Raw genomic sequence first — 72089 nt, forward strand, 5'->3', positions numbered from 1 at the left:
ATATATATATATATATATATATATATATATAATTATCCTTGATATATTGCTAGCTAGGCATCACGCAAATAACTATTATTTGCAATAGCAATTTGAGACTGCAAACAACAACAAGGTGCTACTGTTTGTAACTCCAAATTGTTGTTGCGAATAGTAATTCGCGATACGTAGTAACCTGTTGTTAAAAAAAAAAAGGAAAAATATATATTACGAATATAAACATAAAAATAATAAAAATCAAAATATATAAGTATTTATATGAATATTATGAAACATATACTAAAATTTGACAATGAAAAATTTGCTTTATTCATGTATTTAAGGAGAATTAGAGAAAGTTAGGGATAAAAAATTCATTAAAAAAAACAATATAAACAAGCAATAATGAAGTAAAAATAATATTATTTCGAATTTTTTGATGAAGATTCTAAAGTTTATGAGAGAGAAAAAAATTGGTAGAGTTTAGGTATGAGGAAATATAGGATAATGAAGAAAAAAATAATTTTATTGAATTTAGATAGGTTTATAGAGTTTAAATAGGGAGAAAAAAAATAAAGTTTAAATAGAGAGAGAAAACATTCAAAGTTGTTAGAAAGAAAATTTGAAATCTTGGGGTTGATGGTTGGATTTCAACTATTTATATTTGAGAGGGAAAAGTCTACAAAAGTCTTAAAATTAAAAAGTCTACAAAAGTTCATAATTTTTTGAATACCACATGACTTTTAAAAACTCTTTAAAAGTCATAATTGAATACAACCCGACTTTTAAAGACTCTTTAAAAATCTTGATTGAATACCGCCTGACTTTTAAAGACTCTAAAAGTTTGAATTGAATACCCCCAAACTTTTAAAGTTCATAAAAGTCTTTAAAACTCTATGAAAGTCATGATTGAATACACCCTCCTTAGTTTGTTGAAAAACATTCTTAATTTTCCTCCATGGCAGACATCATTGTACCATAAAAAAATGGTCATTCTTATTTCTTCATGATAGTTTTTCACTATACAATCAAAATCAATGATATTTTGGTCACTTTGTGAAGATGAACGTAGAGGATTGAAACAGTAACAGTATATTCAACAATACATGCGTACAACGTACATAGCTATAAATAGCTACATATATACACCAGAGATAAATACAGAAGTAGAAGTGTAACGGGACTATAACTATAATGTTGATGAGCATATAATATATAAATATAAATATGCAATTCAATTATTAGCTTAGACTCTTAGTTAAGATGAAACACATACTTCAATTTGGTATAAGAGTTATTAATCCCATGCCAAAGGTCACTAGACAAAGGCAAAGGAAATAAGCACAATCGCAATAACAGATAGAAGATATTTTCAAACATTCAATAAGCACAAAGGAAATATTTTCATTATTGTCGATGATAAAGTTTCCTTTGTGGGCTCCGATAGAGCTTTACTTTTACTCCCTCAATTTAAAGACATTAGGTCAATTGATTTTCATTTTGAAACCAGAACGGTTCATAATGAAACCAGAACGGTTCACTTTGTTACCGAGAGAAAACATGAAGTCGAAGGACTCGCCTTTAGGTTATACTATTCATATATTCGATCTAAGGTTTCGAGTGTTTCACTTATTTAAAAATAAATTAAAAAAATCAAGGACTTACACTCTTTTGGCATTAGGATTTAAGGTGGAGCATCAGATACCTTATTTCACACCTAACGTGGTTTAACTGAATCCCTAATTAAACGAGTTAAATTGATTGTTGACCATTATTGCAAAAGTGCAGTTTGGAGGTTACTTGTTGGGGACATGTAGTAATATTGCATGCTGCTGATTTAATACAACTCCGGTCCACTACATATCATGAATTATTTCCCCTTACACCTAGTACGTGGTTTCAAATCAAACATTTTCCAATCTACGTTTCTATTCTTAGTGTGCAATCTATTTTACTATATCACCACCATGGTATATCTCTAAGGGCTATCAAATGCATGTCGGTTATAACCTTTCGTCCGTTGTCTAAATATCTAGAGCCTCTGAATGGAGATCAATAGGGAGGGTAATTGCATACTTTATGAAAATTGAGTCACGGCATTAGGGAGAGATATGATCAAATTTAATGGAATGTCGATAAATTTCATGGAATGAAAGGATCTTTAAAATGTAAAACCATGTACCAATTATTAGACCGAACTGTAAGTTCAAAAGGAAATCATAACAAATAATCTGCCAAACATATCTATTTCATAAAAGAGTGACTAGGTTCCATAGACATTCCCCAAATTGGACCATATATATCTATTGATGTTCCTTTGCGCCAGAAGTGCGGGAGACCCATCGATGAAAAAAAAAATCCACAATAACTAGATCTAGTAAATAATTTTCTTCAATATTGAAAAATCTTAAAAATTTATGTCTTTAAAACGTTCGTCCAGAAAACAAAAAAAAAAAACCCAATAAATTTATATGTGCACCAAATAATGGATGCGGAACAACCAGATATAAATATCTTTGCAAAATGATTAGAATCTGGTTGACTTATAAATTATCATGAACTTATATATGTGTGTGTGTGTGGTGGTGTGAGGGGGGGGGGGGGGGGTGGAATTTATGAAAATATTATATTATAGTTGTTGACAACACACTTACCTTCAAAACAAAATTGCTTATATTATATGACATTCTGGATACAGAGTTAGCCGCCAGAAACGCCCCGATTGATTAATGTATAGAAGGAGCAATTAAGGCATATATAGCTCAGCTCGCTGATAAATATATCCTCTTTATAACATATACACCATTGAAGTGTTAACCCTGTAGGTTACAAATGAGTATTTGTACGAAAGAGAAACAAGAATGATGAGATGATGTGATATAAAATGAGTTTGTAGCCCAAGGGTTCACATAGAGAGCCAAATTTGATTTTAATCAGATATACTCCCCCATAATGGACTTCATTAAGTTCCGCTACATAATATAATTGGAAGAATAACAAATTTAGATATGCAGTTGATGGGCATCATGATTGCATAATTATTGGTCATTAGACACTAATATTTATTTGAAAAAATCTCCGATGAATTTATAATTCTCAGAATGAAAGAAAATAAAAATCGCAACATGTTTGTTGTTGAATTACAAAGACTTTACATAACTTGAAGTGGTAAGCAATTGACTAAGTAATTTCTTCTTGAAGAAGGAATATGTAAAATGAATATGTGCTCATTAAAGAGTTGCTAATGGAGTTATTTATTTATTATCTCAGTCTGTGTTGGTGTTATGAACATCATTGAAATACATAAAAAGCTTAAAGATATTAGCTTGTGTATAAAGACGGAGTTTGAAATAAAAGACTTGGAAAACCAAGTATTATCTTGCCCTGCAAATCGCTAGCTAGTCTATTTTGAAAAGTGTATTTGACGCGCTTCATATGTATAAGTACAATTTACTTATCACACTAGTGGTTTCTAATCTCTTGGAGAAGATAATGAACCGTTTTTGAACCCAAAGAGGATAATGAGGATGTGTTGGGACTAGAGGTCCAGTATATTACTTATTTATCATTGAAGCACTACTTATGACCAGAGATTTAATAATCGCACCGGGTCTTATATTATATTTGAGATGAAATTACTAGTAACATTTAATGTTCCTTTTTGTAATTAAATAGTGGGGTAATGTTTAAACATATCCTCCAGTATCTTCAAATTTAAAAAGATTTTGACGTTTATATGAGAAACCAATATATATTTTTGATGGGCTACTTGGGTACTAGTTATTCTATTTGATCCCCATAATGTCAAGTTTCAAACTGGTAATGTTTAATTTGTTAATCCCACGGTCATATGTGAGGCCAATAAAACTTGTGTTGCACAAATAATAAATGACTATGCTTAAAAATATTTGACAAAATATATAGCACAAATATTCAACTAACGTGAGCTCCAAAAGAGTCACGAGATTATTATACAGAATGTTAACTTTAGTAACAATCTTGAAGGTTGTAACATATCATTTTTCTACATTCTTTTTTAAACAATGTTTTTATCATATTTATTCATGTAGATTTTGAAGATTGTTATCTTCAGGTGGAGTGACATTTACTTGAATCAATCTTGAAGATTGGACTTGAATAATCTTGAAAATTGGGTTTTAAAGACCAACAACTGTACTATTTTTGCAACACATGAATGCATACATATCATGTACTCTTTTCCTCACTAGGTTTTTCCTATTGGGTTGTTCTAGTGTGATTTTAACGAGACATGAGTATGATATAGTAATTTCAATGAGGAAAGTTGCAAATAAATACTTAAATATACAAACCCCAAAATCCTGAATATTATGTATTGAAGGCATGGTTGTATTATTTTTCCATTAACTAAGTTTTTTCCCACATGATTTTCTTATGATAAGGCTTTTAAAGAGACAACCAAAACAACACATGAATTATCCATTTATCGTGTACTCTTTTCTCGACTAGGTTTTTCCACTGAATTTTTTTAACAAGTTTTAAATAAGGCATGATTATGATAAAATAATGTCCAAACGGAAGTGTTATAAATCATATTTATTGTGAACATTATTGTGTAATGATCGTATTTATGTCTCCATTATTATTTTTCGTTACGATTGTAATTATATATATTCAAATTATTATGTACTGAAGTTGAGATGTTGGAGTGAAAATTTTTTACATTGTCTCTTTTCCTTTCCTGCTCTTTGTATCTCTTATTTGCTGATTGTAATCTGTTTCACCAGCGATCGCTACGGGCTAAAGGAAACAATTTACAACGCATAACAAATTTTCCCTATAAAATCATAATTAATCATTCTTAATTGCCGAAACACATTCTTAATGAGTTAATTCCAGCAATAGTCCTCCGACTATAGTGATTTTTCAAAATTAGTCCCTGACTTTTAATTTAGACACTTTAGGTCCCTTGACTTTCAATTTATTTCCAATTGAGGTCCTTTCGTTAGAATACAGTTCATTAGACTTTAAATGAAGGGGTAAACTCGTCCTTTCACATGTCTATGTATTATTCTTCGTATTTCGTTGTTATACCTTGTAAACATCTCAATAATAGAGAAACGCACACACGAGTAGTCAGCAAATGGGGAACGACGATGAACATTTTAGAGTTTCGACTAAGATTATCCTCATATATATCGCGTATACAATGGAGAAATACTAAGAATAATACATAGGCAGGTGAAATGATGAGTTTACCCCTTCATTTAAAATTCAATTAACCGTATTCTGACGAAAGGACTTCAATTAGAAAGAAATTAAAAGTCAAGAGACCTAAAGTGTCCAAATTAAAAGTCAAGGACTAATTTTGAAAAATCAATATAGTCGGAGGACCATTGTTGGAATTAACTCCATTCTTAATTGTCCATCAAAATTAGCCATAATTCTTAATTGTCCATGATAGTTTTTCACCGTAAAATCAAAATTAACAACATTTTGGACACATTTGTTTTGAAAGGATTTTGGACACATTTAATCATTCTTAATTATATTGTCCATTACCTTGTTATTACAAAACAGTTTTTTTTCATTATACAATCAAAATAAATAACATTTTTGACACCTTTAGTCATTCTTAATTGTCAATTACTGTGTTATTAGTTGACATTTTTCATTCAATAAAATTGACAATAATTAAATTTGTGATCTTTAATTATTAAAATTGTGTTCTACCCATTTGCCTACTTCTTTCGGGCCAGATAATTTTTATTTTTAGTATCATGATATCTTGTCTATTTTTTAAACTTAACTCATTTATCATATCCGACTTATAAGTTTTTTTTTTTTTTTTTTTTTGAATGCTACTGACTCTATTACAATGTAGTATCTGTTCATCTGAGGCTTGAACTCACAACTTCTCAAATGGAAGTCCAACTCGGGTACCATTAGACCACATAGTCTTGGTCATCTGACTTATAAGATAATTAGACAAGATTGTTAAGATTAGAAGTGAAGGTTGAGCACTCTAGTGCCAAATCTTTTGGATGCTTTGATGAATGACAATTTATGCAATTGTTATGCCATGGATTCGGGTTCACCTTGCAAGGTGGATTCAGGTCCAAAATTATTGAAAACAACTCAGCGAATGAATATTTAGTTCTGTAATTGTGAATATAGAATTATGAAATTGTACTATGAATATAGAGTTAAAAAATTGTGAATATAGAGTTCTGCAATTGTGAATATTGAGTTCTGTAATTTTGTATATTGAGATCTAAACTTTTAAATATTCAGATCTAAAATTGTGAATATTCAGTTCTAAATTTGTGAATATAGAGTTCTAAAATTGTGAATATAGAGTTCTGCAATTGTGAATATTAAGTTCTGTAATTTTGTATATTGAAATCTAAATTTGTGAATATAAAGTTCTAAAATTGTGAGTATAGAGGAACGAATTCTGAAGACAAACGGCAAGGAAGTAATCTTTTTTAAAAAAATTCAAACAATGTCGTTTTGTTTCGAAAGACGCCATTTTGGACTAAGGTGGACCCGGGTCCACAGCATAATGTGCCCAATTTATGGCTTGTTTGTTGGTTTTTATTTTTATGTATTTATTTATGCAATTTATATCCTCCACTAGGTAGAGGTGACCACGGTTCCGGTTCAAACCGGAACCGTAACCGGAACCGTCACTGTGCTAACCGGAACCGAACCGGAACCGTCCGTACGGTTCCGGTTCCGGTTCTTAACCGGAACCTATAAGGTTCCGGTTAAGGTTCCTATAATATTGGAACCGGAACCGGACGGTTCCGGTTCCAAACCGTGAAATCCCAAAAAAAAAAAAAAAAAAAAAAAAAAACATGCGAGTGGCCTACTGGCCACTTCCGCCAGTTGGCCTGGCGCAAAGGCCAAGCCTTGGCCTTTGCGCCAGGCTTTGCTAGCGAGTAACAATTAACAAATAATAATAAATAAATAAATAAAAAAAAAAAAGAGAAATTCCGGTTAGAACCGCCGGTTCTAACCGGAACCGGAACCTTATATTAAGGTTCCGGTTCCGGTTCGACCATTTTCAGAACCGGAACCGGAACCGGAACCGTGGTCATGCCTACCACCAGGGCGCGCATTGCATTGTGCGCCCTGATGCAAAACGACGTCGTTTCAGTTTTTTTTTTTTGTTTTTTTTGTTTTTTGTTTTTTGTTTTTTTTTGTTTTTTTTTTTTTTGTTAAATTTCGCTAACCTGTGTTCGCGGTTAATTTTCTGTAAAAAAAAAAAAAAAAAAATCTCATGTTCAAAAATGTACATAATTTTATACTAGAATACACATAATTGTATACATGAATGTACATAATTGTATAACAAAATACACATACTTTTTTAAAAAAAAGATAATACATATAATCTAACATAATACATAATATACATAAACTTTTAACATAATAAACATCAACTCTTAACACAATACACATAAATTTCATGTTTCGGATGTACATAATTGTATAAAAAAGATGTATATAATTGTATAAACAAATACACATAATTGTATAAACATATACACATAATTTATAAACAAATACACATAATCGTGTCAATTCCCTATATAACTTACCAAAACGACGTCGTTTTGGAAAGTGCGGAGCGCACACTGCTACGCGCGCCGTGGTGCAGGGCATAATGATTGATTTATTTATTTATTTTTAATAAAGCCTTTAGTTTGACCCAATTTGGATTCGGCCCAATATAACTGAAGTGGGCCAGTTACAGTTAACCCAATTAGCTTGAATACTATGAATCAATTGTGGTGATGGGCAAACGGATGCATGGTGCATACGGATGCATTGTTGCTGGGAATTAAACTTTATTTTTTTTTAGGGGAGACGCGCGTTTTTAATAAAACGATGTCGTTTTTGCATCAGCATAATTTGCCAAATTATACCGTGCATCAGGGCGCACAATGCAGTGTGCGCTCTGGCTCAAAACGACATCGTTTTGTACCTTTTCGCGTGTCTTCTGTTAATTCTTTAAAAATAAAAAAATAATGTTTCAAACGTACTGAATTGTATAATAGAATACACAGAATTTTATACCTGAAAACACAAAATTTTATAATTGAATACACATAATCTTTTTTGAAAGGATATTACACATAATCTAACATAATATACATAAACTCTTAACATAATAAACATAAACTCTTAACATTTTTTTTTTAAATCCATGTTTCGAATGTACATAAGTATATAATAGAATGTACAAAATTTTATACCTGAAAACACATAATTTTATACCTGGAAACACAAAATTTTATAACTGAAAATTCTCATGTTTCGAATGTACAGAATTATATAATAGAATGCACATAATTTATACCTGAAATAAACAAAACGGCGTCGTTTTGGGAGGCGTGGGGCCCTGGTGCACGGTATAACCATTGGTGTCGGCAAATTATGTCGTGCAACCGTGTGCACCATGCAACGTCGTTTTGATGTCCGACTTTAAAAAAAAATATTTTCGATTGCCGTTAACGGCGTTATGCTGTTCATAATTTGAACTATATATCCAGAATTAATGAACTATATATCCAGAATTAGTGAACTATATATCCACACCGGTTACTGATACTCTGTTTTGGCTTATGGCAGTTCGCTGTGTTTGTGTATTCAGAATGAATGAACTATATATTCAAAATTAATGAACTATAAATTCAGAATTAGTGAACTATATATCCAGAATTAATGAACTATATATCCAGAATTAATGAACTATATATCCAAAATTAGTGAATTATATATCCAGAATTAGTGAACTATATATTCACACCGAAAATGATGAAAATCCCGTCGATTGGAGTTTTAAAAAAAAAATTGGTGGAGTTAAACAGTGCCACTAACAGCACCGTTATTCTACCATAGTGAAACGACGTCGATCGCAACCGTGTGCACCATACATGATGCACACGGTTGCACAACATAACGATGGGAGGGTGTCGGGGACCAAGAATAGCGAAGCAAATTTTGAATATATTTGTGAAGTAACGTAGACGTAATATGTGTGACTTTATATAAACCTAATAAAAACTAATAAAATTAGGCCCATAACAAAACTAAACAAATATTGGTGTAATTGTTTATTGGAATGAATAGTTCGTATTATTTTAATTTTAGTATTTTTTTATTATTTTGTCATTTACTTTTCCTAAATATCTTTACATTTCATCAGTGTAAACTTTAATAAGGAATATTTCATTAACTATTTATTATTCTTAGCTTACTCATTGATTTTCATAAAAAAATGTCTTAGATTCGAATCTCATCTCAATCGAAACTGACATTTTATTGTTAAACATATACTATGAATATGTTAGAGTGTATTAAAGAAATACGCAGTACAATATAACAGTCAATATCTTTGGCTAGAGTTTCTTGCTCGTATACGGGTCAGGAGATGTGAGACGCAGTTATCTCTCATTGTATTTGTAATTTGATTTCGCAATAATATTTCGCTTTGACGGTTGTTTTTAAAAAAATAATATTAAATTTAATATGAAATTTGATTAATTAATTAGAATCATGCATAAGGCATGCATTGATAAAATTGTATACCTAATTTACAATATATATCCAACACAGCTGAGAAATTATACCTATTATCATTGTCTTTTTTTGTGAAAAGAGGATTTAGTTATGTTTTTGAAGGTACACTGCTCTAAGGCACTAAAATTGCAATGAAACATACCAGGAGACTAGATCAAATCAAAAATTCATTTGTAGCAGAAATCGGCAACAGGATGAAGCATGGATCACTCCAATTAATATTGTTTTGTGTTACAAAAACGTAACTATGCTTAAGTTACTATTCAGTGATAGTGCTTCTATCTAAAAATTGTTATTGCATGTTATTGCACCTGCCAATTAATCCAACATTTATTCCATTGGTCATTGTTATGTATTCTTGAAATATTCTTTTATGAAAAATTTAATAATCTTGTATTGGTACTCGTTAAGATGCCCAATGATACTTTATAAATTCTGAAAGATTAATCTACAATTCTATTAAGAGCCAATAATGTTAGGCCCTTAACTGGAATAAAAAAAAATATCGGTACTACTTGTTTCTTAAAATGAATGGTTCATAGTATTTTGATTTTAGTATTTTTAATAATTTTTCTTATTTACCCTTTATTATATTATTTTCTTTCCTTAAATAACGTTAGTATAAACTTTATTAACGGAATATTCTGTTAACTATTTATTATTCTTAACTTATTCATTAATTTCTATAAGAAAGGTCTTAGATTTGAACCTCATTCCAATTAGAGTTAGCATAATTGTTAAACATATACTACGAATATGTTAAAATGTATTAAAAAATAAAATATAAAATTTAACATAAACTTTGGTCAAATAATTAGCCCGACTAAATACATAGCATTCAATGATTATAAATCAGGAACTTTGATAATCATTTGATTTTCTTTCATTAAAAAAAATAATTAATTTAATTTCAGTTTTTTTTTTTTTCGTTTAATTAATCTTCTTTTGATTATTGAGAACAAAATTTAATATTTCAATTATGCTTTTATCAATGCATGAAAACTTCTAAAAAAAATTGTAAGTTAATTTTTACTATATTATTATAATAATATCTATTGTAACCTTTTATTTTGAATTATTTATTGTCATCATCTATTGACAGTAATTGTCATTGACAAACTCTCAAAACAAATTGTCTCAACAACGAATGAAAATTTAAAAAAAAAAATCAATGATTTCATTATTGTGGATGAAAAGTATGTACGCCACTTTATTCAATCGTTATGCTGTGGAACTATGTCCACCTTGTAATGTGGACACAGTTTTATGTTCATAATTACTGAACTATATGTTCATAATTATAAAGCTATATATTCATAATTTTTGAACTTCATATTCATAATTATTGAACTCTATATTCACAATTACAGAACTCTATGTTCATAATTACTGAACCATATGTTCATAATTATAAAGCTATATTTCATAATTTTTTAACTTCATATTCACAATTATTGAATCTCTATATTCATAATTACAGTACTATATGTTCATAATTATGTTCACAACTCTATGTTCATAATTATATAACTATATGTTCATAATTTTTTAATTATGAACCGTTTTGAAACCGCGTCCACCTTTGTCCACCTTGCAAGGTGGACACGGTTCCACATCATAATTTTCTCATTTTATTGCTCTTATTACTTAAATTAAAAAAATACTACAACATAAAAATAATATATATGCATTTAATTAATTTAGAATTAGATGTCTCACAACACATGAAACATGTAGCTGAAAATTACCACTACCAAATATCAACATGTGCTTGTAAGATAAAGAGTTCATAGCACAACTAAGATCTCAGTCATATACACAACAAAACAAATCTAAAACTTCATACACCATAATCTCATTGCATGATGAATCTCTCTATGATACTACTAATAAACCAATTGCACATGACACACTACCAAAAAAAAAAAAAAAACATGTACTGAAGATGAAAACAATAACAATGCTACCTAAAAGAGAAATAGAAAATTTTTAACCAAAAATAGTATTTATTTAGACTATCGCTTTTAGACTTAGTACTTAGATTAACGTTATTACAAAGTTGTAAACATTTATTTTTGTGACAGTTATATATAATCAATCTCTCATATATTATCTTGCATTTATATACTTTAAATTACCGATTTAAATAAATAAATTCAACATTTATTTACCTATGCATGAACATGTTCTATATAATATTACATTGATATACTTTGAAATACTTATTTAAAAATAAGTATTGAGCATTATCCTATTCGGGCAAAGTGCGTATAAAAACTAGTTTAAAAATACACGCGAATACGTCTGCTAACCAGTAACCAGTAGTGAAATATGAGCGGATTGGATTGGTCAAAAACAAGACTGAAGAAAGGTGGCAGTTTTGCGAATTTCTGTGGACTCTCTCTTCGGTGTCCATCCAAATCCGCCCACACGCATGCACTCAAAAGCTTAGCCGGGAAAGCCCATACATAAAACAATGGGCACTCTTTTATTTCTACCGGCACAAATTAAATCAACATCCACACCCCCAAAACCAGCTGCAATTCTATTTCTATATTCCCTCTAGCCTCTAACTGCCCTTTTATCTATCGCCTCTTCACCCATTATATTCTTGAAAACTGCATTGCGCTAACCACAATATCAGCTAAAACTTTTCCTTCTTCTTTTCTTCCATTTGCAGAAATTGTCTGCCAAAACCCACTCATCTCTTTGAGGTAAAGAGAAGAGTTGTTGCAGATCAGACTTTCTTGAAATCTTGGTTTTTGATTTTCTTAGTTTTATGTATGGTGCTAATTGTTTAAGGTGTAACAATGGAATCTAATGGTATGTATTCGAACATGGGGTCTGGAATGTTAGGGCTAGAAATGTCACTTCACCATGTCCCACCTCAACAAAACCCCCACCCCATGCAGCACCAATCCCACCCTCCCATGGTGTCCTGGCCAGGCGGCGGCGGCGGCACTTACCCTTCTGGGAATAAGCCCAAACCCACCCCAGGCTTGACCCTCAGCGACGACAATGATCCCGGAGGGCCCACCGCCGATCAGAACAGCGTTGATGATGGGAAGAGGAAAATGTGCCCGTGGCAGAGAATGAAATGGACGGATAATATGGTGAGGCTGTTGATTATGGTGGTGTATTACATCGGCGATGAGGTTGGATCTGAAGGGAATATCAACGACCCGGCCGGGAACAAGAAGAAGGCCGCCGGCGGCGGCGGCGGCGGCGTTATGCAGAAGAAAGGGAAGTGGAAGTCGGTGTCGCGGGCGATGATGGAGAGGGGATTCTACGTGTCCCCCCAGCAATGCGAGGATAAGTTCAATGATCTGAACAAGAGGTACAAGAGGGTGAATGATATCATCGGAAAAGGCACCGCGTGCAAGGTTGTCGAGAATCAAACCTTGCTGGAAACATTGGATTTATCGCCAAAGATGAAGGAGGAAGCCAAGAAATTGCTAAACTCTAAGCACTTGTTTTTCAGGGAAATGTGTGCTTACCATAACAGCTGCGCCCACGGCGGCGCTAGCGGAAGCACCGCCGCCGACGGAGGATCGGACCCCACTTCTCAGGCCAATAATCCTCACCAGAAGTGTATGCATTCATCTGAGAATGTCAGAATCGGGCCGAATTTGGCGCCGGCAGAGGTAGAGGGACTAAAAATCGACAACGACGATGACGAGGATAGCGATGACGACGAGGAATACGAGGAGGATGAGGAGGATTCCAGTATCGACGAAAAATCAAGAAAGAAGGCTAGAAAGACGGAATCTTGGTCGGCCATGGTGCTGCAACAGCTGAGCGGAGAATTAAGAAACATGTGTGAAGACAGTACGAGGAGTCCGGTGGAAAAGCGGCGGTGGATAAAAGCAAGAACGATGCAATTGGAGGAGCAGCGGGTGGAGTATGAATCCGAAGCATTGGAGCTGGAAAAGCAGCGAGTGAAATGGGAAAAGTTCAGCAGCAAGAAGGAGAGGGAGATGGAGAGGGAGAAGATGATGAACCAACGGAAGAAATTGGAGAACGACAGAATGGTTCTTCTGCTCCACCAGAAAGAGCTGGAGTTGAAGAACGGTGTTCATCACCAAGCTTCTTACAACAGAACTAGCGATCCGTCTTCTGTGACGGGATGAAAACGATCCAAAAATTCAGATGATTATAGTTCTATGAAGTCCTAGTATTTTGCATAATGTGTTTACTTTGAATCACCTAGTTTAATTAATGTGTAGATGTTACAGCATGTGAATAGGTTTAATATATATATACTTTTGGTTTAGTGTGTGGTATGAATTCCAGAATGTCTTTGCGATTAAATCTCTCTGGTGAATTGAAGCCAAACAGCATCTTCCCTTCCCCAAAAGGTACACTTCTACCGGACAGAGCATGTGAGAGGATGTAAGCGCAGAAAGAATCTGTCCACTTTGAATATAACTTTCACACTGTGACCGTTGAGATTCGAATTTTGATCTCTACTGAACCGAAATTGAATGGTTTGATAAAAATCGAGCCAAACCGAGCCGAATACCATACGATTTTTAAATAAATAATAATAATAATAATAATAATAATAATAATAATAATAATAATAATAATAAGAAGGGAAAATTGTAATTTTTGTCCCTAAATTATAGGGTAATTGTAATTTTTGTCCCTAAATTATAGGGTAATTGTAGAATTTGTCCTTGAGTGTTGGTCATACTCACTTTTCGTCCCTAAGTTATCATTGGCGTTGCACTTTTCGTCCTTGAGTTATTTTATAATTGTAGAATTCGTCCCTGAGTGTTGGTCATGCTCACTTTTCGTCCCTAAGTTATCATTGGCGTTGCACTTTTCGTCCCTAAGTAATCATTGGTGTTGCACTTTTCGTCCCTGAATTATACTAAAATTACAAATTTCGTCCCTAATTACTACATAAATGGTATATTACGTCACTTAATAGACGGATGTTTTTAAAATAACCACCGTCTAATATATTTTGTTATACTACGTCACTTAATAGACGACGGTTTTTTAAATAACCGTCGTATATACCTTAATTAATTTTTTTTTACGTCATACACTTTAAATAACCACCGGCAATTTTTTTGTACACATACACGACAGTTTTTGAAGTGTCGCGTGTGTAAGTGTATGCGTTGTAAATATACACTTTCTACGACGGTTAAACAACCGCCGTGTATGTCAACTATATAGTATATACGGCAGTTATTTAAATAACTGTCGTCTATTAAGTGACGTCGTATGAAACAATATATTAGACGGTGGTTATTTAAAAAACCACCGTCTATTAAGTGACGTAGTATATCATTTATGTAATAGTGATTAGAGACGGAATTTAATTTGCAAGTTTAGTATAACTCATGGACAAAAAGTGTAATGTCAATGATAACTTAAGGACGAAAAGTGAACATGAGCAACACATGGGGACGAATCCTACAATTACTTTATAACTCAGGGACGAAAAGTGCAACGCCAATGATAACTTAGGGACGAAAAGTGAGCATGACCAACACTGAGGGGCGAATTCTACAATTACCCTATAACTTAGGGACGAAAAATGCAATTTTTCCTAATAATAATAATAATAATAACAATAATAATAATAATAATAATAATAATAATAAGTCCAAGTCCCTTGATGTTTGCCCCGCCGTTCAATTTTTATTCTCACTGGTATTTCCCTTAAATTTTTTATTTGATTTTTTTTTTTTTTTTTATAATTTGTTCTCTACAATGCACTTTTGTTGTTTGTCACAATTATTCATTAACTCACAATTATATCTAACTTGAGTTATATTTACATATTCAGTATTTTCTTTAGTTTCATGATTCTATAAATTTAATGTGCTTTACAGTCATTATAATTTTGATTTCCAGTGCACTATAATTATTTTCTAATACCGAAATATATTTCGAGTGCACTAGCAATGACAGATTGTGTCCAAAAATTAACTATATAGTACTTGACTTCTAATATCAACTATACAAATTGATGTTTATTTATCTTGTCAATAAACATGTTCCAAGTGAACCAACTGAAGAGTCGGTTGTGCAAAAAAGTTAACTGATGATTGGTAATTAGTACTTAGTATAGTGTTTGAACTTTGGATTGCTATTTTGTTATATAATGAATATGTCCTGTATCCCATCAATACAGGCTTTATATAGGCATATTGGTGGAATACAGACTTAACCTAATGTCCAGTCCAACTAATTACTTAATGGGCCTAGTCCACTTGCACCACATAATTAAGGCTCCTATGGGAAAGTCTTACAGGGGCACGAGAAAAAAATTCTCGACCTGACCTACAGAGAGATATGAGCAAGCCATTGAATATCAACTCGGACCGGGTATTCCAACCAGGAGCACTTTCTATTCTAAAGGATAAGCCTGTTAGGGATCACGATCCACGTGAATTAATTTGTAAAGCCGACGATCTTCCAAATGCATGGGAACACGTGGCGGGTATGCCAGGCGCCCGGCATGTGTCTCCTCCCTCCCCATATAAATACCACATTAAATGCGAGGAAAGGGTAATTTTAGCATTTCTCTCCAAGGTACTTAGTAGCTAGGGACCTCGGACCCTCGATCTTAATTACCCGAGCTTCCATACTATAACTTCTACTCATATCCATATACTTGAGAGCATTTACCACATCATTTGGCACCTTCTATGAGGACTGGTACTATTAGTCACGCGTCCCCAATCATGCATCCTCGACATAACTTCGTTGGTGAAGAGGATCCCAATCATGAGTCGTTCGACTTACATTTGCGACTTCCATAATCATTCGATTACCTTATCTACTCTCATGTGGTGCCGATCTTAGCACCACAGAGAGTGGGGGACTGATAGGGAACCCAAGACACCAGCATCGGCGCATGCCACAACACCGATAGTGTGTAGTCTGACCTGGTATTTGTAAATTTTGTTCCGATGTAATGTATCGGTAAGACATTATTGAATCTGATCACAACAGTGTAATTAGTCTCAACGCCCGAGGAAACCGAACCCTAGATCAATGTAAATCCGACCTCCGCGTCGGAACGAGACAGTTTCTAGACGATATTAATGTTGATCTTTAGGTTGATGCAAAATCTGACCTCAGTGTCGGTAGAAGTCAGTCCATAACTCCATGCACTGCATTGAGGGCAATTGAAAAAAAATAAATTCAAATGTTAGATAAAAAATCTCAGTGAAAACTCGACCTCAAATATTAGTATAGGAGAGAGATATATATAATCGACATTAAATTCAACAAACAAAGATATGTCATTTGTTTTTTAGAATATTGTGAAATCTCGCGATACACAATTTTTTGAAATAAATTTTAATAATACTTGTAGTCTTGTGTATAGAACAATGTAAACAATTATATGCACCGTGCGAATAGAATTCGAAGTGATAGGGTCTGTTTGGCAGAGCTTATTTAGAAGCTTATAGCTTATTTTAAGCTATTAATAAGCTATAAGCTCTGTTTGGTAATGTTCCCAAAATAAGCTCCTAGCTTAAAATAAGAGCTTATTTTGGAACGCTACTTTAGGTAGCGTTTCAAAATAAGCCCCTAACTTCCTAACTTTTTTCCATCTTTATCCTTATTATTTTAAAGAAATGACATAATTTACCCTTCATAATTAAAACTCTTTTCTCTTTTCCTTTATCCGCAACTTTCACCTCAAATATTATTATTATTATTATTATTATTATTATTATTATTATTATTACAACAACAATATTGCTACTTCATTATGAGATACTAGATCATGATTATGCTAATAGTTTTATTTCAAAATGTTAATTTTTTTAAAAATAAAATGTTAAATTTTAATATGTAAACAAACTAATTTAAATTTTATGAAGATGTCCTTTTTAGTCTTTTTACATTTATCAGCTTATCAAAAAGCTAATTTTACCAAACACTTTCAATCATAACAGCTAGCTTAACAGCTCTTCAATTTTCAGCTCTGAGCTTATAGCTTTTCAGCTTTCAGCTCCTAGCTTATAGCTTTTCAGCTAGGTTTGCTAAACAGAGCCATAGTGTTTTATTTATTCATTTATGAGCTCAATTTAAATAGTAAGTTAAGTACAATGTTGAAACCAAAGAGTGTAAATGGCACACTCTGGGTGAGCTTAAAAATGTATATTTAATTTAGTGTATCAATCTCATTCTTAGGATATTTATGTTATATTTGTAGATTGGTATGTCATTTAACTATTACTAGAGATTTAATATGATGAAGACACATGTCCAAACTCCAAAGTGAGGATGCGTCAAGCACACTAACCTTAGGCTAACTCCATTCCTGCAAAGATTGCACTTGCAAAATGAGGTGACCTGGCCTGTTTCTTTCTCTTTTTAAATACGTCGTATTTCTTTTTATTTCCACTTGGCTTGCAATCTTTCATTCTTTAAAAGCTTGCAAAGCCGAACAATAGGCTACATGTTGTACTTTTTCCCTTTTTTAATTTTAATTATTATTTTATTATGAAAAAAATGGTTAAATAGACCCTCCAACTTTGAACTTATAGCATCCACATTAGTTGGGAAGAATGTGGAGATAATGTAAGAGTGATTAGGAAAGAGAAGGTGGGAGGGGAGAGAAAAAATAAATAAAATAAAACAAAACAGAATAAAAAAAATTAAAAAATAAAATAAAAAAAGTTATGTCAGGCGCGCCAGTCGCGCCGACTGGCGCGCCTGACGCGCCACCTGGTGCGTGCACTGCACGCGCCAGGTTTTGGCCCTGCTGTGCGCGAAACGCGCACAGCATTTCTTCCTTTCACTTTTTCTTTTTCTTTATTTTCTGACATTATTTTGTAATTTGCAGGATGATTATTTCATCTAATAACTCCATCCCACACTAGTGAATAACTCAATCCAAGTTATTTCTTCTGAAATAACTCCACAATCTCCCCTTAGTGTGGATGCTCTTATGAAAGGTACAATTTTTTATTTTTTTTTTATTTTTTTATTTTTTGAAAACCAAAGGACTTTAATCATTAAAGCAAATGTTCAATACATAATGGAATAGAATCAAGCCAAATTAAACCATCAGAGTTCGAACGAGCTGCCCTTGCCAGAACATGAGTGGCTTTATTCACTGATCTTGAAATGAACTTAATAGACACACTTTTGTAGTGTCGTTGGAGCTTTCGGCATTCGTTAATGATGCAACCTGCAAATGATAAATCCTGTAACGAGTCCGTAAGCAAATTACACACTTGCTGACAATCTGAAAATATTATGATCTTCGAGTAACCACGCTCCTTAACCCATGTCAAAGCTTCTTTAATGGCCATAGCTTCCGCCAAATTAAATGAGCGTCTTTCAAACTTTTAATCAGACCATTTTTTGCACCAAGGAAAACACCATGCCGATCCTGAATAACAATTCCAAAGGTTGCTTGTTGAGTATCTGGAAAAACTGCAGCATCAACAGATACAGACACCGTACCTTCGGGAATATTTATCTGATTTATTTTCGGAGAATGGGCTTGAACATTGTTTACTGAAGCCGTGGATAAAGCATTCCATTCATAGACCAGCGCTGCATTTCAAACAAAATCTTCTCATACTGCCAACACTTTTGATTCCATACAATGTCATTACGCATAAGCCATATTGACCAACACAATGCTATGCACTTCAGCGTGGACTGCCCTCCATTTATTGCCAACTTCCCTGCCAGCCAAGAATAGAAATCTTCATCAGCACTGGGAGGGTTGCAACCCGTAATAGGAAACCAAGTTGGAGCAGTATGAATACAGTCACAAAAAAGATGGCGTATGGTTTCTGGGTGTTGCTTACATATTGGGCATAAAATATCCACCTCAAATCTTCTCGTTGCCAGCATGGTCATTGTAGGGATAATACCATGAAAACACCTCCATAGAAAATTCTGCACATCTGGAGGAACTTTAAGCTTCCAAATTAGACTCCATCTATTGACAGTGTTCACAACAATGTTTGCATGAAATTCAGATAGCTGCTTATACCCTTGCTTTACAGAATAGATACCCCTTATATCCCCTTTCCAACACCAGACATCTTCATAATCAGTAGCAACTGGGATTTGGAGAATTAAATTAGCATCTCTTTGATGAAAGATAGTATTAACAAGTTGTATGTTCCAATCTTTCAAAATGGGATCAATAAGATCACTAACCTTCATCTTACCACCTTGTGGAATTGGCGTATGAATATAAGGATCAGCGTCATTTGGAAGTCAAGGTTGATTCCAAACTGAGGTGTTCAAACCATTCCCTATCCTCCGAATACACCCTTGACGTAGCAGATTTTGGCCTGCAAGAATAGACCTCCAACAAAAGCTAGGATTGGCACCAATGGTAGCCTCAAGAAAATCAACATTAGGATAATATCTAGCTTTATAAAGTTGAGCTGCAATAGATTCTGGGTTAGTGAGCAGACGCCACCCTTGTTTGGCTAGTAAAGTCACATTAAATCTGATCTGTTCAAATTTTTGAAATTCAGACCTCCATTGATTTTAGGAGCAAATAATTTTGTCCAAGTCCTCCATTTAATTCCACTGTCATGGCCACCTCTTGTTGACCACCAATATTTGTTCATGATCCTTTCGACTCACTCACAGAAGGTAACTAGGAGAAAGTACAAACTCATAGTATATGTAGGAAGTGCTTGTGCAACACTTTTAAGAAGAATTTCCTTCTCCGCCTTTGACAACAACTTTTTATTCCAACCACTCAATCGATGAATCAATTTAGACTCAATATAGGAAAAGACTTCTTTCTTGTTTCGACCAACCCCCATAGGTAATCCCAAATACTTTCCTATATTGTCAGATTGAGCCACATTAAAAATCGCAGCCATTGCATTTCTCCTCGCCTCCATCGTGTTCCTACTAAACACAATACATGACTTATTAAAATTTACAAATTGAACCGACATCCGTTCATAAGTCATCAAGCAACCTTTCACCGCTTCAGCTTCTGGAATTGTGGCCTTGAAAAATAGGAGACTGTCATCTGCGAAGAACAAATGAGAGACACCGGGAGCACCTCTAGCCACAATACATGGTGAAATATCTTTCTTCTGGATAGCCATAGAGATTAGGTGTGATAAACCTTCTGCACAAAGAATGAAAAGATAAGGGGATAAAGAATCACCTTGTCGAAGGCCACAAGTAGGAGTTATAAAGTCTGTGAGATCCCCGTTGACTCCAACCCTATAACGAACTGTTGTTACACACCGCATGACAATATTAATCCATCGCTGGTGAAAACCCATACGCCTCATCCACACCATTTTATCGTAGGCTTTGGCAATATCCAGCTTCAATGCACACCATCCTTCCCTTCCTTCCCTTTTTCGATTTAGGTAATGTATCACTTCAGATGCCACAAGTACATTATCTGTAATCAAACGACCAGGCAAAAAAGCACATTGAGAGCTAGAAATTACCTTATCCAAAGTCTCCTTTAATCTGTTAGCTAGAAGTTTTGATAGAATTTTGTAAACAACGTTACAAAGAGCTATCGGACAGAGATACCCCATAGTAGTTGGGGACGTCTTCTTCGGCACCAAGGTAATAAATGCATCATTAAACCAGTGGGGAACTCACGACCATTTGCACAATCTATAACAAAAGTGGCCACATCTTGACCTATCTCCCTCCAAAAGTGTTGAAAAAAACCTGGACTAAAACTATCGGACCCGGGATTTATCAGGTGTCATTGAAAGGTACAATTAAACACTCCAACTTATTAAAATCAGTCAAAAGGTCCAATTTACTAGTAACCAACAGGTTACCAGTGTGCAGGTCATCGAGAGGCCACTAGCTTCCATTGACCGTCGCGGTTGATAACAACGTAACCAGAGAAAATATCAACGATCGGCGACCGACAAACGACCATCGGAGATGATCGCCTTCTCTATAGGAAAAGGCGACCACTAGTCGTCCTCTCAAGCGGAGAAGGCAACCACGAGTCGCCCTCTTAGGCAAAGAAGGCGATCACTAGTCACCCTCTCAGGCAGGGAAGGCGACCAAGACCACCGTGGATGCCTTCACCATAGTGAAGGCGACCATCTTGGTTGCCTTCTTCAAAGGCAACCGGCGATCGTCGTTGGTCCCGCAGTGCCGTTGGAGCTATTGAAGTATTGTCGAACCCTAGTGACCTGTTATTGCATGTCATTAATTAGGTTCAATGCATGAAAATAACATGTTCATTATCTTATTTACACTTTTCAAAAGTTCATAAGCCTAATTGCACTATTGTGTAAAGTTGGGGGCCTATTTGACCATTTTCCCTTTTATTATTAATTTGTTATTATAGTATTATAATTATTGAATGTGGTGCAAAAGCGGGACCTATTTTTAAAAGTAAGTTAAAATTGCGAGAATGTAGAAAAAATAATAAAAGAATCATAAATTTAATAATGTGAAAGTAGGGTACATTTTTTAAAGTGACGGAGTATTGTAATGTGGAAGTCCGGTCCTTATGAAGACTAGCAAATTATATTGTGGACCATGATTTACTTTGCATGATAGACCCTAGTTCAAAAGGATGTCGTTTTATATAAGTATCAAGAACATCATATTTAATAAAATCATTTTGTACTATGTTCATAGATAGGGAATGTTCTCATGGTGACCTCGCTACACATTCCATACTCCTATCGGGTTAGGATCAGGTGTTCGGGTTCACGGTCAAAGTCAATTAATCAATGCCTTGGGCCTATATAAAAGCCATTCACTCCAAGCCGGGGGGCTCTTTCCTCTTCCTCTCCTAGAACTCTCTCTCTCTCTCTCTCTCAAAACACTTAGAGAAGGGAGATTAGTCTCTCTAGATATTGAATAAAAGATACTACCTCAAGCCAAATTCCCAGATTTTCTCCATTGTTCATACACACTGCTATACACTCTAAATACACGGAACTAATTTACACAATCAATATGTTTAATTTGTTCTATATGTATATAACTTAAATCTTAATGTCCATAAACACTAAGCTATACATCATATGTACTATGTTCATAATATTTCTTCTATATGTACATAAACTTAAACCTTAATGTCCATAAACACTAAATTGTACATCATATGTACTAATGTACTTTCTTTCATTCCATAGTATGTTCATAATATTTCTTCTAAATGTTCTTGAAAACAAAATTTAATATACATAAATAATATATTACAGACACATAATATTTAATAGCATTCATCTTGTACTATATTCATAATATTAGTTTTATATGTTCATAAATCTAAACTTTAATGACCATAATCATTAAATTAAATATGCATCATATGAGTTTCCATTCACTCTATAGTAAATTCATAATATTCATTTTATATGTATGTTCATAAAAACAAAGTTTAATATAATAATATACATAAACATTATAATACAAACTTATCATGTTTAATAACATTTATCTCGTATTATGTTCATAATATTTGTTCCCGCTAATCAAAATCCAGCAAGCACATGCACTTGTGTTGACATCCAAAAATATATTCACTACTTCACCACATATTGTATCAAACTGAAAAGAAAGACAACATTTTTAACACTAACATAATACTAAGCATTGATATTTAAATCACATTAACATAATAGTAAGCATTGATATTCCAATGACGAAATTACTACTCCGTATTATGTAATATTTAAGCATAAAATAAACCCACTAAATGTCGAACCTGCATTAGGATTGAGGCCGACATTAAGAGATACGTATAGGACTTGGTGGTATAGGAAGAAAAAGAACACGCCCAGTGGGACTCGAACCCACAATCGCTTGATTAGAAGTCAAGCGCCTTATCCATTAGGCCATGGGCGCTTGTTGTTTTGAATTAACAATTAATATATAAATACAAACGTTTAAACTACTCTGATATAAAACAGTCAAATATTGTTTCATTATTATTATTATTATTATTATTATTATTATTATTATTATTATTATTTTTTTTTTTTTTTAAAGGAGTCTAAATTCAAACAAACAAAGATCTATTGTTTTTTTTTTTTTTTTTTATAATATTGTGAAACATCGTCACACACAATTTTTTGAAATAAATCCCAAATTCTCAATAAGACTTGCATACATTTCATATAAACAATTACATGCAGCAAAGAGAATTAGTATAAAGTTGAAATCAAAAAATGTAAATGACATAGTAATAGGAAAATGTAGAGTTTTAGGTTACTCAATGTGAACATTTAAAAATTGTGTATTCAATTGAATAGGTCAGAGTATCAATCTCATTCTTAATACATTTATATGCGTTATATTTATAAGGTGGTATGACATTTAACTATTATAAGAGATTAATATGATGAAGATGTATGCCCAAAGTGAGGATGCATTAGGCATACCAACCTTATGAAGAGTACTCAAAAGTTATAAGATTTTTTGTCATAGTTGATGCAGATTCAAGTTGATATATATTTTATAATCAAGTGAAAGATTGTTATACTCTATTAACCTCAACAAATAAATTATATTCATAAGTATTTGTCAAATGGCTAATACTTTTTGGGATAAGGGTCAAATAGGCCCTCAAACTATACTCAAAACAGCAATTAGGCCCTTAATCTATAAAAAGCTCCAATTGAACCCTTCAACTTGTTCAATTAGTGCAATTCAATCAATTTGCCTGTAAGCTTCAAGTCAATGCTGACATAAGCAACCATGTGGATTAAAAAAAAAAAAAAAACCTAAATAACCTACGTGTATGCCAACAAAGAAATAACATTTTATTTTAGTTATAAAACAAAAACAAAATAACTATAATTATAAATAAAACCCTAATCTGTACTAAACCCCAAATCCCAAATGAATTTCACCCCCTCTGTACGTACATTTCATCTCACGACACCATTTTCGACTCTAAGAATTCTGCTAGTGGACGCCGATCACACCAAAAGCCTTGTTCATATTCACGACACCATTTTCGACATCATTAACGACTTCAAAAGCTATATTGGAAGGCACCATTAACGACTCTAAAAGCTCGGTTGGTAGAGTTACTGAGTACTCCAAAAGCTCTGTTGGTAGACACCATTGACGACGACGGAAGAAGAGGGTGATAAAGGAGGTGCTCAGAAATCTCATACAACATTGGCGTAGGTAATTAATATGCTGACTCAATCAATTTTTTGTCTGGCAGTGATTTTTTTTTTCTACTTTTACCAATGTTGGATGGCTTTCTAATATGGGTCCCCACCTTGTAGTCAATAATGGAGACATTTTGGATTATTGTGGTCCTCGAATACATTTATAATTATTATACATAGTTGTTAGTATAATTTAACCAAATTTATTGTATGTTGTCAGTAGCTTTTTCTTTTATGTTGGTACTATAGCTTGTTTATTGTGGGGTATAGATTGTGTAAAAAATGTATAGTTTTGCCTTTGTTTTAAACTTTACTGATTTCAGTGTGAGGGTTCATAGTTTTCTTAAATGTTTCTTTGTTGTTACGTTGTTTTTGTTGTAGAATGCATTTGGAAGCAGAATTAAGAGTACATCATGGGGGGCATTTTATGAACTCTCCCGTAGTGAAATACATAAATGGAAGGGTGGAAAAGGTGAAAATTGACCCTGATTTAATATCATATTATCACCTATTGAATTATATTACAGTTGAGAGGTATGGTAAAATAGAATCTTTGTCTTTTAAATTGCCCCATGAGGATATGAAGAAACTACAATTGTTGAATAATGATGCTAGTACACTTCTGCTAATTAACTTGGCTCGTAAATGGGGTAAAGTTGACATCTTTGTTGAGCATGTGGTTGATGATGCAGAAATAGTTTCAAATTTAGTTTTACCAATGGTAGAGCAAAGTGTTGTGCATGCCCAATCGGAATTTGAATTAGATGGGGGTGTGATTACTCAACCAACATGTAGTTCACATGCTCAAGTTGATGATTTAGTAGATGAACTACAAGATGAAGGTGATGAAGATGGTGTTAGTGGTGATAGTTCAAAAAGGGTTGATGACGATGAAGAAGAGGGATTAGTTGGTGAGGATTACAACTTTGTTGATGTTGTTAGTGCATATGATGTTGAGTGGACTAGAGTTGAGGCTGAAAGTGAAGATGTAGGAAAGGGTGAGAATGAGCAAGTACAAAGTGATTATTATGACTCCGATGACCCCCCGAGTTATCAGTCTGAAAAAGATTATGTAGATGTATCATTTGAGCAATCCAACAAGGCAAAGAGTAGATTCAAACATCCTTCTTACAATCCTAATGTTGAGATAGATGAACTAGAATTGGGTACCTTGTATGATGATGCAAAACAATTCAAGAAAGCCATGATTAATTATGCAGTTTATTCAAAGAGGGATATTCACTTTGTGCACAATGAGCCCAAGTGAGTAACTGTACAGTGTGTAAAATCTTGTCCATTTCATTGTCATGGTTCGTGGGAAGAAAGGTTCATGTGTTTTCAGCTGAAAACACTTGAACCTGAGCATAGATGCAATCAAAAATATACACTGGGAATTGTAAGCCAAAAGTGGATTGAAGATAGGTATGAGGACAAGATAAGAGATGATCTTACCATTGGACATATGGAACTAAAAAAACATATTCAATCAGAATTGAAACTTAATGTGAGCATTAGCATGGTGAGAAGAGCAGTCAGAGCTATAGTGAAGAACATTAATGCTGGGTTTGAGGATCAATTTCATAGAATTAGGGACTATGCCGTTGAATGTATGAACTCCAACCCGGGTACCGTTACAAAGGTTAAGACTAATATAACTACCCCTGATAGTCCATGTGTATTTCAAAGATTCTATGTTTGTTTTGCGGCGTTAAAGAGAGGGTTTTTAAATGGGTGTAGAAAAATTATTGGACTTGATGGCTGTTTTTTAAAAGGGATGTTGAAAGGTGAAATCTTAAGTGCAGTCGGTAGGGATTCTAACAACCAAATGTATCCTATAGCATGGGCGGTTGTGGATATAGAGAATACTGATTCTTGGAGCTGGTTTCTAGAGTTATTGAAGATAGATTTGGGCATCACCAATACTTTCCCATGGACAATTATGAGTGACCAACAAAAGGTAAATCAAAGCTAACATGTATATGTAAATTGCAAAGAGTAAATTGTACCTTTTTTGAAACATTATCATTTGTATGTTTTGTAGGGTTTAACACAAGTCATTAAAAAACTATTCCCTGACTCTGAGCATCGTAATTGTGCAAGACATGTGCACTCTAATTGGAGTAAGCTACATAGAGGGAAAGTGTTGAAGAAGCACTTTTGGATGTGTGCTAAAGCCACCACAGAAGCTCATTTTCAAGATCAGTTGAAACATCTAGAGAAGATAAACCCTACAGCAAAATCTGACTTAGAAAGGTATGTTAATCTGTTCAGAAAACTGTGTCTTATTGTGTTCTGAAAATTCTATTCAATAGGTTTATATTCGGTAAAAACTAATAACATTGAATGATTACAAAGGTACCCTCCAAGATTGTGGTGTAAAGCTTTCTTTAGGACAGATGTGAAATGTGATATTGTTGACAATAATCTATGTGAGGCATTCAACAGCACCCTAGTGAAAGCAAGAGTCAAACCTATGAACCTATCATTCCAATGCTTGAAGACATACGAGTAGGGGTAATGAAGAGGATTGCAACAAAAATGAAGTCTGTTGAGAGGTGGACTGGAAATCATGGACCATTGATAATGAAGAAGCTTAATCAGAATATAGTTGAGAGTCTTGGGTGGAAGGTAAGTATGTGATGTTATCTACTCTCTTTGGTGTGTTATATACTTATATTTAGTATGTATCTTATCTTTTTAAATATATTTGATGGTAGGTTGATTTCAATGGAGATGATGGGTATGAAATCAAAAAAGGGAGAAACCAATTCAAGGTTAAACTTGAGAGTAGAAGTTGCTCATGTAGGTCATGGGATTTGAGTGGTATACCTTGTGCACATGCAATATGTGCCATCTTTGATCAAGGAAGAGATCCCGAGGGCTACATTGATGCATGTTACTCAAAAGAAGTATACCTAAGGACCTATGCACATGCACTCCAACCTATGAATGGAGAATTGTTTTGGCCAAAAACCCAATGTGAAGGGATAAGAGCTCCAATACCCAAAAAAATGACCGGGAGACCTAAACGAAAAAGAAATCGTGAGGCTAGTGAAGTTCCATCAAGTCATGGCAATAGCACTACTAATACTAGTGGCACTACCATTGCCAATGGTAAGATGAAGTTGTCAAAGAAGGGAAAAGAAATGCGATGTTCGATTTGTAAGAATTTAGGCCATAATAAAACACGGTGTCCTACTAGGAATGGCCAACAAAGATAAGAAAGGTGTCATACTCAGTTATTCTTCTTTAATTTTATTTCTTTAATCTTTAAAAATATTTATTAAGCATGATTTTCTTTGTTGTAGCATGGGCAGTCGAGTGAGCACTGGAAATATGAAGTTGGAATTCTATTTTGGAAGTTGACATTCTGTTGAATTAGACATGAAAGATTGTAGTTTACTGTAAGATTGTAACAAACACTAAAAAAGTATTTGCTGTTTTGAATGCTAGTTAAGACAAATGTAAAGTGGCAAAAGTTCCACTGAATTAGTTGTTTGATGACTTTTTTTGCTATGTAAAGTGGCAAAAGTTCCACTAAACTAGTTGTTTGATGACTTTTTTTTGCTACCAAATTGTTTTATTGTAATGCTAATCCACTTGTCTCTGGCTGCATTATTCCCATCTTACTAGGAATCTCTTCCCACAGAAAATTATTTGAACAACAGCTGGAATCTTGATTCCATATTAGTCTTTTAAGTTGTATTAACTTGGTGATCTGCTTTCTGGCCAAATCAAATTATTTTTTCATTACAATTTACAAATGTTTCAACCAATATAAGAAAACATTTTCATAGTCACTTAACAATTTACAATTTATATCCACCGTAACTAAGGCCAATATCATTAATAGACTAATGAAATTTTTTTTTAAAAAAAAATTAATCTACAACAAAGGCAACAAAGATCCATTTTTTCACCTTTTGCTGCAAACTTACACACACAGAAAGTCCTATTACAATTGCTAAACTCAATTTCATTTGTTGCAAACTTAAATACACAGACAGTCCTACTACAATTGCTAAACTCAATTTCATTTGTTGCAAACTTAAATACACAGACAGTCCTACTACAATTGCTACACAGACAGTCCTACTACAATTGCTAAACTCAATTTCATTTTGCAGAAAACTTAACAATTTATTAAGTTTTTTGCTTCTAGACTCAACTTCATTTTTGCCTACGAAATTTCAGATTCAATAACCAATTTCAGATCTTTCATCACTTCAAGCTTGAGATTCTTCAACGCTAAGATCAGATTCAACATCATCATCCTTGTATAATAATTTTTTTCAGATAAAAAGACACATCCACCTTCCTGAAACAAATAAAGAAACATTAATAAAAATTCAAAAGAGCCAAAAATTATAATGCTAATCAAATTTAAAGATAAAGAACAATTTCAACAAAAAAAAAAAACGAAAAAAAAATTAGAAAAGCAAACTGTAAGTATAACACATTTTTAAAATTCAAACTTTTAGCATAGTAATACCCAAAGTTGAAAGGTTAACATAGTCATACCTTATATCTTTGACACCCAAAGAATTGCTGGCCAATATCTTGTGATACATAAACTGGAGATTTTAATCTACAATGACACCACAAGGAGGGATCGTATTGTTGATTTGGTCTCACCTTTGATAGAGAAGACAATGAAGAGGCACTCCAAGAAGACATTATCTCTGGACAAGAAGTGAAGAGAATAAATACGTGAGATGAGGAGATTGAAGTATGGAACGGCTATGGCAGAGAAGGGAAAAAAATACGAGAGAGGTGATTGATTGAGAATTAGATTAGGGTTTTGTTTTTGTTTTATAACTAAAATAAAAAGTTATTTCTTTGTTGGCATACACGTAGGTTATTTAGGCTTTGTTTTTTTTTTTTTTAATCCACATGGATGCTCATGTCAGCATTGACTTGAAGCTTACAGGCAAATTGATTGAATTGCACTAATTGAACAAGTTGAAGGGTTCAATTGGAGCTTTTTATAGATTGATGGCCTAATTGCTTTTTTTAGTATAGTTTGAGGGCCTATTTGACCCTTATCCCATACTTTTTTATACACAAGAAAATGAAAGACAAATGAAACTACATAAATTTAGAGCAAAACACTCCAATAGCATTGACCAGAACTTGAGTTGAAATTTGAGTATTGAGTTCACATAATCACATCTGTTGAACACTAAACAGAATGCCATATTGCTTTTATTTACCCTTGCGAACAAAATCAGTTTCAGTGGTTTTCAACAATGGCTTTCACAGAATGTCATATTGCTTTTAAAGCTATATGCCAAATTATAATTTACCCAAAACCAAGGTAAAATCCTAGCTAGTTCTCTTCTCTAATCAAAATGCTCACCAACAAAGCCCCACACACAGCAAAATTGTGGGGAAGAAATGGAGGGAGAACCCAGTAAATTAAAAATCTAGTCTTCAAGCTCGATGATCTTAACCACTGATGCATCTCCAACTTTCTGGCACACCACTACTCGGTCACGCGATTTGATCACTCCGGCAGACTTCCCATGGTCAAGCGCAACTTTCAGCACAGATTCGTTCGTGGGATTTCTATGCTCGGCCTGCAGTAAAAACGATAAAATGACAGATATGATAGCAACACAAAACTACCCTCTTTAGTGGTTCAAAATATGAATCTATAGTGTTGGGGAAGTTACCATTCCAACTTTTCATTTCCAGGTGTTCAGAGTTCTAAAGTAAAAAAGGTTAGACATATACAATCCTATAAACCCACAAATACCATGATACTAGAATCTTAGTCCCAAACATATTTGAGCAATGCATGAGTCCAAAGGTCTAATATTTTATTGTTCGGAAAACTCCAGCCAAATTGGTGACTATTGACTTGATAACCACAAAGTTACAAGTCCGACCCAGTAAGAGCAGTTTATACGTCTTCTTAGTTCAAGCCAGACACAAGGTGGGGTTTATCCCGTGCACACCCCTTTGGGTAATGACTGCGGGTTTCGCAAGAAAGAAAATGCATTTTGCCAAAATGAAACAAAAACTTACAGGGTGTCGAGGATCAGCTAGCATGGGGAAAAGTCCACGTACAATGAGGGACTGCCTTGCCTGACCATAATAGAAAGTGAACAATAAATATAGAATGAAACTGAAACATTTTTAAAGTATGAGTTCCACATAGTAGATTAGCCTTTAAGTAATGGCATTTTGAACTAGTAACATGGCCAAAGGTTGCATATATAGCATTTTCACCACATTGCTGTGATGGGTAGCAAAGGAAATACCTCAAATGCACCACTGAAACACCACTTAAGTTGATTGGTCTTGAGCCGAGGAATTACTACTGATAGTACTGGCATTGTTGGCCTATATTTTGCTATTAGTCTGCATTCAAATGTGCCAAGAAACTCTTAACATCGACCAAGAGATACAATAAAAATGTCTAAAAACAGAGATTGATATGTTGGAGAAACACACTATAAATAAAAATACCTTGCAGCTCTTCCAGATGAAGTGAAGCAAATAATAACAGAAGCTTTCACCTTGATGGCTGCTCTTACCTGTAGAAGATGGGGAATGAAATTTTCATTATCTGAAAGAATAATGCAGTTGAGTCTATATGTGGCTTCTCGATCTCTTTACCATTTTAGGAAGAGGGAAAATAGATACAATTGAAGAGAACATGAGAAGCTAAAAACAGTAATATATATAACAACGTATAATAAAATACCGCTGAGGAAGCAATCGATTCGAGATGTGACATGGGCTCCCCAACAAACTTAACAGTCTTCTTGAAGTACATGTCTTGGTTAAACACTTTCTCAGCCTGCAGAAAGATTAGGAGTTAATCCTTACTCTTGGAGAAAAAGCTCAACCACGACACAAACATCTAGACCAAAAAATTACGCTTATGCTTAAAGTGACAATATCAAGGCCAGAAAGGCCTAGGGCTTCAAAACAAAGACCAAACCAAAATACAGAAGTAGAGCCAAAAGCATATTCCTCCTTGAAGGGTGAGAAGAGAACCAACTGCATCCTTAATCTATGCATGATTACCTCGGCACAAATTTTTCCCACAATTGAAATGCACTCAACAGGGTATAATCCACGGAAAGTTTCAGCACCAAGAAGAATTGCATCTGACCCTACAATATGACATAACAGTATATGGTGTAAAAAACTGACCAATTCAGAAGTACACAAAACTAACATAAGCAAAAGGTACCTAATCCTTAAGATAAACATGAAAGTTATTTCAAAGCTTATTGAATAATTAAGCAGCAAGACCTACCATCCAAAACAGCATTAGCAACATCAGTTGCTTCAGCACGCGTAGGTCTAAGGTTGTCAGTCATGCTATCAACAACGCGTGTTACTACTGCTGGTTTTCCAGCCATGTTACACTTGTTAACTGCAGCCTTCTGAAACAAAAACACCTGGACATCCCACAGCATACATCAAATGAGCAATATGTCATGAAATGTTTTATTCATCATTCAGCAAAAATAGAAATTCACCAAGAAAATGGATTTGTTAAGTTACAAGCAGTCTTTTTCCATTAAAGTTGGAATTAGTTTTCTGTTGATCTATTCAGTTCCCAAAAAATATAAAAATGCAATAACTACTATCGAATAATAATCTAAATGAACTGGGATGTTAATGTGGCCAAAGATGAAACAAAATTGTGTAGTTTATAGGGGATCCAAAAACTAGTCTAATAAATATGAATATTACTGAGTAATACATTTACTCTCCTTCTAAATAAGAGGTTAGTGGCAGAATTTAAAGAGAACATCTTTCCCTTGAATCCCTTCATTTTTCTCTTGCACAACAATATTCAAGGAAAAAGTACTGTCCCTTACAACATCAATTGTCAGTCCAAACTCACTCACATTTTAATACAGCCTTCAGGCCAGTTAAGTGTGGATTGCTTATAAATGTATGATGCAAAAAGTAAAATTATATTCACCTACTTCATAATCATAAACACCATATAGTCAATAAGAGAGCTGTTCCTATTCCAATATGAGATAAACTAACCTTCTCAGGTGGAAGATCAATGCCAAGATTTCCACGAGAAAGAATGATACCATCAGCCTCTTGAAGGATCTCATCAAAATGAGTTAAGCCCTAAGGACATGGTAAAAGAAAGTAGGATATAGTCAAATCTTTCCAGCCCTAAGGACATGGAAGCCTAATCTTGACTTCAGAAGGATAAAACTTACCTCTACATTTTCAATTTTAGCAAAGATCTGTGTCTGACTAAGATCTCCAAGCTTAGATAGAAAATTGCGAGCCTGAATTTAATTAAGCACAAAATCATCCCAATTATCATTGACTGTTGAACCATGCAGAGTGGCTGCAAGTAGTACTTGAATTAGAAATAAGGAAGCCATGAAAACATTAAGCGTACCTCACGAACGTCTTCAGCATGCCTTGTAGATGATAGTGAAAGGAAATCAATTTTGTTTTGAACTCCCCATGAGCTTATGGCCTTAAAAAATAGTTAAACATATAAGTGTGATTCTCTGCTTGGCTTCAGAGAGGAAATACTCAATTTTCAATTCTTTGTACAAAGATCACCAAGTAAATTTCCCCAAAATCACGTACGTCTTCTAACATAACATCTGAGATATAAAAGACAAACAACTCTGCAGTTGTCAGAGATTATTATTACCTCTTTATCTTTATCAGTAAGAGTAGGGAGATCAATATGAATTTGAGAAGCATGCAGAGTGAACAATGAACCCGTCAAAGTTGCAGAGTTCTTTATAACACAAACCACATCCTCATCCTTCACTTCATCTACCTGTGAAAGCAATTAGACATAAACTCATTAAATTAGTGCTTCATATTAGATGGACAATGTGATGCAAGATAAAACATTGAATTGTTACCCTTCAATTAAGTTAACTCATCAAAAACAATGGTTATTTCCAACAATGAAAGAATCAATAACATAAAACTCCCCTCATCTACTGTGCCAACTCTGAACCCTCAAATGAATATTCAATGTGAATAAAGAAAGGGAGCAGGCAGAAATTAGGCACTTCAGTTCATACCTCGAGCCAAACAGAAGTAGTCTCACTTCCTGTGAAGAGGTATTGGCCAATAAAAATGGTATCTCCCTTCTTCACAGCCTACAGAAATATATAAATGTGTATCAGAAGAAGCAAAATATCTGACAAGCAATTATAAAGATCCTGGAGATAAATTTACAATGAAAGTTAGGACTATGAAATGGGACAAACCTTAGACAATCCAGCGAAATTTATAGGCAACACTTCTGAAGACGCTTCTCCACCTTTGTCAGGTGTCAGGGTGACAGTGGCATCTGCTTTGAGGGAAATAGCCTTCTCACTTTTGTTAACCACCTGCAATTCCGGGCCTACAGTATCGAACATAACCTGAAAAGGTCAAAGACAACAAGCTTTAATCAGCAATTCAGCATGTTAGGTAACATAAATTATTACAGAAATATCACAAACACTGGATGCAGACCTGCTAGCTTTCGATTCGTATAAACATAATGCATTTTTAGGTTGGATTAAACAAGCACCATAAGGCTTTATTGATGCTGCTGTTCAAGCAGCTAATATGATTATTATAGTAATCCACGATCATTCAAGGTAAATAAAGACAAACTTTTGGCTGAAACAGAAAAGGAAGCAATCTATGTACATACAGCACAGAGCTTCTTAGTAATCTTAATAGCGGTTCTCAAATTCTCCAGTGTTTCCCGGTGAGAATCGGCATCTCCACATGAAAAATCAAATCTCGCCACTGCCAATCAACCACAACACGTAAATATTATAAAACGACTCTTTGCAATGTCGATAGCCACGCATGTATCAGACAATGAAGGTGAAATATCATCAAATTACCAGACATCCCAGCTTTAAGGCAATGAGAAATAATTTCCACAGATCGAGAATTGGGACCCAACGTTCCCACGATCTTCGTCATTGCCGGGAAAAAACTCTGCAACAGCACCAAAATCCCCATCCATAAGAAAAAACGAATCATCAAAATAGAACACTGATCCAGAAACCGTTAATATCATATGAATCAATAGGGAAAAACAGATCTGGGGCTAAAATTATGAGAAAAAACAGAGACTTACAGCTTTTGATGGCTCCAAAATGGAGGCCATCCGGATGGGTTCTTCGAGTAGCAAGTGATTAGAATGCATCGTTCGTTGTTTGATACTGCAGAATTTTTACGTAGATGATGTTTGTTTTTCTGAGATTCGACTTTAAACTCAAACACAAATGATCGAGAGAGAAATGTATGAAAAGTTCAGTTATTAGTTTTACGTAATAGGAGTACTATTTCTTTTTCGGGAAGACACGTTATGGTTCTCGGCGGCTTTGTAGCTGGTACTAGTACTAGTACATAAAATTTCAAATATAAAACAAAATTTATTACGAAAATTTGCATCTTTGATTTTTTTTTTTTTTTTGAGAAAATTTGCATCTTTGATTGATTCCTAGGAGGCTAGGATAGCCAAAATTAAATGGCCATACATGTGTTCCCCTGTTCTTTTATTTTTACGTCACTTTTATTTTTTTTTCTTTACATTTCTAATTTCTAATAATAAAATAAAATAAAACTTATAACAAAATTGATGAGATAAGACCTCCACACAATACATAATTAGGGTGACATCAAGTCATTAATTATAATTGAGGGACGAATTTAATCATGAAAAAATGGTGATATTAATTAATTATTATACATATATTAATATATTATAGACTCGGTTGATGAATTATTACAATACACAAATTTTCTTCTTTAATTATGTGTAAAGTGACAATTTTAATTCATCGCATCACTAACAATTTATGTTAATATTAATAATACATTTTAAATTTTTAAATTATTGAGGGAGGACACCTTAGTCATTTTTAATTTATATTATTTTGTATTAAATAATTAATTAATGATTGAGTTTGATACAGTTTTTTTTTTTTTTTTTTTTTTGCCATTGGAGTGTAGCTAAAAATTAACATTGGACTTCAAATTTTCAAATTATTGGAAGACATATTAGTCATCTCATAGAGTTTTCTTAAATTTCCTCAACTAAATCTTCATATATACCGATTCTCTTCATTTGTAATGAAGAATCGCTAGTTTTATAAGATTTATAAACATGTATGTAATTATCTTTAACTTCAAAGTTAAATGTTAATTTACTAGTCAGAAAATAAATTTATTTTTCTAAATAATCAAGGTGATATTTATATGCTTGGTTTCATATTTATATATATTAGTGTAATATATGAGCAAAATGTATTATTTGTGATGTTTTTGTTTCTTACATAGTTTCTTGAAGAGCATTTAAGCAAAATGGATGTTCGATCAAATAACATACATTGATTTGTGAATTATAATATGTATATTCATATTAGTTTTTCATAATAACATTTCTTTGTGTGAACAAACTATTTCGTAACATTTTTTATATATATTTGTCAATGATCTAATATGCTTGTTTTTTTGTGATGTCTTGTTGCAAATGAAAATTAAAAATGCAACCGTGGCAGAACCACTACTATTTTTTTTTTATTGTTTAAAGAAAATAGAAATGACATATGAATTGGAAGTGCTTATTGATGGAAGACCCACTCCAACTTATTGACATGAAAACAACGATGTACATAAATTCATAATATTTATTTCAACTAGAAATATTTAGTAAACTTATAAACCAAAACGATTTTGAACATTTTTAGCTGCACTCCAATGGCAAAAAAAAAAAAAAAAAAAAAAAAAAAAAAAAAAAAGTATACAAAAATGATATAAATAAAAAATAACTAAGGTGTCCCTCAATAATTTAGAAATTTAAAATGCATTATTAATATTAACATAATTTGTTAATATGGACTAAAATTACCATTGTACACATAATCAAAGGAAAAAAAATTATGTATGGTAATAATTCATGGACCGAATCTACAATATGAGTATAATTGATGGACTAAACCGTCATTTTCCCTTTAATCATTCATATTTATGTTAAGGACTTAAAGTACAATTGGTCCTAAAAATTTCTGGTATATGTTTATTCAAATTTTTAAAATGTTATGCTAAACAAAAGAGAGATATTCTATATTTAAAATTGTTATTTATTTTCTCTTACTTCTGAAAAGAAAAAAAAAATGAACCATGTCGGAATATAAAATTTTCTCCTTTTAAAAAAGATATAGAAGTATGCAAACATTATAGAGTTATTTGTCATATTGACTTTTGAAGGGTTATATTTTACTTTTTGTAGTGTGCTACGTATTATTATTACTTGTATTGAATCTACTCTTCAAATAACTTTATAACGATAAGTCTATAATTAAAAGACATATGAGATATATATCTGCGACTTTCTTTATGAAAAAGAATAACGATATCATCAAATTAACTACAATGTGATTAGCAAATGACATATTATAAAACTAAATAGTACATATTATTAAACCAAACCATGCATAATAATATCTTCTTCTTTTTTTTTTTTTTAAAAAAGTAAATCAGCCACCTCCGAGGACGTCCACAAGCTACTCAACCATGTTGAAAAATCCAGGCCATTCACATTAATCGTTGGCAACTAACCCACAATCACGCCAAACACGCCTAGACTAAACACAAAAGAAACCAAATCTTCATTGCACTCTGATCTCCACACTTTGGCCATGCTAACTAGGCTCACTACTTCTATACCCTTCTTTGGTATAAATTTGTAGTAGTGGGCAAGACATTATTCAGAGCTCTACCTCCCAAGAAAGGTCCTCCACTCAGGGGACCTTCAATTTCCACAAATGAGACCAATGATTAAAACCTAGATGTTTTGCATCAAACTCGGGTGTTCTAAATTTTTAGGTCAGTTTTTTTTTTTTTTTGATAATAATAAAATAAAATTTATAACAAAATTGATGAGATAAGAAAGGCAAAAATAGCCCCACAATACATAATTAGAGTGACATTAATTATAATTGAGGGACGAAATTAATTGCTGGGAAAATGGCAAGTATTAATTATACACCATAAGGCTTTGTTGATGCTGTTGTTCAAGCAGCTAATATGATTATATTATAGTTCATGGTTACCACGATCATTCAAAGTAAATAAGACAAACTTTCGGCTGAAACAGAAAAACAGAAAAGGAAGCAATAAACTTAATAGCGGTTCTCAAATTCTCCAGTGTTTTCTTGGTGAGAATCGGCATTTCCACATGAAAAATCAAATCTCGTCACTACCAATCAACCACAACACATAAATATTGACTATTTGTAATGTCAATAACCACGCATGTATCAACCATGAAGGTGAAATATCATCAAATTACCAGACATCCCAACTTTAAGACAATGAGAAATAATTTCCACGGATCGAGAATTGGGACCCAACGCTCCCACGATCTTCGTCATTGCCGGGAAAAAACACTGGAACAACACCAAAATCCCCATACATAATTAATGAGATGAAAGGCTAAAATAGCCACACAATACATAATTAAGGTGACATCAAGTCATTAATTATAATTGAGGGACGAATTTAATCATGGAAAAGTGGCGTTATTATATATATATATATATATATATATATATATATATATATATATACACTAGTATTTTTTATGCGCGATGCGCAAAAAATAGGTGCTCAATATTAATACATTATATTAAATTTTGAAATTTATTTAGATTTTAGATATTTAAATTATTCTAAATAATAATAAATGTAAATCATTTTTATAAATTTGATATTTATATTTATGTAATAATTAACATATAACTCAAATATTTAACGTGTATATATTATTATTTGTTGGGCGTTGGCCGGGTTGACCGAGTTCAGCCCCTGCTCGATTCGAGACGTGGCGCTGTGGCTTACCATGGAGAGATGTGGTTAAATGGTTAATGTCCACCTACCTATCATTAATTGGTTTTAAGTAGGATATGGCAGCCAGATACCATAGAACTCTGTGGTTAAGCGTGCTTGACTTTCGGCAATCCCGGGATGGGTGACCCCCTGGGAAGTAAGCAATAGTCAGAGCCGAGGTCACGGAGGACCTGGTGGGCGTGTTGGGAGGGGGATTGTTGGGCATCGGCCGGGTTGGCCGAGTTCAGCCCTTGCTCGATGGGTGACCCCCTGGGAAGTAAGCATAGTGCAGCTGCGATCCAACATTATTAATGAAGAAAATATGGGTCGGAAAAAACGGACATAAATCAGGGGTATAACTTTCATTCACACTTATTATGTTTATGTTTATATATATATATATATATATATATATATATATATATATATATATATATATATATATATATATATATATATATATATATATATATATGACTTCGTCCATCAATTATTATCATACACAAATTTTTCTCTTTAATCTATACTATAATTAAAAACAAAATCCTATTTACTTGATTTTCCACCCAAACAATAGTAAATAGTAAAGGTAAATTTTAAAAAAAAGAATGAAAAAAAAGAACATAAATATTTCACAATAATATTCTACATCATCCGTTAAAAATGGAATGGAAATTAGGTAAATTGAAAAAATAACTTAATATTAATAATTGACTGAAAATTTAAAATGAAAAAAAGGAACATAAATTAGGTTAATTGAAAAAAGAAATAAATATTTATAATTGACTAAAAATAAAAAATGATCCATAATTGACTAAAATGGAAAAGGGAAATGGTCAAATTATTACATTTTAATTTTTTACAATAATATTACACAATATAGTACATCAAACCATAATTATGTCATAAATCTTTCACAATTTTAAAAATGGAACAGAAATATTTCAATAATAATATTTTACATCATCAAGTAAACGTAAATTAAAAATGAAAAGGAAATATTTAAATAACAATATTCTACATCATCAATAATAAAGGCATATTCTAATCAATAATAAAGTTAAATTAAAAATGCAATGAAAATTAAAAATGAAACGGAAATATTTTAATAATAATATTCTACATCATCAATTAAAAATGGAACGAAAATTGGGTAAAATATCACTACATCTGATATTCTAATTGACCAATTGACTGAAAATAAAAAATAATAATTGGCTGAAAATGAATATGATATTATTAATTAACTGAAAATATAAAATGAAATGAATATTAATAGTTGACTGCAAATAAAAAATGATCTATAATTAACTAATATGAAAAAAATAAATGGTTAGATCATTGCATTTTAATTAAAAATTGATGGAAATTAAAATTTGACGGAAATATTTCAACAATAATATTCTACATCATAGATAATAAAGGTATATTTTAAACAATAATAAAGTTAAATTAAAAATGCAACGAAAATATTTCAATAATAATATTATACATAATCAATTAAAACTCGAACGAAAATTAGGTAAAAATATCATTGCATATGATATTCTAATTGACTAATTGATTAAAAATAAAAAAGAATAATTGGCTGAAAATGAATATGATATTACAAACTAACTTAAAATATTAAAAAATCCCTAATTGACTAATATTCTACCATTATATATTTTGACTCGAGTCACCCATCATGATGGGCTGAAGGTGTTAGCTATAGACGATGATGGACAAGATTGTGTTGCTACTACCAATGTCGAAAGATGTTTCAATAATTTGTACATACAATCGTTGATATTTTTTTAAAATGACAAATTTGCTATATATCTAGACAAAAATATATATATATTCCATACAAATGAATTAAGATAGTAATTCATTCCTATAACTGAGTTGCTTGAGAATGAGCACATTTGACTAATTTATAAAAAAAAAAATACTAAACAATGATAAATAAAATTTCCAAAATTACAGCACCGCATGCGTACATCTACACATTAGCTATTAATTTGAGCAATCATTTGCTCAAATTTAAGCAATGATAACATCAAAACACATAGATAATCCAAACCATATGTTCAATTGCACTATATAATATTTGATGTTCTAATTTAAATAATTATATATTGATCCAAATATTCTTAATATATTACAACAAATTCATTCTGTGCATCGAACTGGTGAAAATACTATTATTCTAATAATTTTTCTTTCCTTCTTTCGTGTAATTACTATGCTAATGTATTTAAATATTGAAAGAGAATTCTATAAAAAGGATCCTTAACTCACTAAAATTCTATATTATTCTTAAAAACAAAACCCCCATTTCTTACTTACCCGCCCAAACAATAAAAAAAAAAAAATTACCAATTAATAATACTAATAATAATTAGTAAAAAAGTTAGTAGTAAAATAGAAAAAAAAGATCCTTAATTCACAAAAAATAGAAAAGGAAACGGGATTCACTAATTAATTAAAACTAACAATAATCAGTAAAAAAAGATGCTTAATTCACTAAAAATGAAAATATAAACGGAATTTACTGATTATGACTAATAATAATTGGTAAAATAGGAAAATAAAAAATGAGTCTTAATTCAATGAAAATGGAAAAAAGAAACGTAAGGGTGTGAAAAAAAAGGGGTCATAATAAGGATAACAGTAAAAAAAGAAAATTCTACTAAAAATAAGAATAATAAAAAAAGTTTCTTAATTCACGAGAAATAGAAAAGGAAATGGAATTCACTAATTAATTAATAGTAATAATAATCAGTCAGAAAATTAGCAGTAAAATATGAAGAAAAAAAAAAGATCCTTACTTCACTAAAAATGGAAAAATAAACGAAATTTACTGACTAATACTAATAATAATCAGTAAAATTGAAAATAAAAAAGGATTCTTAATTCAATGAAAATGAAAGAATTTTTTTTTAAAAAAAGGGGTCATAATAAAAATAACAGTAATAGCAATCCTACAAAAAAAATTGAAAAAAAAAAGATTCATAATTTACGAAAAAATAGAAAATGAAATGAAATTCACTGAATAATTAATACTAATAATAATAAGTTAAATAGGAAAATATAAAAAGATTCTGAATCTATACCATTATTAAAAAGAAAATCCTTCTTCCTTACTTTCACACCCAAACAATAGAAAAAGAAAAAAAATTTATAATAAAATTAAAAATAAAATTCTATTTACTTGATTTATCGCCCAAACAATAGTAAATAGTAAAGGTAAATTAAAAAAAAAAAAAAAAAGAATGAAAAAAAAGAACAAAAATATTTCACAATAATATTCTATATTATCAATTAAAAATGGAATGAAAATTAGGTAAATAAATAAGTACTATATTATCAATTAAAAATGGAATGAAAATTAGGTAAATAAATAAGTATATGTTCAAACATATTTTCTCAACCAACACCTTCACTAAGGCTCAATCTCATGACTTCCCACATAAGAGAGGTCACTACATGCCATATGAGCACAAGGTGCTTGGCAACAAACATTAGGTTAATTGAAAAAGGAAATGAATATTAACAATTGTTTGAAAATAAGAAAAAATTCATAATTGACTAAAATAGAAAAAAAAATGGTCAGATCATTGCATTTTAATTTTTCACAATAATATTACACAGTATAATACATCAAATCACAAGTATGTCATAAATTTTACACAATTTTAAACAATAAAATGGAAATATTTTAATAATAATATTCTACACTATCAAGGTAAATTAAAAATGAAAAGGAAATACTTCAATAATAATATTCTACATCATCAATACTAAAGACATATTTTAAACAATAGTAAAGGTAAATTAAAAATGTAGCGAAAATTAAAAATGAAATGAAAATATTTCAATAATAATATTCTAAATCATCAATTAAAAATGAAACGAAAATTTGGTAAAAATATCATTGCATTTGATATTTTAGTTTGCTAATTGATTAATTGACTAAAAATAAAAGAGAAGTAATTGGATGAAAATAAATATGATATTACTAATGGATTGAAAATTTAAAAGGAAATGAATATTAATAATTGACTGCAAATAAAAAAGGGAAAATAGCACTTTTTCCCCTGAGTTATATACTTATAGCACTTTTTCCCCCTCAATTATTTAGGTAAGCACATTAGCCCCCTCAATTATTTTAAAAGTGGTAGTTATCCCCCCTAATATATTAAATTGACATTTCTACCCTTAAAGTAAACATTTTATTTATTTTACTTCTCCAACAAATTATTGCGTATACGTAGGGATCACCACGGTTCGGTTTGAACTGAACCAGACACTATAGCAATCGAATTAAAAGTTTCCGGTTATGATTCAGATCGAGAACCCAATATTTGGATTTCAATTTATTAAAATTATGAATCAAAAAAATTGGATCCTAAACCGTGAATCAGCGGTTCCGGATCCGATTCGCGATTTTGAACCGTCTTTATTTTAAAATTTTATTTTTTATTTTAAAATAGTCTAACTTCAACAATAAATGTATTTTATTTTTTTCAGTTCGAAACATGAACCGTCCGTTCCAGTTCGCGATTTTGATAAACTCTAAATATCGAGTTTCGATTCTAAATTGTAATTGAAATATTTCGGTTTGGTTGCTATAGTGTTTGTTTGGTTTGAAACAAATTATGATCATAATTTGATGGAGATGAAAAATAAATGAAATATTTATTTTAAGGGTAAATATGTCCATTTAACATTTCAGGGGGAAAAACAGCCACTTGAATAATTAAGGGGGAAAAGTGCTATAAGTATATATCTCAGGGGGAAAAAGTACCATTCTCCCAATAAAAAATTATTCATAATTGACTAATATGAAAAAAATAAATGGTTAGATCATTGCATTTTAATTAAAATGGAAGGGAAACTAAAATTGAACGCCAATATTTCAATAATAATATTCTACATCATAAATAGTAAATGCATATTTTAAACAATAGTAAAGGTAAATTACAAATGGAACAGAAATATTTCAATAATAATATTATACATCCTCAATTAAAAATGGAACACAAATTAGGTAAAAATATCACTCCATGTAATATTCTAATTGACTAAAAATACAAAAAAAATAATTGACTGAAAACGAATATGATATTACTAATTTATTTAAAATATAAAAGGATCGCTAATTGACTAATATTATACCATTATATATTTTCACCGAGTCACCCATCCTGATCAATTGAAGGTGTTAGCTCTAGACGATGATGGACAAGATTGTGTTGCTACTACCAATGTCGTCTACAAAGAGGTTTCAACAATGTGTAAATAAAATCGTTGATATTATATTTTTTAAATGACAAAATTGCTATATGTATAGACAAAAAAAATATCCTCCATACAAATGAATTAAGATAACAATTCATTCATATAACTGAGTTGCTAGAAAATGAACACATTTGTATAATTTATAAAAAAAAATACTAAACAATGATAAAAAAATCTCCAAAGTTATAACACTACATGCATACATCTACACATTAGCTATTAATTTGAGCAATTATTTGCTTGAATTCATACAATGATAATATAAAAACACATAAATGATCCAACCCGTATATTCAATTGAACTATATAATATTTGATGTTCTAACTTAAATAATTATATACCAATCCAAATATTCTTAATATATTACAACAAATCTATTCCGTGCATCGCACGGGTGCAAATACTAGTTATGTGTAAAATGATAATTTTAGTCCACTATATCACTAACAAATTATGTTAATATTAATAACGCATTTTATATTTTCAAATTATTGAGAGACACCTTAGTCATTTTTTTTATTCATACCATTTTGTATTAGTCACACACATTTTTTTTTTTTTTTTTTGCATTGGAGTGTAGCTAATATTGCACCTCAAATTCTCAAATTGTTTTAGTCATTTCATAGAGTTTTCTCAAATTTTCTCAACTAAATATTCATATATACCGATTCTCTTCATTTGTAATGAAGAATTGCTAGTTTTCTAAGATTTATAAACATATATCTACTTATCTTTAACTTTAAAGTTAAATATTAATTTACTGGTTAGAAAATGAATTTATCTTTCTAAATAATCAAGGTGATATTTATATGCTTGGTTTCATATTTATATATTAGTGTAATATATGAGCAAAATGTATTATTTGTAATGTTTTTGTTTCTTACATAAATTCTTGAAGAGCATTTAAGTAAAATGGATGTTCGATCAAATAACATGCATTGATTTGTGAATTATAATATGCATATTCATATTAGTTTTTCATATTAACATTTCTTTGTGTGAACAAACTATTTCATAACCTTTTTTTTTTTTTAATATTTGTCAATGATCTAATATGCTTGTTTTTTTTTGTGATGTCTTGTTGCAAATGAAAATTAAAAATACAATTGTGACAGAACCACTACTCTTTTTTTCTTTTAATTGTTTAAAAAAATAGAAATGACATATGAATTGAAAGTGCTTATTGATTGAAGACCCACTCCATCTTATTGACATGAAAATAACGATGTACATAAATTCATTATAATATTTATTTCTAGTAATATTTAGTAAACTAATTATAAACCAACACCAATTTTGAATTTTTAGCTACACTCCAATGGCAAAAAAAAAAAAAAAAAAAAAACAAAAAAAACAAACAAAAATGATATAAATAAAAACTTTTTGTAGTGTTATATTTTACTTTTAGTCATATTAACTTTTGAAGTGTTATATTTTACTTTTTGTAGTGTGCTACATATTATTATTACTTGTATTGAATCTACTCTTCAAATAATTTTGAAATAATAAGTCTATAATTAAAAGACATATGAGATACAGACCTGCGACTTTTCTTATGAAAAAGAATAATGGTATCATCAAACTACAATGTGATTAGCAAATGACATATTATAAAACTAAATAGTACGGAGTACATATTATTATGTGTAATCCGGCGAGAAGCCTACCACAGTGGTGGCCTTCTCGTCCAGAGAAGGCAACCCAAATCTGGGTTGCCTTCTCCACCGATCGTCGGAGATGGTTCGTGATCGGCGACCGATGAGTCATCGGTCACTTTTTGCCAGAAAATACGTCGGAAATACGCCGGATCTTCAGTGACCTATGATAGCAGGTCATTTACTTGTATTTGGGCTTCACTGCATCAAAATGCATTGTTAATGGGTGTAATTGCACCTTTAAAAAGTTGGAGGATTTAAATGACTCTTTAGCAAAAGTTTGAGGGTCTATTTGACCCTTTTTCCCAAAATTTAAAAAGCTACTCAAAGCAACTTTTTAAATTAGCTTTCTGAGAAAAGAAATTATATCAATCAACTATCAGCTAACAGCTAATTTACGAAACACCTTTATACAATCAGCTAATATTATCAACTAGTTATATCTTCACATTAACGCAATCAGCTAACAGTTAACCGTGATTTACCAAATATTGCCTTTCTATTTTTTTTTTAAAGTAAATCAGCCACCTCCAAGGACGTCCACAGGCTACTCAACCATGTTGAAAAATCCAGGCCATTCACATTAATCGTTGGCAACCCACAATCACGCCAAACACGCCTAGAGTAAACACAAAAGAAACCAAATCTTCATTGCACTCTGATCTCCACACTTTGGGCATGCTAGCTAGGCTCACTACTTCTATACCCTTCTTTGGTATAAATTTGTAGTAGTAGGCAACACATGAGTGGACCTTCAATTTCTACAAATGAGACCATCCAATGATTAAAACCTAGATGTTGTGCATCAAATTCGCGTCTTCTAAAATTTAGTTATTAGTTGTACGTAATACTATTTCTTTTTCAGAAAGACACGTCATGGTTCTCGACTGCTTTGTAGCTCGTACTAGTACTAGTAAACAAAATTCCAAATATAAAACAAAATTTATTACGAAAATTTGCATCTTGATTGATTCCTAGGATAGCAAAAATTAAATGGTCATACATGTGTTTCGCATGTTCTTTATTTTTATGTCACTTTTTTTTTTTTTTTTTTACATTGGTAATAATAAAATAAAATTTATAACAAAATTGATGAGATAAGAAAGGCTAAAATAGCCACACATAATACATAATTAGAGTGACAGCAATTAAGTCATTAATTATAATTGAGGGACAAATTTAATCATGGGAAAATGAAAAGTATTAATTATACATATATTATAGACTCAGTTCATGAACCCAATAGAGTAGTTCAAGTGGTATATGAACTCTCTTTGTGGAGAGGACTTGGTGACAGAGAAAGTCCTGGACGGTTTACAAAAAAAAAAAAAAAAAAAAAAAAACTCAGTCCATGAATTATTACCATACACAAATTTTTCTCTTTTTGAAAAGATACAAATTTTTTCTCTTTAATTATGTGTAAAATGCTAATTTTAGTCCACCGTACCACTAACAAATTATGTTAATATTAATAACGCACACATTTTTTTTTCTATTAGAGTGTAGCTAAAAATTAACATTGCACTTCAAATTCTCAAATTATTAAGACATATTAGTCATTTTATAGAGTTCTCTCAAATTCCCTAAACTAAATCTATCATTTATATGTACTGATTCTCTTCATTTTTAATGAAGAAGTGCTAGTTTTCTAAAATTTATAAACATGTATCTACTTATTTTTAATTTTTGGTCAGAAAATAAATTTATTTTTCTAAATAATCAAGATGATATTTATACCTTTGGTTTCATATTTATATATTAGTGTAATATATGGGGGGCATACGTGACACTATACACAAATTACGAGTATGATCTCTCTTAGAATTCGTCTAAGAGACAAACCTGTATGGCACTAAGGGAACAAGTGGAAATGGGTGCGAGGATATTGTATTGGCGAGAAAGGTATTTGAAATTTGAGCCATTACTACTTTTCTCTTTATCAGTCTTTACTGTTCCCATCCCCCTTTTTGTACCACCCTCCAGGCTCCAGGGCGATTGCAAATTCCAGATTTTGGACAGAGTTTTCCATTCTGAGACTTCATTTTCCCATTGTTTTGTCAAAAATGTGGACGCCTAACAAATGCCACAGGTTTTCGATGATCCCTTTAGAAAGAGCTTGATATGCTTGTTTTGCAGCATTACGGTGTGCTTCCAGAGTTAATTCATCGCCAAGAAGCTCACTCACAGCTTCAACAAGGGTGTCTCGAGAAACCTACCAAATAAAAACTATTACAAACTAAAAACTCCAACAAAAAAAAACCAATAGCGTTCTTTAAAATCGAAAACTGGAAACCATAATTCAATATCATTTTTGATATAATGGAAGGTATAGACCATAGTATATAGATAACAAGATTACATACCTGCTGGACTGACAAAGGATTAAGCTGTTGCATCTGCTTTGCCATGTGTGAGAAGTGACCAATGTAAGGACCTGTTACATTAGACAAGAATGAAACTATTCGTTTAACACCGCATGAAAAGCAATATTATACATAATGGCCCTGTTTGGTAAAATGGCTGTTAGCTGATTGTCTTAATTAAAGGGTATAAATAGTTGATAACATTAGCTGATTGTAGAAAAGTGTTTGGTAAATTAGCTGTTAGCTGATAGCTGTTTGGTATAATTTCTTTTCTCAAAAAGCTAATTGAAAAAGTTGCTTGGAGTAACTTTTTGAATTTTAGCCTTTTGGAGTTGTAAAAAGCAAATTAACCAAACATTTATATTGATATTTTAACTAAATCAAAGTAATAGTGGTCAAATAAGCCAAAATTGGCCTATAGGCCAATTTTTTACCAAACAGGGCTGGTGAAAACACTAAAGAAAATGACCTGTCAGAACAGCACATCCTGCTGCAGCAGCTTCTGAAATGTTATGACCAGCTGATCCAGGTAAAAAAGAACCTCCAACTACAGCAATAGGCGTTAGACTATAGAATTTTCTTAGTTCACCTGCAGAACATAATAACAAGGACATTAAAAACATTGCTAAGTCTTCCCAAACTTCTTAAACTTTGAAAAGAAAAAGGTGATTGCTTTATTTAACATTCATTACATTACAAACTGAGCCTTGAAAGGCCAATTATGGATATTTTAGAGAAAATGCCCAAGAAATACAAAATAGATATCAGAGCAAACCAAGGAAAAATAAATTTTATTGATTTCCTTAAAGGAGGCAAGGAAGGAAGGAAAATCATAAGCAGCCAACAGAATACCTTCTGGTACTTGAAGATTGGCATAACAAAAGTTAGTAAAGACATATATAATTACAAACCTAATGTGTCAACCACATAGATGTTTGTTTCTGGCATTATTTTATCATTACGGGACCTTAAGGCTACACTCAGTTGTTCTTTCTGCAACTCCTGCATAATTTCAGGGAAGAGATATTAGAAATGATGTGTCATGCAGCAAAACAAAAAATGAGCTCAATCAAGTGATACCATAGCATATACAGTTGATTGAATATATGAATAAATAAATGACAGCTGCATTAGAAGAACGCTTTTATATCAACTCCAAGAATCAAAGTATCAAACTGCTTTGCAGTGACAGAAGAATCTTTACTGGTTTTTATGCACACTACATTCATTCACATCCAATAACAGCCCTACATGCATTACATAAAAATCATACCAAAGCAATTTCTTGCCCATGTTGCGGATGTCGAGGCACAATGATAGTAAATATATTCCGATACATTTGCTTTAGTGCTTTGTGGACTTCTAACATGACTGCATATCAACAATTTCAGTATTTCAAACATCAGTAACCAAAGTTAACTATACAACTTCAACAAAGAAACCGCAAAAAATTAACTCTGGCAAAGCTCTAAAGTCTAATCTCACAACCTACACCAACTTCTCTCTTTGTCCATCAAACCATTCCTTCAAGCAGCAAAGCCATAAAATGCAATACAAGTTTTCCCCTGTTAAGAGTCCCACATTGATAAAATAAGAGAGTATATGGGTTTATAAGGTCATCGGTTAGACCAGCTAATTGGTTGGATTCAATCTTTTAGTATGGTTTGGCCCATGTGCATTATAGCCCAATTGAGTGACCCTAGTCCAATCTAAGATTATTATAACATCCCCAAAGGAAAATGAGAAAGGGAACAGAGTCCTCATTGCCATAACACAGCCATCATTATATATAATTTATTTACTATGTAAAGAGAGTATTTTTAATGTCATATCTCGTATGCAGTCTTATCCAATGCCTACTGCTCACAGGAAACATTTTTGGGTAGGGGTGTGGGGTGGTAGAGAGGAAGGCTCGGAGGACATAAGGTTTTAATCCTTCCCAGAAAAGTAAGTTCATAACATAAGTTTTGGAAAAGGGTAACTGATTCCACTTGTATAATAATACCTTCTTCTTCGCCTTTGTGAATGGAAGAAGCCAACCACATCTTTTTCTCAGCAAGCTGTACCTTCAAATCTTCCAAAACTCTATTATCCCTTTCAGCAGTGTCAATGTTCTCTACAGCTGAAGGAAACAGAACAATTTACTAGGATTCTGTAGGTGAAAGTCACTATTTGCAAAATTGCAAGTAGCTTAATAGTGGTAGGTGTAAAATGTCAAAGCTGGTCATCCTTCTGTTAAGCTAAAACCTTAACAGGAGCCAGATATTTTTTCAACAGTTTTTAGAAGGAATGCATTAAAAGGTCAAACATAGTGCACAAAGCTTCCACACATGGTCAAATGGTCAATACACCAAGCCCAACCTTCAATAATTTTAGTATTTTATTTTTAGCAAAAAGGGGTTTATAGTATCAAACTTTGGGCATACCATACTTTAGGTCACCGCAAAAGTTAATGATAAATGGCGAAGCCTGCAGCAGCTGAAAATGGATTCCTTGTGTAGTGCTCTATGACAGTAATAAAAAACAAAGTATCAGCAATAACAAAACACAAAAGCTAATTCCACCATAGAGAACATATCATGTATAAAGACTTACCAATGGGACAATCAGTGAAAATTTTGACAGCAATAATGATGTCAAGGGAAGAATCACCGGTAGAGACCAATTTTGATATGACGTTCTAGACATCCTAGCATTAAGCAATGCCAAGGTGATCTGCAAAGCAAAACCGATAACTGTAAATATAGGTAAAAGACAACATACATAGTCTATGGGTATTACAAAAACCCAAAGCATGCAAAACAGAAGCATCATAAAGCTGGATATAACTTCTAAGTTCTAACACATCTTTGGCAATGAGAGGTGGAGAGCATTAGTTGAAATACGATGTTAGTAAATATATTAGCACAATCTTAGTTCAACAAATTGTACAAATGACACATACATTTAAAATGATACGAAATGCGTACCCCATTTTTTGCAGCACACATAATAAGATTTGGCCAAAGTTCACTTTCCATCAATATGACTGCAGTTGGCCTCCAGTAACAGAGAAAGGCATCAATGGCATGAGGAATGTCAAGAGGAGAGAACTGGTTTCAAATGCAAAACAATAGCAAGTCAGAGAAAACTCATTTTCACTACTTACTCAAGGAAGAGAGTCCAGAAGCAATCTAAAATCAAAGACTCAAACTCTCAAAATGTAATTTGGGATAGAAAATGTTTGCACCATTTTAGTCCAAAGACATACATCTGCACTAGAAAGTGTTAGAATCTGAAAAAATGAAAAATAATTTCATGGGGCATTATCTTGGAAGTAAATAGCATCTTACTACTGGGCCTTAAATAGAAATGTGACGATTATCAGTACCTGATATATAACATTACTTGGAAGCAGGTTTTTTATAACTTCACTGCAAGAAAGTAAAGAACAAAGATGAGATTTTCATTTTCTTGTCCAGTGGAAATAAAAAGATAGGTCCAAAAATAATATCATTTCTTTATGACGGTAGTTGTCAACTACGGAGTATAAAATAGTTAAATTTTATGATGGCTAAGCAAATTACATGGAAACCATTTCAAATTCCTATAATACAAATCTACTATCCTCACAACTAGTAGCAAGTGACACTACTTTTCTAGATTAAGTTTACCCAAAATGAAAATGAAAATTTGAAAAAATGTGCATATTTCTAAGGAAAGGCCAAAAAAGGAACTTCTCAGGCTATAACCAATATAGTCTTCAATATGGCCCTGTTCTACTCTGCTGGTAGGCTGGTTCCTGATAGTTATTCACTTTGGTTCCTTGTAGAATCATCCTGGTCTACTAAAAGTATGTCTGGTCAATCCAAAGCATGACAGGTAACTTTGTGTCACAACTTCACCTCCCTCTTCTCTTTCTCAATCTCCTATGTCTCAAATCTTTTCATTCTCAATGCACAAATGTCTATTGAGCACACCTTTTAAATGTTTAATTATTCTTCAAATCACCACAATCTCACAATTCTTATCATCCAGCTTTTATAAGGAGAAATAATAACATTGCTAATGAAATCCATTACTATAAAATAGAACCTTAAAATTTGCACAAGGGAATACTATAAAACACATTGCTAAGGTTATCATTTGATGTGAAATCCATATCAAAAGAACAATATACACCCCACAGTCAAATGCATAAAAACAAAGGAAGCTGAAATACTCTCTGGACGTCCAGTCCACTGAGAAAGCTTACCTTCCCCTCACACAACTAGAGCCGTTTACATCCTGTCAGCTGACCATCGGTTAGAAATTGAATTTCATACTAGAAAATTAATTTCATTCTTGTAGATCTTAGTCCATGAATTCCAAGGTCACATTGATTTTCTGTCAGAATGTCAAACACAGTATAAATTGCACCAGTCCAAAATCGCATCCCTATTAAACTCCCCCAAATCCTTAGAACACTCCATCACTCAAATCTAAAGCTTCATATTTTTTAGAAAGACGAACTAAGATGAAGCCATACCAATTATCGTTATTATTATTAGTTAAAAATCATAAGCAAGATCTACCATGATAATGAAAAATGTAAATTCAAATTTCATCTCACAATGCTGATGTTGTGGTTGTAGTCATTAGGACCGTTACATCCGGCCTCCTTTCTATGCAGCATTTGATCACTGGAATCGCTGCCATTCCCTCGCCTGTTTCCCAAATTATAGTAAAAAATAAATTGAAATTACTGATAACCAACCACATTACACACAAATATCATTAGTTCATAAAAGAAAAAGTAAAACCTCAACTCGAAGTTCACTCAATAGTTACTGGGTACATTTAAACATTATTACACAGTAACACAGACAGGCATAACTATACTTATGGTTAGGGAATGGTTATTTGTTTATTTTCATTTCTAATTTTCGACTAGTTTATGCAATGTAGATATGAACATTAAACGAGGTATTCAATCTAATTCCGCCACCGGATGTAACGAGAAAGGAGGAGAGATTCACCTAGCGAGACGGCATGGAACCAGACCAGGGGACCAGCGGGACGAGGGAGAGAAGGACGACCAAGACGCTCGACCCACCGGAGGGGATGCTCGAGGCCGCGGCGTTTGCGCCACCGCAGATGGAGGTATAACAGTGGCGACAGGCCGTACGTAAGGGCTCTGTAAATCGTATACAAGATTTCACCACGTTCCCTAGCCATTCACGGGCTCAAAGCACTGAGAACTGTAATTCAGTAAGAGTGAGTTAACTGAGAATGGCAAAAATTGAGAAAATAAATAAATACTTCGTAAACAAAAGTGAAATAGACGGGTGCGGGGCCTCTCTAATTATGCTATGATTAGGTATGCATGGTGCATACGGATGCAAAAATAACATCATTTTATATTAAAACGCGTATCTTATTTAAAAAAAAAATAGTTTCAATTCTCAATAACAACATTATGTTATTCATTTTTTAGTTCATTCATTCTGAATTTTTAGTTATGAAATTCTGGATGTATAGTTATGCAATTCTAGATGTATAGTTATGCAATTCTGGATTTATAGTTATGAAGTTATGGATGTATAGTTATGCAATTCTATATGTATAGTTATGAAGTTATGGATGTGTACTTATGCAATTTTGGATTTATAGTTATGAAATTATGGATGTATAGTTATGTAATTCTGGATGTATCGTTATGAAATTATGGATGTGTAATTATGCAATTCTGATTTTTTTTTTAAGTTAGATGTCAAAAAGACGTCGTTTTTGCATCCGGATGCACCATGCATGGTGCATACGAATGCACAACATAACGATCCCTCTCTAGGCATAACGTGCACTACGGCACACAATGCATTGTGCGCCCTGCCCCAAAACGACGTCGTTGTACATTTTTCCGTGTTTGTGGTTAACTTCTTAAAAAAAAATTCTCATGTTTCGAATGTACAGAATTTTATAACAGAATACACATAATCTTTTTTGAAAGGATAATACACATAATGTAACATAATACATAATACATAATACAATAAACTCTTAACATAATACACGTAAACTCTTAACTCTTTAAAAAAATCTCATGTTTCGAATGTACAGAATTGTATAATAGAATGTACAGAATTTTATAACAGAATATACAAAATTTTATAACAGAATACACATACACTCTGTCACGTCACTTCCCCACACAACTTAAGAAAATGACGTCATTTTGAAATACGCAGGACGCACATTACTATGTGCACCGTGGTGCACGGTATAACGATTGGTCTCTCAACGCTAATTCCTAATTCATAAAGTGCGGTTAATATTCATATTTCAAACCCCCCATACACACACACACAAAATAACGAGGTATAGGCTTAGGATCCATTTGGAAATACAACAAAATATTTTTTAGAAAATAATTTTCTAAAAATGAATCATTTTTTCAAAAAAAAAAAAAAAAAAAAAAAAAGCTAACATTTATAAATATTTATTTTAATGGTAAATATGTCCATTTAACATTTCAGGGGGGAAAAGAGCCACTTAAATAATTCAGGGAGAAAAAGTTCTATAAGTATATAATTTAGGGGGAAAAAGTGTCATTTTCCCTAATAATAATAATAATAATAATAATAATAATAATAATAATAATAATAATAATAATAATAATAATTATTATTATTATTATTATTATTATTATTATTATTATTATTATTATTATATAAAAATAAAAGGAAAAATTGTATTTTTGGTCCTACAGTTATACTTGTGGTACAGATTTTTTTTTTTAAAGCAACTGTTAGAACATGGATTGATGAAGCAAAGAAGCAATAGAGTCGGGAGGGACATAGTCTCAAAACATCGAACCAGCCTGTGAGAAGGCGGTTGAAGCTAGAGCATGAGCAAGTAAATTAGCTTATATAGGCACTAAAGAAACAAAACAATAATTAAAGGTAGCCATAATGGTCCTACATTGGTCAATGGCTAAACCAACATAGAGGAAGATTGAACCCTGACGAGAAGACAAGCTAGTATGAAACCCCGAGCAGTCGGTGAATAAGTAAACTGATAACGAGCTACGATCTTTAAGAACCGCTGTCTATTAATTGACGTAAATATATATTAGACAGCGGTTATTTAAAACTGTCGTCTATTAAGTGGCGTAAATATATATTAGAAGGCGGTTATTTAAAATCGCCGTCTATTAAGTGATGTAAATATATATTAGAAGGCGATTATTTAACAACCGCCGTCTATTAAGTGACGCCGTATATAATAGACGGCGGTTATTTAAAGACCGCCGTCTATTAAGTGTCGTAGTATATAATAGAAGGCGGTTATTTAAAGACCGCCGTCTATTATGTGCCGTAGTATATAATAGAAGGCGGTTATTTAGAAAATCGACGTCTATTATGTGTCGTAGTATAACAAAATATAATAGAAGGTAGTTATTTAAAAAACCGCATTCTATTAAGCGACGTAGTATATCATTTCTGTAGTAGTGTCCTTACAAGCCATGGACTCGACCATAAAAGGCGAAAAGCACCCTACAAGCCGCCCACTGCATGCTGCCAAGAAGCCTCCACCATGATTCAAAAGAACAGCGTCGTAGGACGCTTCTCCGGATGAAGGTCGAAAACCAGCGTCAATGAAGCAAGATGGCCAGGCAGTCACAGGAAGAACGACGGGAGACGCTGACGTCGGTGGTTAACGGCGATGAATCTGCCTCCACGCAATAAGAACCAAGGATGCCAGCGCCCAGGTCTTCTTCGACCGAGGTAAACAATTGTCCCCAACAGTCACATTTCGTGCTCTCCAAAGATAGTATAGAATTGCTACAACCATACCAACATGATCCTCAGACAAAGTACTCATCACAGATGAAAATCACATAGAGAAATCTAGACAACCCTTAAGTTAATCTCTAAGTTATATGCATTACCATCTTTAACCCATAAGTTATGCAGGGAGTGGTGATTTCAGTCATTGAAGGACCAAATCAGCCACTTTATTAAGCGACAAATTGGTTGTACAAATAGTCCCTGAAAGACTAAAATCGACAATCCGTGCATAAATTGGGAGTTAAAAATGATCACATATATAATTTATGAACTAAGTTTGTACCATGGATATAACTGAAGGATAAAAAATGCAAATTTTCCCAAAATAAAATTATAAAATAAAATTTGCCAACTAATATGAAAACGTGACAAGCACCTTGTACTCAGATGGCACCTCTGGGACTCCTTGAGAGAAGATCATAGAACAGAAAGAGTAAGTATAGAACATATATTACCTTGTAGCAGAGTCAATAGCACTAAAAAAAATTAATGTGAAACGTTGCTTTAAACATCATTATTAAAAAGAAAAAAAAAAAAAAAAAAAACCTCGGAGAGTGAATATTATTTATCCCAACTAAAGTGTATTAGTGTATTTAATTACGACTATTAAAGTAGAGTAGTTATGCCGTGCATCCGTATGCACCATGTATGGTGCATACGGATGCAAAAACGACGTCGTTTTATTAAAAACGCGCGTCTCCCCTTTTAAAAAAAAATCCAGGTTCGATTCCCAGCAACAGCATTATGTTGTTCATTTATTCTGGAATTTTAGTTCATAGATTATGGAATTTTAGTTCATTGATTCTGGAATTATAGTTCATCGATTCTGAAATTGTAGTTCATCGATTCTGAAATTGTAGTTCATAGATTCTGGAATTTTAGTTCATTCATTCTGGAATTTTTAGTTCATAGATTAGATTCTGGAATTTTAGTTCATCGATTATGGAATTATAGTTCATCCATTCTGGAATTTTAGTTCATATGTTGTCTGATCTCTAAGTTCAAATATAAGAATCGCGTGAAACACGTCGCATATGAAGGCATTCACCTGGTGTGCTTTACATGCGAAGTCTACGGCCATGCCCCGGAGGCTTGCCCAACGCTGCCCAAAGATCCAGCTGTGACGGAAGGTGGCCAGGTTCGGGAGGAGAACGCCCACCCCAACGTCGCGGCTAACAACGCTGATGCAGCCTAGAGGGTTCGTGTTGGAGACGCCCCGTTTGGATCATGGATGATCGCACCGGGGAGAAGATCACGGCCAAGGAACAAACCGCCCGAGAGAATCCAGAGAACTGATTGCAAATGAACCTTCGGCGGCGGCGGCTGTTCAGGATCCAGTGGGGACTCAGACCAGCAGGCTCCGGAGGAGCGGGACGGGACCGAGGCGTGCGGCTGAGGAAGACGAGCATGTGGTCGTGAGAGGTGAATAAGGAGGTTTGGTGATCCGGTCGTCACGCGTCTTCATTCCGGAGAACGTGGGTGATCTACCGTCACCAGTCTGGCAAACCACAAAAGAACACCATGTGGACCTGCCGGATCAGTTTGATGACGAAGGGGACGCAGTTATGGACCTGGAAGAAATCCCGACGCTAATTGGGGAGGGGCGGGCCGAGAATGCCGTTTGAGTTTTGATCTTTGCTTGTCGTTCTTTCCAGTGTTTCGTTTCTTGTTTTTGTGTTTTGTTTGGTTGTATCGTTTCTGTCTCTTTTCCTATCTTTTTATTTATTTTTTATGGACTGTTTGATCTGGAACTGCCAAGGGGCGGGCGGCAAGCGGGTCCACCGTGCCCTAAAGATTTGATCAGGGTCCATAGACCCGGTATTCTTGGGCTTTTTGAACTGAAGGTGTCGGGTTCACAAGCCAATGCTATTTGCTCCAAGTTGGGCTACGCCAACTGGATCCGTGTGGAGGTCTTTGGCTTCAGCGGGGGCATATGGGTTTTCTGGAAGGACTCGTTTCATGTAAATGTGCTCTTTACCCACCCCCAATTTATCCTTTTGCAGGTTTCGAACGCAGGTTCTACTCCGTGGTTTTTTGCCCCAATCTATGGTAGCCCGGTACATCACCTCCGCCGCCGCCTCTGGAAGGATCTGAAACAATCCAGTAGGAGGATAGCGGGGACCCCTGCTAGTGGCAGGAGACTTCAATGTTGTGGTGCACCAGGAAGAGACTAAAAACTACACTTCTTTCTCGAGTCAGCGCAGTTCTGATTTCGCAGGTTGGATTCATGACGAAGGTCTCATTGATCTAGGCTTCTCTGGGCCAAAACTTACATGGGTCAAGGATGGGTCCACAAATCACATTAAGGGGGCACGTCTTGATCGCGCTTTATGCAACCTGAGCTGGCGCTTGAGTTTCCGGAAGTAAACGTGACGCATCTCCCTAGGGTGGCGTCGGACCATGCACCGCTACTAATCCGATTGGACAGAGTGAGGCGCAATTCGGCTTCTCCCCGGTTTAGTTTCCAGGCTACGTGGCTAACTCACCCGGATTTGCACAATGTAGTAGGCCAAGCGTGGAACAATGATCGGAACCTGTAAGCGAATATCCAGGATCTTGTAAGTACACTAACAGTTTGGAACAGATTGGTTTTTGGCAATCTTTAACATGTCAGTCTCAAAGGAGGAGGTCCATAAAGCCCTTTCGGACATGAAGCCGTATAAGGCCCCGGGTCCGGATGGGTTTCCTGCAGCTTTTTATCAACACCTTTGGATGGAAACAGGAGATAGCGTTTTCAACATGGTCAGAGAAGCCTTTTCATTTGGTCAGCTTCCCGAGGGCCTGAATGACACGCTAGTTGTTCTCATCCCAAAGGATAATGCCCCGGAGATGATCAAACAGTTTCGGCCTATTAGCCCCTGCAACGTGGGTTATGCGAGGACTGATATAAAATTAATCAATTATTGAAAATTAACTATAAAAATATCATTAAAATAACACTAAAAATAATGTTTATCAGGTTACAAGATTGTCACGAAGACAATCACTAACAGGCTGAAAAGCATTTTGCCTAAGCTTGTGGGACCGTTCCAAAGCTCCTTTGTATCAGGCAGGCAGATCACAGACAACGTGATTATTTACCAGGAGGTCATGCATTACATGCGGGAAAAGCGGGGGGCGACAGGCTTCATGACAATAAGGCTGGATTTGGAGAAGGCCTATGATCGTTTGTCCTGGACGTTTACACAGGATACTTTAGAGCAAGCAGGCTTTGGCAATGAATGGGTCAAAATCATTATGACTTGCATCCGCACTGCTCGTCTGACTATCTTTTGGAACGGTGAGCGGCTTCAGCTTATTGTACCAGTGAGGGGAATCAGGCAGGGCGACGCTATGTCCCCGGCCATCTTCATCCTTTGCATGGAGCGCCTAAGCCAGCTTATTACCTCGAAAGTCGGTAACAAAAATTGGAAAGGCATATCTCTTTTTAAAAATGGTCCTATTCTCTCACACCTTTGTTTTGCAGATGACATGGTTCTTTTTTCGGAGGCGTCTTTTGAACAGGTGGACATCATCCAGTCATGCTTAGACCGCTTCTGCAAGGCTTCTAGTCATCGTATCAGCCTCAACAAGTCGCAGGTCCATTTCTCTAAAAACGTGGACTCGAGGCTAGCAGGGGCAATTGCGCAGAAGTTGGGCATCACACAGACTAGTGACTTGGGGAGGTATCTTGGTGTGCCCTCCATTCATAGCAGCATTACTTGTAACACCTTCTCTGCTCTTCTTGACAGGCTATCAGCTCGGCTCGAAGGATGGAAAGCAAAAACGCTCTCCTTGGCGGGACGGATTGTACTGGCCAAAACTGTTCTCAGTGTTATACCTACTTACATCATGCAGATTGTTAGTCTGCCAAAGAGCCTTTGCACGGAGATGGAGAAACGGATTAGACGCTTTGTTTGGGGAACTACCAGTGCGGGAGTTAAGAAAATGAGCCTCGCAAATTGGACTATGGTTACATCGGATAAAGACGCTGGGGTACTCGGCTTCAGACGGATGCACGAGGTTAACACGGCATACATGGTCAAATTGGGATGGGAGGATGATGACAGAGCCTTACAGCCTGTGGGCTCAAGTTTTAACTTCCAAGAACAAGGCTGCTGGGATCCTTCAAATGGCTAATTCAGGTCGAAGGAGTATGTCTAATGTTTGGCGCGGCATCACCGCCTCTAGGACGCATTTAGAAAAAGGCCTTACTTGTGCGATCCGAAACGGCAAGAAGACGCAATTCTGGATGCACAAGTGGATTACACCGGAACCGTTGTACGATCAAATGCTTACACGCCTGAGCCTTCCTGATTTATATGCTCCCGTAGCAGAGTACTGGATAGTGCAAGAGGGTGGAAATGGGAGAAATTTGAACACGTCCTGATGAAGGAAACTAAGGAGAAGCTAGAGGGTTTTATGCTTACAAAAGATGACATGGACGACACGGTAGCATGTGGTCCAGACGCAAAAGGGAGATTTTCCGTTAAATCCGCATACGAGCTGATTATGGACAATGCGGCTTGCCAACCGGACAAAGAATGGAGCCAAATATGGAGGATGCGTATCCCAGGGAGACTTTGCGTGTTCCTTTGGCTTGTCAAGCATGAGAAAATCCTTACGAATTTAGAACGGACAAGAAGAAATATAACCACTAATTTTTTTTGTTTCCGCTGTGCAGGACACGTAGAAGACCTTAACCACCTCTTCAGGCGATGCATTGCTACAAAAAGTATCTGGGAAGTGGCCCTCCCACGACGCACAGTTGAAAAGATCGGAAACCTGAGCTGGAAAGATTGGTTCACTGTGAACCTACAGGGGGATGCGAAGCTTGGCTTTGATGAAGGCTGGCCGGCGCGATTCGCTGCTAGACTATGGTGGATATGGCGCTGGCGGAATGATGATCTTTTTAATGGCAAGATGGCAACTGCTGACCACAAGACAAGCTGGCTCCAGAAGTATGACTCCGAGATCGTAGCTGCGTTTGCTAAAAGGAGACATCCGGAGAGACTTAACGTGATGCTCACGGAGACCAACGTGGTGTGGGAGAAACCGCCTATGGGATGGCATAAGCTAAATGTGGATGGATGCCGAAAGTCGGATGGAGTGGCAGGCTGTGGAGGCCTGCTTCGGAATGCGGATGGAGAATGGTGTGGAGGCTATACGTACAACATCTGGCGGTGCCAGATCGACGATGCGGAGGCATGGGCAGTGTTGCATGGAATTCGCTTAGCCAAGAGCTTTGGTACTGGGAAACTCATCATCGAAGGTGACTCAAACACCACAATTGATAGCTTACGGACAACTATGGACATAGAGGCGTAACCAAACAATATTCTCCGACAGTGCATGAAAGAGGCCGCGAAAGTGGATGAACTTCGCCTCGAACATACATACCGGGAGTCTAACAGGGCAGCGGATAAGCTAGCAACGCTTGCTCTAGCGCATGAGATCGGGTATCGGCATCTTCTAGGGGCACCACGGGCTGTTTGGGACATTGTTTACCAAGACCAGATGGGGGCTAGAGTCACGCGACGACACACTTGAGATGAAGCTACGAACACTTTGTAGCTGTTGTTCTTGCGGGTTTCTCCTTCCTTCTTAACAAAAAAAAAAAAAAAAAAAAAAATCTTTTGTTTCCAAAAAATTTAAATAAAAAAAATTATGTAAGTTATCTTAATTATTTATAATGTTACATTTTTAGTCACTAGTTTTATATAATTATAAAATTTTATTAACATAAAATATTATTTTTATCATTATAATTATATTGATATTCACGGTTAAAAATGACGTTCACATGAAAATAGTGAAACTTTAACCATAAATATTGATTCTAAATGACAAAAATAATCTCATAAAAAAGAGTTTACTAATGGAGTTTGATAATTATATAACAAGAGGGAGTGGAAGTGCAACATAATAGACAATTACGAGACTAAATATGTTTCAGTAACCAGACTAAATATGTTTAAATCAATTAACATTGATCAAAATTTTAAAAGTGAAATAAATCAGGGATCAAAAATGTTATTTTTTGATTAGATATATTTATTATTTGATACTCCTTCTGTCTCATTTTATATGTCTGGTTCGTTTAACGATATTTGACTGAAATTATTTTTAATTCAATTATTTATAATATTAAGTTTAGTATTAGTATATATAATTTATATATTTAGAAACAGTATTAAAAGTAGTATTAAACACAAACAAATTTAAAAATAATTTTAAAAAATACAAAAACAAAAACAAAAAAAACAAAGAAGAAAGAATTGGTTTGACTCATGAATAGTAAGAATGACAGTTAAAATGAGACAGAGAGAGTATGCATTTTTTTAAAAATGAAAAAAAAAAAAAAACACATTATATCGTGTATTAGGGTCCACCATGCATATTGTGAACTCTATTCCATTATGTACCTGCAGTTAACACATTATGTACATGTCGTATAATCCGTCGGCAAAGGACAACAATGAGATAAACCAACTTAGGTTTCCCATAACTATGATTTACGGGGAAGCTCAACGTTTTTACCTGTAAGTGTGATCTGGGTGAAACCTACTTGTAGCCTTAGTGGTCAAAGGACCACAAGGTCATTAACCATTCAAGGATCATGCAAGAAGTTAAACTTGGAAGATCGTCCAAACTAACTGTCCGACCAATTTGGGTATGGTTACCCCAAGTTACCCATAGTTGACCTGCTCAAACTAAAAATGTCAATAGACAGCTCTCACGGGAATCGATGTTGAAGCTTTATGATTATCAAATCAATTGTCTGACCAACTTAGTTGGAGTACCCAATAGTTTGGTAACATTTTATTGGAAGGAATTTGTAAGTGTAAAAATTATACACCTTTTATCTTAGATTAAGTGGCTAAATTATTTGACAAAACTTAGTTTATAATTTGATTATATTTTTTGGACCGTATTTCTGTCTGGGTCTCCTTCAGCATTACAGTTTTTAGTGTGGATCAGTGTCAGTGTGTGAACAAAATACATAGCGTTTTTCTGATCTCTAATAGTTTTCAGTTGGTTTAATTTGAACAAGTTTTCTGCCTGGTTTTCAAATGAGTGGTGCCTATTAGTTATGGTTTTCTGGTCAGCATATGTAGTCATCCGAGTATAGTGATTTTGTCACGTTTAATCCTAAACTTTTAAATTGACCATTTGTGGTTCTTCGACTTTCAAATATAACCATTTGTGGTCCAAGTTAACCACTCATGGTCTTTCAACTTTCAAAATTTAACCACCCGTGGTCTTCTTGAAAGGACCATGGTTGGTTAAGTTTTGAAAGTTTGAGGACTATGGGAGGTTAACTTGGACCATGAATTGTTAAATTTGAAAGTCCAAGAACCACAAATAATCAATTTAAAAGTTTAGGATTAAACGTGACAAAATCAATATAGTCAAATGACCTCAGATGGTAATAACTCAAACTTCCCGTATTGAACTTTTGGAGGTTGTTGAGGAAAAAAAATAATAATAAGTCTAGATAAGCAAGCCAAAGTGTCCATTATAGTGACGTTGCGCATTTTGAATAAATACAAATAAAAAAAGTACTACTTATTGGGGATAGACATTGAGAGTTGACAATGTAGATATGAAATGTTGGAGATTCATTTAATAGTAATAATGTCTATATATAGTGGCAATTGGCAAATTACAATGGGAGCACAAAATTAAAATCCAAAGAAATCTATAGTATATCATATATACCTGAGAAAGGGATTTTGCAAATATGGGGTCTCTTCTTCTATTCATTTTCCTTTTATTACCACCATTGATGATCTTCGTGTTCTTCCCAAGAAAATCAAAATCCTATAAGCTACCTCCGGGGCCCCGTGGCCTGCCGGTTCTAGGCAACATGCTAGACCTAGGACCCGAACTGCACAAAACAATGGAAGGGCTGAAACAAGAGTACGGCCCTGTTGTTTGGCTAAGGATAGGCACCCTAAACACCGTGGTTATCCAAACCGTCGTCGCCGCTACCGAGCTGTTCAAGAACCACGACGTCTCCTTCGCGGACCGCAAAATCCGCGACGTCAACTGGGCCTACAATTATGCCGACGCCTCTCTGGCGCTAGCCCCCTACGGCGCGTTCTGGCGGGTGCTACGGCGGATCTGCAGCGCCGAGATGTTCACTGGCCGGAAAATGAACGACACGGCGGCTATTAGAAGAAAGAGCGTCGACGACATGCTTATGTGGATTGAGAAAGAAGCTATAGCTGCAGGGCGTGGTGGTGTTGAAGTGGCGCGGTTTGCTTTCCTGGCGTCGTTTAACATGCTGGGGAACATCGTGATGTCGCGTGACTTAGCGGATCCTGACGCCGAGATAACCTCGGAGTTCTTCAATGCCATGACGAGAATAATGGAGTGGTCGGGGCGTCCGAATATTTCCGACATCTTTCCTTGTCTTAGGTTGCTTGATTTGCAGGGATTAAGAAGGAAGATGGCTCGCGATCTCAGGATAACAATGGGAATCGCTTCATCGTTCTTGAAGGAACGCATGAAAGAAGGAGCTGATGACACAGAAAATCTGAAAGATTTCTTGAGCGTACTGCTTGAATTCAAGGGCAAAGGAAAGGACGAACCGGAGAAGTTATCAGAACATGAAATTCTCGTACTCATAGTGGTAGGTCCTTTATTAGTTTCTAATAGTTTGAAGAAATATCCACTGCACAACCAGCCAAGTTAGTCAGATTAGTAAAAGCATGTCCGCACCAAATTAGCTCATTAATTCAGTAGGTAATATTTAGGAGAATACGAAATTAGGCAGATCTATTTGGCCCTGTTTGCTGAGTTATTGAGTCACAATTTATATCCTTCAAATGCTCTGTTGGGTTGGGTGTGAGAACCTTGGGGTTGGAGATTTAACTTTTTTGGAAGAAGACTAGTAAAAGCCTAGGATTAATTTTGATACCAAATTGAAACATGTGTTATATTTCAACTAAAATCCTAAGCTAATAGTTAAATTATTGCCATTTATGACTTAATAACTATAATGTTTAAGTTTGACTTTTGGTAGAATTGACCTATTGGTTTTGTTTGAATATAACCTTAGTTTACTATTTTGTAATTCTTTGTGGCTTAGAGTTGGGTTTACCCGGTGTACAATCACAAATTTTCCCGTGATCCAATAAAAAAAATCCAATGATAAACTAAAATCTTGGTTATTATTATATTGTTGTAGGAGATGTTTTTAGCGGGCACAGAAACGACAAGCAGCACGGTGGAGTGGGCAATGACAGAGCTTCTAAAGAACCCTGAAGCAATGGAGAAGGTGAGAGCAGAGATTTCAAAGGTGGTCGGATCAGAAAAGAAGTTGGAGGAGAATGACATCGACAATCTGCCATATCTACAAGCAGTGGTGAAGGAGACATTCCGTCTACATCCTCCGCTCCCTTTCCTGATACCAAGAAAAGCAGTTGAGGACACCAAGTTCATGGGATACGACGTGCCAAAAGACACGCAAGTGCTCGTCAATGTTTGGGCAATGGGAAGAGACCCAGAGTGTTGGGAAGACCCATTGACGTTTAAGCCCGAGAGGTTTCTTGGCTCAAATATTGATGTAAAGGGGCAGCATTTTGAACTTATACCGTTTGGGGCTGGTCGGAGAATCTGTGTTGGGCTTCCGTTAGGGCACCGTATGACGCACTTGGTCTTGGGGTCGTTGCTCCACCAATTCGAATGGGCAGTTGAGCGGTGTGTTGATCCCAAAACTATGGATATGAGGGACAGGGTGGGCATCACATTGAGAAAGCTCCAACCTTTGAAAGCAATATAATACCAAAAAAGCGTGTGATTGGAAACTTGTAGATGGGAATATCATATCAAAAATCTTGTGGTCCCGTACCAAGTTGCTTCCTTATGTGGGAAGTGGTGGGTTCAAGGATAGGTGGAGGTGATTATGATGACATTTAATTTTGATATAGTTACTTATATATGTTGGTATTCCCTTCCCTTATAATTAAAAAAAAAAAAAATAGATGGACATATCATATTATGATCCATGTTGGAACTTGGAAATTAGCCTTAACAAAAATAATATGTAAAACAATAAAAAGATAATACTCAAAATCACCCATCCATAATTCTCAATTTTGTTCTCAAATATCAATTCATCCAAAATGATCTTTTAACGTATAATAATATGCAAATTTTATCTTCAAAAAAATAATATGCAAATTTTAAACAATTTGGCCGTAGTTCAGCCACCCGGATGATTAAATTAGGTCAATTTTGTATAATTAAATGATCATTCTGCATGAATTAATAGTTAAGAATTAAATTAAAAATTATGTCATAATTTAGTGACTGTTTTAAGTATTAACTCTACAATAAATATAGAATAATACTTTAAACTTGTCCACAAAAGGTAAAATTTCTCGTCCAAAGACCCCCAACTCACATACTAGCTCGACAAGATTGTGGAATATTTGTGATGGATTATATGAACCTGGGAGTCCGGAGTATACAACCCATATATATGTTCGAATATAATAAATAAATAACAAAACGATAATAGGGGTAGAAATATTATATTAATTGGATGTATAACGCTATTACAGAGGTTTGAGACGTGTAATAACGAGACAAGTGTTGTAAGAAAGTAGAAGATACTTGAATAGGACACCGGGGAGTGCTTTTATACTCCTCGGCCACTACTGGCCCGAGGTACACAGGAGGAGCCGCGGTTAGCGCTGCAAGACTCGCTCCACGCGAGGACCCGATCTTCGGCCGAGCCCGGAACTCGGCCGGGCCGACCCGGGGTGCGCCGGTCGACCCCGGGCGCGCCAGCCGACCCCGTGGTGGCCGGGCCTACGTAGGCCGACCCTGGGGTGCAGAGCCCATGTTGGCCGACCCCGGAGTGCCGAGCCCATGTTGGCAGACCCCGGGATGGTTCGTCGCTCCGTGTTCACAGTAATCGGGGACCCCGTGATAGTAGCCGAAGGCCCCGTGATAGTAGCCGAAGGCCCCGTGGTAGTAGTCGAGGACTCCGTGGAGGTAGACCCCTCCATGGTCTATCCGGCCGCGTGCGTAGTCCACTCGATGCCGGATGTGATTCGCTCCATATTTCTTCGCTCCAGGTCCGCTCCGTAATTATTCCATCAATTTGATATCTTAACTTATTTTGATTAAGGTTGCAATTGAAACAGTTGGTGTCATGATAAAAGTAGAATTTTTAACAAGTTGTTGGGATGCTAGATCCTTTAGTAAGTAGGTGCGCAATAGCCTATTAGCCTCACTCAAAGGACCAAGAAGTATATTACTCCGTACTTTTTAATCTACCAACTATCATGATTTCATATAATCACTTTATGCTCTAGTAGCTCGTATTGCTCTCTTAATTGAGAGGTAATAAATTCGATCTCCCGTGGGAACAGTGTAATATTGAAAAACAATAGAATTATATTGAATATGAGTGGCCAAGCACATTGTGCTCAGATGGCATGTAGTGGCTCTCTCATATGGGAGGTCATGAGATCGAGCCTCAGTGGAGGTGGTGTTGACTCTTTGTGCTTCAATAGGTTGAGAAAAGTATAGATGAACAGATACTACAATGTAATAGAGTTAATAGCCAAAAAAATATTGAATATGAGTGATACACCAAAAATTCAGGCTTAATATTAATATATAAAAATTAAAAAATTAGTGCAAATTATATTTCACAATTTTTTAAAATGGTAAATTTTAATTATTATTGATGGATTTAATTAACCCGGTTAGACCCGAATCAATAAATTCGGATAAGAACATAATATAAATAATAAATAAATAACACGACACGATGTCGTAAAGGCCGTAGAGACCGTATATTGTATTAAATGCCGTAAATTGACTATTACAAAGGTTTTTAGGACAAAGTGTGTAGAATATGAATCAAATGTGTAAAATGAACGTGTCTTGTTAGGACAATGAGGGGGTCTTTTATACAAGCTAAACCCCCCACCCGCCTTCCCCCTAAATCGGGGGTAGTTGGATCTCCGCGTTGACCGCGCCCGGGCGAGACCGGGTCAGGTCAACGCCCGCTGATCTCGGGCAAAACCGAGCTCCCTTACTCGAACTCGGGTAAGGCCGAGCTGCTCCACCCGAGCCCACAACCAAGTGGCTCGGGTCGGGGCACCCCAAGGTGCGAGGTGGCTTGGGCTCCACCTTGGTGCTCCGAGTCCGTGATGCTACCCCGGGTCGGACCGTGTGTATAATATATCCGTCAATTATATTTAAAAATATAGGGGAAAAAAAAGAAGAAAGAATTTATATTTGTGTTTAATAATAATGTAAACAATTTTTATAAAATATATATTTATAAAATAATTTTTGTTTGAAAATATATTAATGAATGAAAGCAACAATATAGTCAGGGGGACAGAGTCCCAACACAGCGAAGTAGCCTGAACAAAGGCTGCTGCAGCAAGAGTATAAGCATGTAAATTCAAAGCTCTAGAGACTAAACTAATAGAACAGAAATTGAACGAGCATAACAGCTCTACATTGATCAATCACAATCTCAACATAGGATAAAACCGGTGTCCGCGTAGATAGTAGGCTGTTACGAAGTTCCGAGCAATTTGTGAATAAGTCCAACGCGATCACGTCCCGACCTTTCAACCATGATAGAACTTCCTTGCAGGCTAGGGACTCCGCCATAAAATAACTTAATCATTAGTTTCTATAAGAAATGTCTTAGGTTTGAACCTCATCCCAATCAGAGTTGACATAATTGTTAAATATATACTACATATATGTTAAAATATACGGAGTATTAAAAAATAAGTACAATATAAAATTTAACATAAACTTTGGTCAAATAATTAGCCCGACTACATACAAAACATTCAAAGTTGAGCATCAAAGATTATAAATCATTAACTTTGAAAATTATTTTCTTGCATTAAAAAAAAAAAAAAAAAAAAACAAATTTAGGTTAAGTTTTTTTTTTCTTTTTCCGTTTAATTAATCTTCGTTTGATTTTAGAACAAAACTCAATATTTCAATTATGCCTTTTGCATTATTGAGATGATTTAGGTCATTATGGTATTACTATTTTTTTGAATGTCTTTTTATAACGGTACAATTATACATTACTTTACAAATATTATACTATTATTTTTTTTATCGGACAAAATTGTTCTTACATCATTGTCAAACCTGCGCGACCTAATTACAAAGTTAGTGATCAGAAGTACAATTAAACCTAGACTCTAAAACGATAGGACAATTTTCTAAAGAATTGGCAATGTTACATCCCACTGGAACAAGTTTACACATCATTCTTAGAATTTATCAATGTATGAAAGCTTCTAAAAAAATTTGTACGTTAATTTTTATTATATCATTATAACGATATCTATTGTAATAATATATTTTGAATTATTTATTATCATCATCTATTGACAACAATTGTAACAAATTTCATTAACAAACTCCCAAAACAATCTGTCTCAACAACGAATGTAAATTTAAAAAATCAATGACTTTAATGTTGTTGATGAAAAGTATGTACGCCACTTTATTACTCTTATTAAATTAAATAAATTGGTAGCTACAAAAAAAATACATATGCATTTAATTAATTTAGAATTAGATGTCTATAATGTCATTATTAAACAAAAATTATTCATTATAAAAAATTTTAAAAGAGATATAATTTCATTAGTTATATTATATTTATTTTCTATAACCTTCAAAAAAAAATATTTATTTTCTACAAGTCAAAGATTCCTCACCTTCAATTCAAATTCATTAATTAATTGTAGGAATACGGGTCAAATAGACCCTCAAACTATACTAAAATGTGGAATTGAACCCTTGAACTTTAAAAAGCTCCACTTAACCCCTTGAACTCCAAAAACTTAAGCAAATAGCCATCTTTACCTATTTTTACATGTCATTTACAGGTTAATGCCAGGTTATAGTATACTATTCTTATTTTTTCTTTTTCTTTTTGAATTTTTCTTTTAAACTAATAAAAATATTTTAACACCATTAATATTTTTTTATCAATGTCGTAATAGTCGCCGCCGTTGACCTATCTGAAGCTGTCGCTATTTACCTACTGCATCTGCTGCCTACCACCGTCACCTTCTTTTTACATGGATTTGAATATCCGCGTCACCCGATAAAGAAAGAGATTATAGTTCATGTATTGTTTGGAGCCCATAAAAAAGTAATCGATCCGCACGTACACGTGAAGGGCATGTTGAGCATATAATATATAAATGTAAATGTACAATTTAACTATTAATTTAAACTTTTAGTTGAGATGGACCACATGCTTCAATTGTCATAATGGATGTGAATTCTTGAATGCGCATAATGTGAACAATTTATTGATTTTGGTTGTCAAATGTCAATTTCAAATATAATTATATGGCAAGTAAGCAAAAGTATTGAATCACCACCACTATCAATATGGACTACTTTTACTTCCATTATCAACCACCACTCCACCAGTAGCAGTTTGTAGCAAGTCCGATCCCCACAAGCAAAAGGGATATGTGGTGCAAGATAAAGCCGTAGATGAAGTATACTCTATCCGTCTTGAAGATATTTCGCTTGCCAAAATGTCAACTTACATTTTTTTTTTTCTTAAAAATAAAATTAAATAGTTAAAAGACAATGCATTTTTTTTATTCCATGTTATATTTGAAAAAAAAAATTATATTTTTAATTTCTCAATTATTCTATTCTAGTCATTTTAATCCTTAACTTTTTATTGTTATAATATACTCCTAACTTTTTAAAAAGTTGCAATTGTAATCCTTGAAGCAACATAACAAACGCATTATATTATCATTTTACTTAATATAAGGATAGTTTAGTAATATTATCTACATAATAGAGATCTTGATTTTAACAGGTTCATGTAAGGAAAACTAGGAATGATATATCACAGTTGAAAAGAAAATATTTAAAAAAGAATTGAAGATTGTAAATTCTCTATTTTACATTTGAAATACTAAAATTGAATAAATTATAAAGTAAAAAAAAAAAAAGATAATAATTTATATATAATATGAAAAATGAAATAAAGATACACAAAATTTAAATGATCTTAATATATTGGATAAACTATAGTTAAGACAGATTAAATTGTAATGGTGTAATTATTAGACTGATGAGTTTATTACCTTTTGAAAAGTTGGTATAAATTCAACATTACAATCCGAATTTGTAATATAGATTCAATATTTATGAAGGATTATAGTATGAAAGTAGAGAAGAAAAAGATCAGTCTTTGTAACTCGATGGAGCTACAAATCTACAAGAGTAAATGTTTGTATTGAATAAAGTTGTGAGTTTCTTTTTTGAGTGTCGACTATGAAGCAGGTGAGACATCGATACCGCCCATCCAAGTGGTTTCACGCACTTTCTATGGCAATTATTGTTGGTTGGATCCACCATATGCAAGAGTAGTCAAATGTTTGATATAGGGAACACCGCACTTTTGGTGTTGAATTTTTTGCTCTTTAAAAAAAATTTGGTTTCTATAACATACTATCTTTTGTTTCCCAAAAAAATAAAAGTTTCTGTAAATTATCTTAATTATTTATAATATTATGTTTTTTTTAATACTATTAACTCTATTACAATGCAGTATCTGTTCATAACTACTTTCTCAATCTACTGAAGCACAGAGAATCAATAGCGCTTCCACTGAAGATGTTCAATTTGGTGCTATTGAACCACAATTTTAGTCACTAGTTTTATATAATTGTAAAACTTTAGTAACATATGATATTATTTTTCTCATTATAATCATATCAATATTCATTGTTAAAAATAACGTTTTAGTGAAACTTTAACCATAGATATTGATTTTAAATGATAAAAATAATCTCATAAAAAAGAGTTTACTAATAGAGTTTGATAATTATATAACAAGAGGGACTATATAGCAAGAGGAGTGGAAGTACAACACAATAGACAATTACGAGACTAAATATGTATAAATCAATTAACATTGACCAAAATTTTAAAAGTGAAACAAATCAAAGACCAAAAATGTTATTTTCCAATTAGATATATTTATTATTTAGTACTCTTTCTGTCTCATTTCATGTGTCTAGTTCAGTTAATCAATTTTAAAGTTATTTTTAATTCAATTATTTATAATATTAAGTCTAGTATTAGTATATAAAATTTATATATTTAGAAAATATATTAAAATTACTATTAAACACAATCAAATTTAAAAATAATTTTTAAAAAATACTAAAGAAAATAAACAAAGAAGAAAGAATTGGTTTGACTAATGAATAGTAAGCATGACAGTTAAAATGAGACAGATGGAGTATGTGTTGTTTTTTTAATGATAATCAACAACAATGTTAATACACAAATTATATCATGGATTAGGGTCCACCATGCACATTGTGAACTCTGTTCCTTTATGTACCTGCAATTAACACATTATATACAAGCTAAGCCCTATAATCCTAATCGACAAAGGATCACAATGAGGTAAATCAACTTAGGTT

The 72089-nt window shown here is 33.8% G+C and overlaps 4 protein-coding genes, 1 non-coding gene and 1 pseudogene across 6 annotated transcripts; 3 read left to right on the top strand and 3 right to left on the bottom strand.

Moving 5' to 3' along the window:
* The first annotated feature begins 12160 nt into the window (after positions 1-12160).
* LOC109151438 lies at positions 12161-13857 on the top strand. Its single transcript, XM_019299430.1, has 2 exons — positions 12161-12263; positions 12352-13857. Exon 2 carries the CDS (start codon positions 12360-12362, stop codon positions 13677-13679), a length of 1320 nt encoding a protein of 439 aa, XP_019154975.1. The 5' UTR covers positions 12161-12263; positions 12352-12359; the 3' UTR covers positions 13680-13857.
* Positions 13858-23300: 9443 nt separating this feature from the next.
* On the bottom strand, positions 23301-23373 carry TRNAR-UCU. The gene has a single exon. It is a non-coding gene; the product is annotated as a tRNA-Arg (tRNA).
* A 6456-nt stretch (positions 23374-29829) lies between these two features.
* LOC109149316 (pyruvate kinase 1, cytosolic-like) lies at positions 29830-34931 on the bottom strand. 2 transcript variants are annotated; one of them, XM_019297037.1, is made up of 16 exons: positions 34756-34929; positions 34517-34613; positions 34318-34415; positions 33884-34039; positions 33695-33772; positions 33310-33441; positions 33046-33126; positions 32858-32929; positions 32673-32762; positions 31924-32068; positions 31689-31777; positions 31363-31458; positions 31125-31192; positions 30917-31016; positions 30681-30740; positions 29830-30229 (listed from the first exon to the last, which is right to left on the bottom strand). In XM_019297037.1, the coding sequence occupies exons 1-16, from the start codon at positions 34822-34824 to the stop codon at positions 30077-30079; spliced, it is 1584 nt and encodes a 527-aa protein (XP_019152582.1). In that variant the 5' UTR covers positions 34825-34929; the 3' UTR covers positions 29830-30076. The 2 variants fall into 2 exon arrangements, with proteins under 2 accessions (XP_019152582.1, XP_019152588.1); XM_019297043.1 differs by lacking the exon at positions 31363-31458 and having other exon boundaries at positions 34756-34931.
* A 12249-nt stretch (positions 34932-47180) lies between these two features.
* LOC109151715 (probable 3-deoxy-D-manno-octulosonic acid transferase, mitochondrial) lies at positions 47181-53110 on the bottom strand. Its single transcript, XM_019299451.1, has 12 exons — positions 52813-53110; positions 52407-52500; positions 51186-51228; positions 50785-50907; positions 50411-50530; positions 50242-50320; positions 49821-49937; positions 49089-49186; positions 48727-48817; positions 48285-48404; positions 47816-47886; positions 47181-47664 (listed from the first exon to the last, which is right to left on the bottom strand). The coding sequence occupies exons 1-12, from the start codon at positions 53009-53011 to the stop codon at positions 47491-47493; spliced, it is 1329 nt and encodes a 442-aa protein (XP_019154996.1). The 5' UTR covers positions 53012-53110; the 3' UTR covers positions 47181-47490.
* Positions 53111-63233: 10123 nt separating this feature from the next.
* The window catches only part of LOC109149346, an 11867-nt pseudogene continuing 3011 nt past the window's right edge, over positions 63234-72089 (top strand).
* Positions 63263-65580, top strand: LOC109149357 (cytochrome P450 76A2-like). The gene is made up of 2 exons (XM_019297084.1): positions 63263-64240; positions 64799-65580. Exons 1-2 carry the CDS (start codon positions 63347-63349, stop codon positions 65390-65392), a joined length of 1488 nt encoding a protein of 495 aa, XP_019152629.1. The 5' UTR covers positions 63263-63346; the 3' UTR covers positions 65393-65580.

The sequence above is a fragment of the Ipomoea nil genome, unplaced genomic scaffold, assembly GCF_001879475.1.
Source record: "Ipomoea nil cultivar Tokyo-kokei standard unplaced genomic scaffold, Asagao_1.1 scaffold0268, whole genome shotgun sequence".
NCBI classification, from domain to species: Eukaryota; Viridiplantae; Streptophyta; class Magnoliopsida; order Solanales; family Convolvulaceae; genus Ipomoea; species Ipomoea nil.

What these genes read in the sequence shown, in the direction of transcription:
- LOC109151715 (XM_019299451.1), bottom strand. Translation starts at nt 53,011, where the DNA reads ATGGCTAGGGAACGTGGTGAAATCTTGTATACGATTTACAGAGCCCTT. An exon ending in GTTCCATGCCGTCTCGCTAG is followed by an intron (nt 52,501 to 52,812) that starts GTGAATCTCTCC and finishes TTTGGGAAACAG; the next exon opens with GCGAGGGAATGGCAGCGATT. An exon ending in TTTCACTGATTGTCCCATTG is followed by an intron (nt 50,321 to 50,410) that starts GTAAGTCTTTAT and finishes TTACTGTCATAG; the next exon opens with AGCACTACACAAGGAATCCA.
- LOC109149316 (XM_019297037.1), bottom strand. Translation starts at nt 34,824, where the DNA reads ATGCATTCTAATCACTTGCTACTCGAAGAACCCATCCGGATGGCCTCC. An exon ending in CTACTTCTGTTTGGCTCGAG is followed by an intron (nt 33,442 to 33,694) that starts GTATGAACTGAA and finishes TTGCTTTCACAG; the next exon opens with GTAGATGAAGTGAAGGATGA. An exon ending in TCATCTGGAAGAGCTGCAAG is followed by an intron (nt 31,017 to 31,124) that starts GTATTTTTATTT and finishes ATTTGAATGCAG; the next exon opens with ACTAATAGCAAAATATAGGC.
- LOC109151438 (XM_019299430.1), top strand. Translation starts at nt 12,360, where the DNA reads ATGGAATCTAATGGTATGTATTCGAACATGGGGTCTGGAATGTTAGGG.
- LOC109149357 (XM_019297084.1), top strand. Translation starts at nt 63,347, where the DNA reads ATGGGGTCTCTTCTTCTATTCATTTTCCTTTTATTACCACCATTGATG. An exon ending in AAATTCTCGTACTCATAGTG is followed by an intron (nt 64,241 to 64,798) that starts GTAGGTCCTTTA and finishes ATATTGTTGTAG; the next exon opens with GAGATGTTTTTAGCGGGCAC.